This window comes from Mus caroli, chromosome 6 (genome assembly GCF_900094665.2).
Source record: "Mus caroli chromosome 6, CAROLI_EIJ_v1.1, whole genome shotgun sequence".
Taxonomy (NCBI): domain Eukaryota; kingdom Metazoa; phylum Chordata; class Mammalia; order Rodentia; family Muridae; genus Mus; species Mus caroli.
The window spans coordinates 49,127,183-49,188,276 of record NC_034575.1 but is presented as its reverse complement, the minus strand read 5'-3'; the positions used below and the strand labels follow the sequence as shown (position 1 = coordinate 49,188,276).

The 61,094-nt window shown below is 46.2% G+C and overlaps 1 protein-coding gene and 1 pseudogene across 1 annotated transcript; one reads left to right on the top strand and one right to left on the bottom strand.

The window, feature by feature from the left end:
- Positions 1 to 10,533: 10,533 nt before the first annotated feature.
- On the bottom strand, positions 10,534 to 32,091 carry Mturn (maturin, neural progenitor differentiation regulator homolog). The gene is made up of 4 exons (XM_021165815.2): positions 31,863 to 32,091; positions 24,577 to 24,699; positions 15,226 to 15,321; positions 10,534 to 14,819 (listed from the first exon to the last, which is right to left on the bottom strand). Exons 1-4 carry the CDS (start codon positions 32,022 to 32,024, stop codon positions 14,754 to 14,756), a joined length of 447 nt encoding a protein of 148 aa, XP_021021474.2. The 5' UTR covers positions 32,025 to 32,091; the 3' UTR covers positions 10,534 to 14,753.
- Positions 32,092 to 37,237: 5,146 nt separating this feature from the next.
- Positions 37,238 to 43,714, top strand: LOC110295614 (annotated as a pseudogene).
- Positions 43,715 to 61,094: the final 17,380 nt, after the last annotated feature.

Here is a 61,094-nt window from a genome sequence, read left to right as displayed (position 1 = left end):
TCTCTCTCTCTCTCTCTGTGTGTGTGTGTGTGTGTGTGTGATGGTCTACTTGTGGAATCCAATGTTAAACTCAGTTCCTCAGATTTTGTAGCAAGTACCTTTATTCTCTGAACACCTCTCCAGCCTGCTTTTGCCAAAATTTTTATCTGCAGTTGCCCACACCAGCTTCCAAATCGAGCTTTTCAAGAGCATGTGGTCAATTTGTTTTGTCTTTCCAGAGTTTCAGAGCATAGGGTTAGGGCAAGATTTAACCGTACCCTGGGGGATATTTTTTGCTGTGCTAAGCAAAGGGTTGCAAAAATTCTGAAGAGTCCAATTTCGCAGATAGATGGGTGAAGTGGGCTTGTTGGCAGTTAGCTAGGTGGTGGTTCAGCTTGCTTCTAGATAACAGATTTAAAAAGAAGTCTGTGGGGTGTGGGGTGTGCAGACAGGCTTCCAACCTATCTACCAGAGAAAACATCACCAGTTTGGTTTCCAAAATCAAGTCATGTATTTTCTTTTTTGGCCCTTCTTATAACCAATTACAGGAAGTATTTAAGAGGTTAGCAATGTCGTCTTTGAAGAAGGGGGAAGTAAGAAATCAGGTTTAGTTCTGCCACCAAGAGACCCACCCCTCCATACAGAACTGGTTTAAACTGGGGGTGAAGGAGAGCAGGAAGTGGGGGTGGTAGGTGGAGAGAGGTTGCAGCTTAGGAGAAAGAAAGCAAAACTGATTGCAGCTGCCAGGGGAGTTGTGGTGAACTCTGTTTACAAATGCCCAGAAGTTAAAGCTGCAAAGGCCACTGAGAGCCATCCCCCGTCCCCACTGAGAACACCTGGTCCCAGGGGCTCTACGATCTTCCCCACTATTAGATTGCTTGGCATGCCACTCTGGTGCTAACACAACGAAGACACGGGGTAGTTGGAATACAATAGCATTCATTCTTTCCCTCTTACACATTTCCATTGCAGAGTACAGGGAAGAGCTAGTAATGTGGGTGTCCTGGGCACCTCAAACTGCAAAAAAACCTGCCATGTGCCATCCAGCTGACAGACAGCATGGTGAAGAATTTTCTTTCTCTTCTTATCCCCCTCCCCACCTACTCCTGCTTCTGTTGCTTCTTCTTCTCCTTTTCCCTACCCCCTCTCTCCAGCATCTCACTACTCAGTCCAGGCTGATTTTATGTTCTTTAAATAACCTAGGCTAGCCTCTCTCCCTCCTGATTCAACAAGCAGCATGTGGGGATTTCAGGCACATGCGCAGGTGTTTCTTGCCCTTTTACTTTTTTAAAGCTAACATAAAAAACAGGTTCATTTCAGCATCTCACAAACAGATGTTAGCATCTCACAAACAGATGTTAGCATACTTGCTCTTACTCCTCCTTTGCCCTTTCTTGTTGGTCCTCTCCCTCTCAAGTCTCCCCTCTCCCCCATCTTTCTTCCCTTAAGATCTCATCTTTCCCATAAGTCCCCTTTCTACTTTTATCTTACACACACACACACATACCCCTAAATTCTGCATATAAAAGAAAAGATGGTTTTGTTCTGTCTGAGTCTAGCTTATTTTGTTTGCTTATCTCCACATGTTTTCTAGACCCCTTCACCTGTTGATGGATGTTTAGGCTTGTTTCTTAGCTATTGTTGATACCGCAGCAAGAAACATTTGTAGGCTGTTGACTTAGAGTCCCAAGAGCATGTATGTGGCCTTCTATGTTTTAGTACTCTAGGAACCTCCGCACTGACTTCCACAGTAACAGCATCATTTTATATGCCTACCATCAGTGAACACAGGCTGCTCTTTCCCACATTCCACCAGTCTTGGCTGCCCTTGGACTTGGTATCAGTCATTGTGACTGGGGTCAGATTTGCATTTTCCTGTTGGATAAAGGTGGTAAACACTTTCTTTATACATTTATTGGTCATTTGGGTTTCTCGTTTTGAGAATTGTCTTAGTCATTGAGATTTTCGTATTTTATTTTTAAAATTTATTTATTTTATTTTGGGGGTTATATTATAATTACACAATTTCTCACTTCCCTTTCTCCCCCAACACTCCTGTAAAGCCCTCCTTGCTTTCTTTCAAATTCAGAGCTTTCTCATTTCATTAATTGTTGTTGCATATATATATATACACACACACATATATACATGTATATTTTTAAATACATAAACACTCTGCTTCGTCTGTATAATGTTACTCGCATGTATATTTTCAGGGCTTGCCATTTGATATTAACTAAACAATTCGTGTGCTTGTCCCTGGGGAGGACTGCTTCTCCTGTTTTTAGCATTCCGTAATTGCTTGTAGATCCTTGTGTAGAGCTGAGGGACACTTACTTATTCTTTCAGCTCTTTATGTGCTGTAAATGTGACTCCTCTGTCTGATGTATCATGAGCAGAGGCTTTTCTACCACATCATCGTCTCTCTCTTTATTTTGCTGACTACTTCTTTTTTTTTTTAAAGATTTATTTATTGATTATATGTAAGTACACTGTAGCTGTCTTCAGACACACCAGAAGAGGGAGTCAGATCTCGTTACGGATAGTTGTGAGCCACCATGTGGTTGCTGGGATTTGATCTCTGGACCTTTGGAAGAGCAGTCAGGTGCTCTTACCCATTGAGCCATCTCACCAGCCCCGCTGATTACTTCTTGAGACTCTACTGCACAGGAACTTTTTAACTTCATGTAATCCTATCTGTCAGTTTGGGAGATTTTTTTCCTGGGCTATTTGAATACATTTCAGAAAATGCTTGCCTGTGCCTATATCTTGAAACGTTCTCTTTGATTTCTTCTCCCAGCTTCAAACATCTCTCTGGTCTTACATTAAGACTGAACTGGTCTTGCGCTGGTTGAGAGCTAGGCATCCAGTGGCATTCTTCCTGCTGTGACCTACGTTTGCTCAGCACAATGTGTTGAAGAGGCTGTCCTTCCTCCAGTGCATGTTTTGGGTATCTTGATGGGAAACTAGGTGCTTGGTTTAATGTATGTCTTGTGATTTGTTTCTGAGTCACCTATTCTACCCACAAGTGTGTGTTCTTGTGCCAGGTCTAGATTTAGTCTCTGTTTTGTGTTATTTTTCAGAATCCTCTATTTTATTCTATTAGCCTACGCTGCCTATGTCAGGCATGCTACTGTGGTGCCTATGGCTCTGTAGTATAATTTGAGATCAAGTATTTATGCTTCTAGCATTGCTACTTCTGCTTAGGATTGCTTCAGCTATTTGGGGTCTTTTGTGCTACTGTATGAATTTGGACTGTCTTTCCTACATTTGTGAAGAATGCAATTGGAGTTTTGGAGGGTCTTGTGTTATATATAGATTTCTTTTAGAACTATAATCATGTTTACAGTAATTCTGCCAATTCAAGTATGAAAGACCTATACATCTTCTAGTTTCTTCATATATTTCTTCAGTGAGAGCAGGAACTCAAGCAGGGCAGGAACCTGGAGGCAAGAGTTGATGCAGAGGCCAGCGAGGGATGCTGCTTACTGAGTTGCTCCTCATGGCTTTTTCAGCCTGCTTTCTTATAGAACCCAGGACCACCAGCCCTGGTATTGTACCACCCACAATGGGCTGGGCCTTGCCACATCAATCACTAATTAAGAAGATGCCATACAGCCTTGTCTACAACCCAATATTAAGGAGGCATTTTCTTAATTGACGTTCCCTCCTCTCACATGAGTTTACAAGCGTCAAGTTGATATATATCTATCCAGCATACTTCCCACGCTACCTTTGTTCATATCTCCTTTTCTCTTTCTCTATGCATAGTAGTATTTCTTTAAGTATCATCTGCATTGTTGAGTTGGCCATCATGAACTACCTTAGTTTGTTCTTGTCTTCAAATGCCCTTATTTCTACATCAATTTTAAAAGATAACTTTGCTGGTTGGGGATTACTTACTTTCATGGTTTGAAATAGACCACACTTTCCTGTCTTTTAGGGTTGTTGGTAAGAAATCTGGTGTTTTCTTGGAATGTTCGCCTTTGTGGGTGTGTCAACAGTTCCCTCTTACCCTTTAATCCTGTTTCTTTGCTTTCCCTTTTTTATATCCCAACAATGCGTTGTGGAGAGCTTCTACTTTCATCATGTCAAGTTGGGATTATGTATGATGTGGTTTCCCTTCCCCCACCCTGGAACCTGCTTGCTCAAAGGTGGAGTTTCCTGCTCATTCGTTCTGCCACGCCCACTGCTGGACCCTGTTGCTTTGCTGCTTGGAGGGACACACATGTTCGTCCTGCTACTGGACCCCAAGTTACTTGGCAGGAAATCGGGTTCCCTCCCCCTTCCTTTATAACTGAATGTTGGAATTAGTAAAGGGGGGCCTTGAACATGAAATCGTCTTGGCCTCATTCTTTCTCCCGCCCCGTCTAGCTTCCTCTCTTTTCAGCTTGAACTGCCATCCTCAGTTGAACCGTTTGCGTTGCGGACTGCGGGTCGGGCCGGGCAGCAACATGTATGCCTCCTGTCTGGATGTCCATTTCCTTCCCTAGACTTGGGGGATTTTCTGCTTTTATTTCCTTTAATGGGTATGCATTCCTTCAGTTTTTAACCTTAGCCCCTCTTTCTAGTCCATGGGTTCTAGGGCTGGTCTCCTGAGAGTGTTCCCAAGTTCTCAGATGATGTGTTTCATTGACTATGTCCATCAGCCTTGATAATTTTTTTTTCCTTCTTTGTTGAGTCTATTGGTGAAACTCTTCACTCTACTTTTTATTTAGTTCACTGAGTTTCTCATTTTCGAATTTGCATTTGCTTTGTTTTCTTAAATCTCTATTTCTTGCTTGGATTTTCTTTCACGTTGCCTTTTCACCCATTTTACTGACTTTCTCATTGAGTTTGCTGCCTTCCCCCTTTGTGTCCTGGATATAATTCATATGCTCATTTGTAGTCTCATGGAGTCACTGATTTTTCTTCTAAAGTTTTGAGATTATCACCTTCCATTTTAGCTATTTCAGTATATTTGAAATCCATAGTCAAGACATTTAGAGCTGTGGTACTTTGTTTCTTGTGCTTGTTGTATTTCTCTTGTGTATGTGCTAGAGTGGATAGTCTTCCAGTTTTATTTTGGGGAAACTGTATTGTGAGGGCTGCTCTGAGGACTCAACCCCCAATGCCACTTACCAAAGAGAAAACATGTTTCTAGAATGGCCAAAAAAATACCCTTATAATATATAGAAATGCACTTGCAATGAGATGGATTGGCTGGTAGACATGTTCTCTGCGCAAGCCTGATAACCAGAGAGTGGTCACAAACCCCACAAAAATGCAATGACTTGCACTGTAAACCCAGTGCTCCCACACTGAGATCGGAGCTAGAGACTGGATCTAGTGATTTGAATGAAAATGGCTCCCCACAGGTCTATAGGGAGTGGCACTATTAGCAGGTGTGGCCTTGTTTGTGTAGATGTAGATTTGTTGGAGGAAGTGAGTCACTAGGGGGGTGGGTTTTGAGGTCTCAGAAACTAAACCCATACTCTGCCTGCCTATTGAGATACAAAACTCTCAGCTCCTTCTCCAGTACCATGTCTGCCTGCATGCCAACATGATTCCTGCCACGACGATAATGGACTGAATCTCTGAACTATAAGACAGCCCCAATTAAAAGTCATGGTGCCTCTTCACAGCAGTAGAAACCCCAAGACACAGGAGAATCACCTAGAAGTGTGTTGGCCAGCTAGCCTGGAGTATGCCTTGTAGCAGGAATAAGAGACCTTGTGTTAGGAAGGTGGAAGGAAAACAGATTCCTGAAAGTTGCCCTCTGATCTTCACACGTGTGTACTTGCACCGAAGTTAAAGAGGAAGGCTACTGGGATGGGGTGTCTAGGAAGGGATGGGGAAGAGCTAGAAGTGGCTTCTCTGTGTCCTAAAATCTTGGAGAAGGCCAGTTGTATGCATGGGGGGGGGTCACTTTTGAACTCATCTTTCCTATGGTTTGTGCTGGTGTGGAGACAGGATCAGGATGCCCACCGGTGCTATCTTTACTTGAAGAGCTTCCCTTCTTTGAATATCAGGGCCACTGTGAACTGAGCAAATTTTCCCACTCTGAAGATTTCCCAGATCATGCTCAGCTGGGAGTGTCTCCTATGTGTATTCTGAGTGCAATAAACAACCACAATACTGAGATCTGTACAGGCAGAGGCTAGGTCTTCATGCTTTCACAATCTCTTAAATAATAATCAGACAGCTGGGGATGAACTTTATCTATACCTATATCTATATCTACCTCTACCTCTACCTCTACCTCTACCTCCTCTACCTCTACCTCTACCTCTACCTCTACCACCTCTACCTCTACCTCTACCTCTACCTCTACCTCTNCCTCTACCTCTACCTCTACCTCTACCTATATCGTTTCTTTGACTTAGGGTTTCACTAAGTTGTCCAAGTTGGTTCTGAACTCATTACTTATTACAGAGCCCAGTGTGGCCTTGACTGTGATCCTCCTGCCTCAGCCTCCTAAGCAGTTTAAAGGCATGTCCTTTAAACCATTCCTAGCACATGCTTCTGTTTTTAGGATCTGTTAGAGTCCCTGTCAAGTGTCTCCTTAACCTTTCTGAGTAGAGGAAGCCAAGATGTAAAAGACCAAATTTCTGTGGGAATTAAGAGTCAGACTCAGAAAAGAAACCTTTCTTTGCAGCTTTGTGGTACAGTTCCCTCAGAAAACCTGGCCTGCTTTCTGGTGCTTAGAATGTTTCTGTCACCATGGCGCTTCACTAGGCACGTCTTCTCAGCTCCACTCTCTCTGTGCCACCGTTTCAGGAGCCAGACAAGCATTGCTGGGGGCTTGGCACATTCTCCATCGTCATTTACCAGGAATCCCTAGGCCCTATTAGGAAGACAAGCAGAGCCCCAACCATCTTTCTGGGCATCTGTAGAAATGAACCTCGCATGCAGCCAGCTCAAAGGTGAAACGAATGTGGTTTGAAATGGGGTCCTTCCCACTGCCGATGCACAAGGCTTAAAATGACAAACGTGCATTCCTGTCAGTGGGGAAACAAGGTGCCAGGTCTTGCTGGACTACACCAGGGTGAGTCTGGGCACACTGTGAGGTCTGACAGGTGAGTGCTGAACTCCACGGAACCTGACCCAGGTCGGAGGGCAGCCTTGTCTCCCTGCTTCTGTACTCTGGCTGAGGGGTTGGATCTCTGCTGCACAAATGTTCAGGAGGAGTTGGAGGAAAGGCTCTCCATCAGGAAGAAAGGCAATAAGCACCTGCATGTCCCAGTGAAGGGCCAAGAGGAGGACAGAGGGAAGGCAAGCAGGCTGTTTCCTCAGCCTTGACCAGGCCTAAGCAACCTCTTCAAAGCCCTTTTTTCTAGCTGCTTGCTAGTCTGTGCCAGGGCCTGAAGATTGGAAACTTTATTTTCATGTTGTCCAGCAGCAGGCTAATCTCTGGTCAAGGGCGGGGCAAGGATGAAACATTGTCAACATTCCATCCGGTGCTCAGGCCCTGCAGAGCTGATGAAAAGAACACTCCCCCACTCCCACCCCCTCGTCCGTCCTTCATGCTTAGAATGAAGGCAGAACCCACCTTACTGGGGAGAGTGGAGTAGTGGGCAGAGTTCTGAGGACTGACTTTCAGATCCAGGCCACCTGAGGCTCTTAGAATTGTGTGATGTTGTGAAAATTGCTTAATTGCTTGCTAGTCTCTGCTTCGTCATCTTGAAAAAGACAGTAGACAGGCAGGCAGGCAGACAGACAGACAGACAGACACACACACACACACACACACACACACACACACACACACCCCTACCCAAAAACTACTGAGAAAAGGAATGAAGTTAAAAGAAACTTAGGACATAACAATCCCAGCATTGGGCAAGCTGTGGAGACGTAAGTGTCCAAGGCCTTTGGCTACAAGGCTAGCTGAAAGCCAGGCTGAGCTATGTGAGACCCTGTTTTTTTGTTTTTTGTTTTTTTTAAACAGAAACAAAAATGGTTTAGTGTGTAATAGGCACATACAGCTAGAGTCTACTCACTTAGCACTGTTTAATTCATGAGAACAGGACTGGAAAGTCACCAGGCTATTCTGGAACTACCCCATGCAGTCTACACTCATTAGGATCAAAAAGCCATTGTCTTAAAATCTAATCAATCAAGTCAAGTTACTAAGCTACAAAGTGTTCAAATGTTTTACTGGGGAGTCTGGGGAATATTTTGATGTTTCTGTCACTATCCTTTCTCCATGTTTGTGCCCTGGGTGCATTCCAGTCCCTGCCAAAGAGCCATATTCAATGACGTTTGACTGTGGTGTAGGTTATGTTTCCTTGGGAGGCAGGAACAAGGAAAACCTAAACAGAACAGACAACAGAAAAGGGGAGAAAAACCTTCGTAACATATTCCCTTCCTGTGGAAGCTTCCGGGGGACTCCAGACTCCCACTTCCTTTTAGGACTGGAGACATGTCCTGTGAAACCTGAGGCATCCCTGCCTGAAGCTCTGCACCTTATGCTTGGAGTCCTGGTGTCCAGCAGTTTAGTCACCCACGCCCATCTGATCCTTCCTCATCTGTCTCGCCCGCAGGCTCTACACAACCTGTCTTAGGTTCTCCTCCAAGCCCATGGACAGCGGCAGTGTAGGCACAGTAAGTAGCAAATCCCACAGGCTGACCAGCAGCAGAAAGTGTCCTGAGCTGAGTCTGACCAGTACAAGATGTAAGCCAACTGTTGCTTCAGCTGTCAATCGGCAGACGGTTTGATACACGGATGAGGGAGCGCAGAGATAGACCAGAAAGACAGGGCAGAAAATAACTGGAGTCAGAGCTTAGCAGGCTGCACTGAAGAATCACATTTTCATCTCTTGTGCTCTGGGTGCCAACTGCCTTTCTGCCCCACCCTGGCTGGTTGCTCCCCAGGGCTGTACCAGTTAGGAGGGTGTGTGGCCTCTGCTTTAGGAAGTCCTTTGTTTATACTGTGCTGACCTCTAGAGGCTTCCAATTAAAAGACATCCCGGAGGACCCACATCACTTTGGCATCTACATCCACTTTGGAGCTGTTTCCCTAGAAAACAAAATGCTAGGTTCTTTTCACATATCTTCTTTGGCTGCTAATCATAGCTTGCCCTTTTTATTTTTATTTATTTATTTTTTTAAAGCGGCACTGTTTTCCATTCCAAAGGGGCAAGATGCTTTAAAGTCTCAGAGGGGCTTTGTGCCTCTTAGAGTATCAAAAGGAAAAGTATCAGCTGGTTCCAGGAGCATTTCAACCCTGCTTCCAAACTACCAGACGGCTAATCCTGACAAACGGAGGGATACTTGGTCGACTCTGGGCTAGATACCCAGCCTTGGAGTCTCCAAATACTGGGGTGTGGGTTGTTTTCCCTCGTGCTGTGAATCCACCCACGTGTGCTCAGCAAGCCCTGGGGATATTGAGCAACCCACCACACCTGGCTGACTTCCCTATGGAAACAAGAGTGTTTATTAAGCTAGGAACCCCGTCCTTCCATCTTTGCTATAGTTTGAATCCTGTGATTTACTATAAAGAGAAGGGGTATTCAGCAAGGCAGGAGGACACCTCCAAGTGTTTGAGCTAATACACAGCTGTGGATCTTCCCTGGAAAGGGGATCCTGGGGAAAGCATGGCCTGCAGGTCACCACAGTTGCTTTATGGGACCTTGTGGCACTCCCTCCTCTACAGCAGGGCTGTGCAGGTGTTCTACTGATGCTCCTCCCCCAAGGGAAATCAGAAATGAATGAGGTCACCAGGCTTACTCTTACCCATGAGAAATCAAAAGGATGGTGGGAGGCCAGGGGAGGGGGGTGGTGGTGAGTAGCGCCATACAGACTGTCAAGGAGGGACCTGTCTAGGCCAGAACCTTCCTCCTGCCAGATGATTTCAGAGATTAAGGGCGGAGAGAGGAGAGATGAGTAAGGCTGAGATCTGTCCTTGCAGGTAAAGGAGCCGAGCCTGTGTGATCAAGTCATAGAAACAGGAATTTTCTCATGATAAAAATCTGTCTCCATGGCCCTTCTGGAGCCAGTTTTTGACCAGAGGACCTTAGAATGTGCACACATAGCTTTCCCCTGGACTTGGAATCTTCGGCCAAGACCAAGGACCTCCAATGACATTCAACACACACAGCCTCAAGCTGGGGCTGCTAAGCTGTTTTCGAGTTTAGAGACCCCTCATTGGAAGTGAGAGACTGGAGCTTAAATAAAGAACAAGACTTGGCTGCCAACTTTCAGGGCTCCTTCTGACATGCCTTTGTCTAGTGAATCAAGGCAACTGGGAGCAAGGTGCCGAGGAAATGTCATCCTGTCATTACTGGACCTGCGCAGGATAGATTGTTAATTGTGGCACAAAGCATTCCTTCACTAGGTTTGCAGAAAGAAATGCTCCCATATGAAACCAGTACTAGTTTAAAGGGAGGTGACAAATTGCTAAACACTAGCCAGAGAGCATTTAGTTCCCAACCACGTGAATTACCTATCTTCAAATCCACCTTTGATGTAACGGCTCCCTCCCGCCCCAGTGCCCATGGTCCTGGCTTTTCCTTTATAAATTGCAGTGTTCTGTAACCCAAATCTGTGAAAAGAGTAAAGATGACAAATAGCACCAGGGCTGGAAGGCTCTTTAATAGCAAGCGTATGGTAATTACATCCTTGGATGTGGTCCTTGCTCTCATGGGAGGGAGGAGGAAGCAGATGGGACAAGGTGCAGAGAGAATTTACACAGTTCCCTCTGAAGCGTCTAACAAAGGACACAGTTTTTGGCAACCCATTTCACAGTTTGTCACTTACAAGAGAGCTCTCTGAAAGGAAATACAGACTCAAAGAAGGCACACACATCACACAGGAAAAACTCGCTGTCTAAAAAATAAAAAATAAAAAAAAAAACAGAAACAAACAACAAAGTCCCTTGCTTTTGTTCCTTCTGATTTGCTTCTCTGGAGAAATCTCACTTGTACACAAATAAGCACTGGTCTGAACTCTGGGTTCGGATTTGCCCAGCACTGAATATTTATTTTAGTGCCTTTTAGAAAGCTGGCATGTGTAGAGAGTGTTGGTCTCTGCCAGTTCAGAAGGTTCTGGTTAAGGCCGAACCTTGAGAGACAAAAAGGAAAGCCCAGAGAAAGGTGGTTTATGAAGCGCACACTGTCAGCTTTCTCCCAACACCAGACGACTTGAACACAGTCCTAATCAAACTGAACGTGAATTCCTACGTAGCTTGGGACACACTTTTGACTGTTCAGAACCTCTCAGCCTGCAGTGTGGTGAATGGGGTTTCTAACAGGAAATGCTCAAGGTCATGACTGTGGACCACAGGCTGCCAGCGTCCCAGCAAGTTTTACAGCTACTCTGTACAAAACCTAAAAACCTCAGCTTCTCACGTCACGCTAGCTACCATCAAACCAAAGTGACTTGGTTTGTATGAAGGAGGAGTGTTTCTAATGTAAATACATTTTATGCATCTCTGGAGAGGATGCAAGAAGCCATGCATGGCATCTCCCTCAAGGTTTGTTCCAGAGACAAGAGCCCCCACTGAGTTTCACTGACACCAGAGCACCAGTGGAAGAGAGAGCTGGTATGGCCCACACTCTGCTGTCACAGCCCCTTGAGCCAATACTCTTGAAGGCAAGCTCTCCTGGCAAGCGGCTGATTTTATTTTTAAGGGGAGGAATTCCACCAGGTGCGAGGGACACTTGCCATGCCTTTGGCTTGGCAGGGGGCATCATGAAAGTCACAGAGCCATTACCAGCATCCTCTAAGCAACCAATTCTCTAGAGACAGCCAAGGACACAAGTTGTCCTGTGTCCCAGAAGGTAAGTGTGGGTGGGCTATGTTTACAACTCAGATGGATGGAGACCTAACTCCTCACTGCACCTGTCCACCTTCTCCCAACACACATTAAGTCTTGCCCATCCCTACATTCCTCTCACTGGAAAAAAACCAGATTTGATTAAACTGTTTCCCAACTGGTGAGTTTTAACATGCAACAACTAAAAGTTCCAGTCTGGGATCACAACACCCTGAACATATGTTTTGTGCTCGGAGAAGAAACTGAAACAATATTCAGAGACATGCATTGTGCTAGAGAACGGTTCTGCCTGTACTGAGCAGGGGTGGCACCCCCAGACCCAGTCTGACTTAAGCGCACTGAAAACCTAGTTCAGGCACTAGCGCGCAGGACAATCTCCTCACGTAGCGGACAGTTTGTGCTCTGGTCATGGAAACACAGAATGTACCCTGTGCTGCAGGGAGCCCAGGAGTCCCAAGTGGACCCTTCGGTCTGACTGACCCCTAGTGATGCTAGGCACTGCACTGGGCCTCACTATGCGCCCTGGCTCTGTTCTTCGATGTCTGAAGCCTGCTTGGCTCAGTGCCATCACCAGGCAGAGGAAAGTAACCTGACAGATATGGGAAAAATGTCTCCGTGGATCACTCAGTGATAGGATCCGCCTCTTGAGTGCTGTCAGTGGCTAGTTCAGATTTCAGCTGGTCACATCGGTCAGCATGCCGTCAGTCCTTCCCTGTATGTTTACTCTCACTGTCTCTGTCTGCTACCTACCAAGTCTTCACTGTCACTTTCCTGAGTGCTAGGACAAGCAAAGTGTTCACTGCCATTCCCCTCCAGCTAGTCTTCACACCAGTCTCCCCTCTTGGGTTACCTGCCTACCACCTCCAAAGCCTTCAGCATAGTGGGGCGAGGAGCAGCTCTGCCTGACACTGACATTCAACAGAGACAAACCATCTTCTGGGACCTCTGCTTACCCACCTCTCAGAGTGACAGAATCTCATCAGTTGCCTGGGATAGAGCCTACCTCAGGCTCCAGGGATCTGGATAACTGCTGGCCACCATATTCTAAAGTAGCTGCATGGCCAGCATCTTAAAGACACCATCTTTGGCAAAATTATGAAGTATCTCTTTCCCATGTCCCTTCAAAGCTAGAAAAGTATATTGCCCGGTTTCATAGAGAAGTCACATGACTTGTCAGGGTCCTGCAGTCAAGGGCAACTGTCTTTCCCAACCCCCAAAGACCCTTCCCCCATGCTATGGCTGCCACTAGAATGCCTGCCTCTGTAGGCTGGGAGGGGTCACATCTGTCTCACTGTGGAACGGGTAGGCTCGGGTGTGCGCACAGGCCCACCCTGGAAGGGACACACACAACAGCAGAAGGAAGGAGGCTCGGAAGGGTGATGGATGTGTGGATGCCTCTGGGGTTTGCCGTGGAAATCAACCACATCCAGGGATATTCTCTCTTCCTCACCCCTGGGCAGAAGAGGAGAGTTTTTAGCAGCCCGCTGCACCACTAGGAGGGGGAGGGGTCTTAGCTCAACTTGTACAAATAGAGACCATTAATGTGGTAACACCAAGTATATCTGGTCAAAGTTTAAATACATTTTTGATAAAAATTCATCTTATATTAATGTTCAAACACATGTAAATTTAGATTTGAAGCCTCTGTGTATAAAATTGAAGGTTACCTCAGAATGGAGCAAACTGCTCAGGCATCCTCATTTAGCCATAAAAGCCATATATTTGTGTGACCTACTATATGTAAAAGAAGGTTACCCGCCTTGGACAGTACCTACCAGACAGAGAGCTCACTCTCCCTGCTGTATGCTCACAAAGTGGGGCGATGGGCAGGACTCAAAGGCTGGACCTTGCACCCTGGAAGGAGCACTCAGTGTGATGTTGCTAATAGGCTACTTCAAGAGAACTTACTTGGCTTGGTATTAATAAGTTTCTTCCAGACAATAAAACACACAGGTACAAAAGCACAGATGGAAACCAGTGTGTGACATCACCCAGCAGCTGAATTCTACAATACACCAAGGAGCATGGGACTCTTCAAACTGCCCCTGGGTTAAATAGAGAACGTCCAGACATGCTGGCCATCCACACAAGCTCCTGTCAGCACAAGTGGTCGTGGTCATCTCCTTCTTCTTCATCATCTTCTTCTTTTTTAAATTTAAAATACCAACAACATAAGTGGTGTGGGTGTGCATTTGAAACAAGCCCAAACTGGATGCACAGAGCAGTCAAGCACTGTCAAGGGGACACTTGCACCCTAAGTTATGAGAACCTGAGACAAGCGTGGAAGGGTCTCACAGTGGCATCAGAGAATACCTTGCTAAGTACTTACTGGCTAAATGATGAGAGCAGTCACTCCTGGGAGTTGTCTGTGTGTCCTGATCATTAAATCATCCTCTTGTAACCCAAGCAATCTCGTAATTAAGATTCTTACTTTCAGGTCCCTTTAAAAATTTCACTGCAAGTAGGTTCCCTAGAGTAATTAATTATAATTTTAAATGAATTAACTCACTGGGAGCCCTTCTTGACATTCTCTAAAGAATAAAAGATTAGGAAAGCAAATGATTTCATTTTATTAATATTTCTATCCTAGTTTCTTTTCCTGTTAGATTTACCTATGGCTTCAAAGCTTAAGGGGCACTTGCTCAGATCCGGGCTGCTCTCACGATTAAGTAAGCTGCCATCTCGTCATAAAGAGAAAAGGTTATTGTTTCATATGCAGGCTTATAAACAGCATCAAGAAACCAATCGTTTATATCTTTCACCCCATCTATACTTTCCACTATTAGAATTTAAAGGCGGCTTTGGAAGCAGCAAGCTTTAAAACGATCAAACACCCAGGAAGCATCTACACTGACCAGTGGCTGGCGGCTGCACGCCCGGGGAACCAAACGCAAACAGTGGTGAACTCTCCAAAGGAGCCTCAGCCACCCTCACCCTCTGCGCTTGCTCATGTGCAGGCGCATGACTAGATATGAAAACTCATGCTTTCTAAGCAAAGCCTTTCACTTACGGACACTTAAAAGGTACACAAATAGTGCAGGCTGCGTTTCTCCTCTGTCATGCTTTTCCTCAGCAAGGTCACCTGTGAGGACTCAAAACACATCCTTAATACATTCAGAGTTCTCTACATTCCAGTTAGGAAACATAATCCTCCAACATAAACTCAAGAGGGAACAGGCAGCCACAACACGGACGGACTCTAACTTCAAAGGGGCAAAAGCTACCAAGACATCTCCATAGAGACCCTGCCAAGGTGGGGCGGCAATTCCGGTCGCTGCTGAGCAAACCTTGTCACAGATATTGTGTGGTCATTTAAAGGGTATTTCATTTTCATTCTGATGCCAGGAGCCGGATGTCCTGTTTTGAAGTGCTAATGCAAAAGGGCTACCCCAGGAGCACCGAACTCCATCTGGAGGACCGGACCCCATGGGGTGCACAGGGCTTACTCCCCTTCTGCAAGGTGACCTAGGAGTTTACTGCTGACTGACCCCCATTTGCGGGTGGTCCGCCTCTGGCTCCTCCTCCTCCACATCTGCACTGTACTCTTCAAAAGCGTCGTCATCTGCATCTGGAAGCCCCAGCAACTGGAGAGAAGAAATTGGACAAGAAAAGCAGCAGCTGTAAGCATTGCAGGCAGAAACCCAAAGGCGTCACACGCCCAAATTCATCTGCTTAGCACTGCAAGTGCAACCCTGGACTCACCTCCCCCACCTCAGCGGTTACAAATTTAACAGGGAACACACTGAGTCTTCATGGTCTGTTGATTCCACTGGCGACCTTGGGGAGGTACGGGGCCCCGCAAACCACACATGTGGTGGATGTGCATGCCGCTCCCACGGTGTTGGTGAGTCACACCACAAGCATTGCCTATGTCCCCAAATCAATCCTCTGCTTAAATTTCTCCCCCGCAAAACACTTGCGGTTATTTACGGTAAGTGGCACATAGACATATGATGAGTAGCAAAGGGTTAAATTTTATGGCATGTTAGTAAGATAACATCATATGTAGACTTAAAACTGAATCTTAAAATTACTTAATGATATAAGATGAGTATAAAATGTAAAAATGGTCAGTTATGATATAGATTGTCTTAAAATTCATATGGATGCACATAGAAAAAGAACTGCAATTAAATATTTTCAAATGTTGAGTTTTCTTTTAAAATTTTACATTCGGTTTGTGTGTTTGCATGCATGTCACAGCATATATGTGGTCACAGGACAATGCATAGGTGTTTGTTTTCTCATTCCATCATGTGATGCCCAGAGACAGAACTAGGGTCATCAGACTTGGCAGCAGGTGCTACAATCTTGTGTGTGTTTCTTTTCATTTCATCTTTAAATTTTTTCCATTTATTTTATATGTATAAATATGTATTTTATGTATATGTATATATGTATATGAATATTTTGCTAGTGTGTATGTGCACTTTGTGCATGCACGGTGCCCACAGAGGTTAGAGAGGGCATCATCAGATCCCCTGGATGTTGGTGAGTTCTGGGGATCAAACCTGGGTCCCCCCAAGGAGCTCTAAATCATTTCCCTAGCCTCCGTTTCATCTATGTTCCACAAGCCTTCTATGATGTTCTATGACTATGACCAGGGAAGCACAACAAATTTAAGGTGAATATATTTCAATTTTGTATACGTGTGCATGTCTGCGTCTTTGGTGTGCTCATGTGAGTACTGGTGCCCTTGGCAGTCAGAGGCGTGGGATCTTGTGGATGGAGCTAGCGTTACATGCAGTGAATGCTGGGAATCAAACTCAGGTCCTCTAGAAGAACAAGCACCCCTAGCTGCTAAGCCATCATCTCTCCAGCCCCATGACAACAGTTTTTAATGACATTGGTCTTCCATTAGATACTGAATAGTACTAATCACTCACAATCAATATGAACCAAAACTTGTGGGCTGGCAGAACACCATGACCTTCATTGCTCCTGGACTTCTGTACGGGATGATGGAGTCAAGAGTGACCAAGAGACATTCCACCCCAGATCTGTCACCTTTAGGTCACTTAACAAAGTGGTCCCAGTGGCCGAAACATTAACTGCATTAAGACATTGAGGTTGGCCTGTTTACTCCTCATGTGGCTTCTCTAAAGCCCTGCCACCCCTCCTCCACTCTCCCTGTGGCTCAAAATGGGCAGGTGGGGGGGACAGTAAGCCAGATGTCCCAACTAAGACAATGCCTATCTCTTAAGTTCTAGAGCTCTCAGTCCCAGACTCCCAGGAAAGCACGCAGGGCAAAGCTATCTGTGAGGTGTTACTGGTCACAAGTGAAGATGGCCACAGCCAGGTGCAGATGCATGCTGCTTCCATAGAGCTCACAGTGGCCAACAGCTCAGAAAGTTACTGCTCACTTGGGAAAGGACAGCGAGAGCTTGTCCAGCCCTGGCACACCAATCTCATACGTCTTTGGAAAAAAAGAGAAGCCCGGTTGTCTCACTACTTACTGTCTCCTTCCCACATTCTAATGAAATACAGGACAGAATCTGCTTCCTGGGAGATAAGATGGCTAGTCACAATGAAAGTAGACAGTTGCTAAGCTGGTGGTCAGCTTTTATTTGAAGAGTTGCTGACACCAGCTCCCACAGTCGAGCGAGGGGAAGTGTCTAACAAAGTGGGAATGCTTTCGCAGCATTAGGAGCCTCGACATCATCTGAGCACCCCAAGAGGAAGACACAAGACCACTCTGTAAAGCGGAATGCCACTAACTACAGAACAGTCAATCCAACATCCATCCAATTTAATCTGAGGTGGCAACTGGCCACTTAGAATGCTGTGTTCTGATGGATTCTGAGGCTCAATGAGAAACCATAGTTTAGTTAGCCATGACATTCATGGGTAAGAATAGTACAGCTGAGGCATGTTTGTAAATACACATATCTATAATGATTCTTCCTCAGGGGACATGGGTTACTCAACCCCAACCCAAGCCATAAGAAGCCCTCAATCCCCTCTCATGGACTCAGCAAGCATTGCTGAAGTAGATCCAGCAGGCTAGTTGACTAACCACACCTCTTCCCTTGCCCCTCTTCATACCTTACTCTTTTTTTCCTTTTCTTTTTTTATTAGATATTTTCTTTACATTTCAAATGTTATGCCCTTTCCTGGTTTCCTCTCCGAAAACCCCCTATCCCCTCCCCCTCCCCATACTCCCCGTTCTCCCACCCATTCCTGCTTCCTGACCCTAGCAGTCCCCTATACTGGGGCTTATCACCTTCACAGGACCAAGGGCCTCTCCTCCCATTGTGACCAACTAGGCCATCCTCTGCTACATATGCAACTAGAGCCATGAGTCCCACCATGTATTTTCTTTGATTGGTGGTTTAGTCCCAGGGAGCTCTGGGGGTACTGGTTAGTTCATATTGTTGTTCCTCCAATGGGGCTGCACACCCTTTCAGCTCCTTGGGTACTTTCTCTAGCTCCTTCATTGGGGATCCTGTTCTCTGTCCAATGGATGGCTGTGAGCATCCACTTCTGTATTTGTCAGGCACTGTCAGAGCCTCTCAGGAGACAGCTATATCAGGCTCCTGTCAGCAAGCTCTTATTGGCATCCACAATAGTGTCTGGGTTTGGTGGTTGTATATGGGATGGATCTCCAGGTGGGGCAGTCTCTGGATGGTCATCCCTTCAGTCTCTGCTCCAAACTTTGTCTCTGTAACTCCTTCCATGGGTATTTTGTTCCCCCTTCTATGAAGGATCGAAGTAGCCACACTTTGGTCTTCCTTTTTCTTGAGTTTCTTGTGGTTTGCAAATAGAAGAATGAGTATCGATCCATTCTTATCTCCTTGTACAAAGCTCAAGTCTAAGTGGATCAAGGAACTCCCACATAAAACCAGAGACACTGAAACTTATAGAGGAGAAAGTGGGGAAGAGCCTCAAACATATGGGCACAGGGGGAAAATTCCTGAACAGAATAGCAATGGCTTGTGCTGTAAGATCAAGAGTTGACAAATGGGACCTCATAAAATTGCAAAGCTTCTGTAAGGCAAAGGATACTGTCAATAAGACAAAATGGCAACCAACAGATTGGAAAAAATCTTTACCAATCCTAAATCCAATAGAGGGCTAATATCCAATATATACAAAGAACTCAAGAAGTTGGACTCCAGAGAACCAAATAACCCTATTAAAAATGGGATAAAGAGCTAAACAAAGAATTCTCAACTAAGGAATACCGAATGGCTGAGAAGAACCTAAAACATGTTCAACATCCTTAGTCATCAGTGAAATTCAAATCAAAACATATCTGAGATTCTACCTCACACCAGTCAGAATGGCTAAGATAAAAACTCAGATGACAGCAGATGCTGGCAAGGATGTGGAGAAAGAGGAACACTCCTCCATTGCTGGTGGGATTGCAAGCTGGTACAACTACTCTGGAAATCAGTTTGGTGGTTCCTCAGAAAATTAGACATAGTACTACCAGAGGACCCAGCTATACAACTCCTGGGCATATACCCAGATGATGTTCCAACTTGTAATAAGAACACATGCTCCACTATGATCATAGTAGCCTTATTTATAATAGCCAGAAGCTGGAAAGAACCTAGATGTCTCTCAACAGAGGAATGGATACAGAAAATGTGGTACATTTACATAATGGAGTACTACACAGCTATTAAAAACAATGAATTTATGAAATTCTTAGACAAATGGGTGGATCGGGAGGATATATCATCCTGAGTGAGGTAACCCAATCACAAAAGAGCACACATATGCACTCAGTGATATGCACTCACTGATAAGAGGATATTAGCCCAGAAGCTCAGAATATACACCTTACTCTGTGCTGTCAACTTAGCATGTGCCTAGTGCTATCTCAAGCAGCGTTACACATGGTTCTCAAGACCAGGAGACACTGAGAGACTACCCAGAGTCACTGAGTTAACAGCAGAGCCAGGACTCAACCTCTGCTGACTTGACTGCAGTCTACCCACACCTACCCATCAGGCAGGCTGCTGAGGGTATGCTTGTCAATTCCCAGCCTGGCACCGGGAAGTTTCCATGCTTTCTACTGGACAAGACGTGTTTTCAAAATGCCTCCCTAGTAGGAAATGTATACAAGTAAGGTTTGCATTATGGCAACCTGTTAGCACATATAGGCTGGCAAACTACCAGAACTAAAGCCCAGAGTTCCAAAAACATCATACAGATATGTAGCAATCCAGCACGGCTGCCAACGTTCCATACCGTGGGTGGTGGAGGATCTAAATCAGAGGTGAGATGACAGACAGCCGGGTAAGGAGCTGGGGCCCTTATTGTATCTGTGCCCACGTGTTCTTATGTGAGAATGGAAAGGGCAAAACCACCGCCGACAGGCCTGATCTGGCTAAACGATCCTTGACAGTCACAACTGGGCAATCCTAGTTTAGTGTTTTTTTTTTTTCCAGCAGCCTGGGACTCAAACAAGTTTCTGCTCATTGTGTAAAGGAACACACTGGTATTCCAGGCCTGGCTGTCCACAAGCTCCCTTGGAACACAATCACATAAACTGTCCACAATTACATAATCGTCTAGGCCCAGCAGGCTATGTGGGCCTCCACTGGAAAGGAAGAACTGTCACCAGTTGAGAATTAAAATTCTCTAGGCCCTGGTCTCCTGTGGGACTAATTTCAGGTCCAGTGGACAAAGTTGCAAATTACTTGAGGTTGTGGCTGGAACGTGGCACCCTGAAGGGGCACCCTGAAGACATCAGCCACCTTGGGCTGGTGTCTTTGCGCTGAGAGTGGAGGTGTATGCGGCCTCTAGAGTCTAGAGCATCCTGGATCAGCTAGAATGTTGGTGAATATTGTGTCCTTGTGGCTTCAGGCTTCCAAGGGAGAAGCAGCATTTCTCACACTTGACCATGTCTCTGACTCACCAAGAACACTACCTACAGGGCAGACCCTGGCTCATGGAGCCTAAGGGAGGCCCCATCTCTGCATTTCTGTTCTGAGGGGGTCCTAGAAGCCCCACTCTGGGCAGCAAGACTAGTTAAAGTATTTGGGGGGGGTATTGAAACTGTCTGTCCTAAAACTCAAGGTGAGTTTCAATCAGTCTTCTCTATATTAGGAGGGAGAAGGAGAGGCAAGATGGAGGCAGGGGTGGACAGGGGAAGAGCGGCAGACACGTTGTGGTCGGGGCATTCGCTGTGGTAGGAGCACTGGCACTGGCCTTCCAAAAAATGACAAAGTTTTGTTTTTGCTTGTTTACTTTGTTTTGTTTTTTTTTTTTTTTTCTTTTGGTTTTCTTGAGACACGGTTTCTCGATTTAGTCCTGGCTGTCCTGAAATTTGTTCTGTAGACCAGGTTGGCCTCAATGTCAGAGATCTGCCTTCTTCTGCCTCCTGATTGCTGGCATTAAAGGTGTCACCACCACTTGGCCAAAAATGACAAGGTCTGAGTGTTCATAACATGAGCAGAAAACAAAGGATGAGGAAAGGTTAAATTTCCAATTTTGAATGTCATTCCTGCAAATCTACATGGACAGGAAAAACCATTTTTCTCTTGGGCTTCTGCCCCACTTGGGTGGCTTGGCAGTGGTGGAGTCTCTCACTTCTTCAAGGCTACTGGGTCAAAGGCAGGGTCAAAGGCAAGGGCTTGGCCAAGCACTGCTCTATGCCATGAAGATTTTCTTGTGTGGTGTCCTCCCTGCCTTCCCCGCTGCTGGATTGCAGCCTTAAAACACTGGTCTCCTTCACACCAGTGCCCAGAACCAAGAGTGTGTTTTTCTGGTAGGAACCCCTTTGTTCAGTGTCACAGCATCCTCAGAGATAAGACTGGGCCACACAGAGGAAGAAGCCATGGGAGCCACAGGAACTAAAGCCAACCTGTCCAGACCATCATGATAACATTAGCCGAAACAGCATTCGATGCTGCCACAGGCACGGGTATGGTACCCAGCCTCCATGAAGGAGAGAGGGGAGAAAGCTTCCTCTCTGAGAGAGCAGCCACCTGAGCCAACACAGGCTCTGCCTTTATCCTGGCTTCACCCTGCTCAGTGGCCGGTGCTCCTCTTAATCAGCTCCCAGGAGGCAGAAGCCAAATACGCTGTGCTGTCCTTTACCCTCCAGAACAAGGCTCTGGCAACAGATGAGTAGAACATTTTTGTGGGAAATCTGATGAAGTAGGAGAAAGATAGAAGGAGGAAGGACGGCTCAAAGAGGAGAAAAGGGTGACACTTTCTTCAAAGATCTGATCAGGTCTCAGCGTGTGTGAAATGAGGCTGTGTGATGTTGATTATTTTGGTGTAGAAAGTGCAGGCAAGACGAAGGGAACGCAGTCCACAGACACAGCTCCATCCAGGTGGCACGACCTTGAGGTGAGACTACTCTTCAGGCTGCGGTTGCCATGGGCCAGCTTTTTAGCAAGGTCAAGCCAACAGGGATGACGAGGTCCCTTGGGGGCCATGGAAGGCTACAGACAGATAGGTCCTTATCACTGTGGAGAGACTGCACGAGGCAGGTGACTGGCTGATGACCATGTGAAAACAATCGTGACTGGAAGGGGGCACACTGGCATTTTAAAGCCCCCCTGACACCCCGAATGCAGCTGTCTTAGGGATAGCGCCGTGTAACTCCCAACACCCAGGGGAACACAGCACTGGTTTCCTGGCTCCTAATCTTCCTGACTGGATAAGGTCTTCTCTCAACTAGGGCAGCAGCAGCAGCGAACCCCCTGCCCGTGCCTTCTTTCAAAGCTCCACACTTAGTTGAGAGCAGCAGGGACAGGAGGGGTTCAGGGTTCCCCACTGACTTCTCGGTCCTGCAAAACTGAGGTCTAAGCACCAGACCCTAGCTTTTCCTCCCACACGCCCTCCCGGTCTCATCATCCACTGTGACGCTCCTTCAACGCACTGCCAAGAAACTCAGGTTTCATCTCTTCCTCGTTTTCTTAGACTCCACTGCAACCCAACAGCAAGGCGAGCTGGGTCGGCTTCCCAGCCATCTCCACCATCCCAGGCTCCTGTTCCACTTCTGCTATTTTTAAGCTGGCCTCACATCTGCCTGGAAGATGGTGCTGCTTTCTGTTCTGGTCCTATGCTTCCTGCTGACAGCCGTTGGGAGGGAGCACTTCAGTCTGCAAGAGGGCACCTCTGAAGAAAGGACATCATCATGCCCCACCCCCCACCCCCTGCTCTATTTCTTCGGGCTCTCTATAGCTGGCAAACCCAAGTCCTTCCACAGCTATGAGACCCTATGTCTTCCTGAACTCCCCTCTCACTGTGCCCAGGTTCCCAACTCCAAACCCTGTAGCTCTGTGGGTACTTCCTATATCAGGAACACAGGCAATCAATCTCCTGACCCTAGGCTTTCTTTCAGAGTTGTCTTTGTGCCTGGCACCCCACCGCCAACCCCCGGCTCTTCCCCGTGGTCATGACTCTGAAATCTCTGAAATAGCTTTCTCATTGAAGAGAAACCCACCGAAGTTCTACTTCTCCTAACGATAATGTTCTCACCCTTCCACTGAGAATAGCTAAAGACTTTTCAAGTATTAGACATGGAAATAACCTCTTGAGTACAGTGGGGACTTGGAAGCCAGAGAGGTCAGCCTAACCTGGATGGGAAAGCAGGAGAGTATACTGTACTTACATGTCAAAGCCCAGGGTCCTTTAAGGGAACAACTACAGCAGGGTCCCCACTTTACACAGGAGGCCCTCCAAAGGTCCATATTCCTGGGACAATGAGCTAAAAGAGACAAGGTCTGAAGCCTTGTTTGTTTGTTTGTTTGTTTGTTTGTCTGTTTTGTTTTTATTTTATTTTATTTATTTTTTTAATCCCCTAGAGTGCCTAGGAGCTACAACTCAAGCAATGAAGGCCACCTCAAGCAGACACGGCTCTCAGGTCATATAGCAGGGCCAACAAGTCCTGTGAAAGGCACTATCATCTGGGTCTCCATTTATTCCTGCCCATGAACTTGCAAACACGCTAACCTGAACTCAGACAACGCCACACACACACACACACACACACACACACATGAGGGATATCAGAAGTTTGAGCCAGGAGACACAAAAAGATGCCAAACAGACTTACTGACCTTGAAATGTTATGCAACCAACCTCCCTGTGTTCAGAGGACTATGAAACAAGCTTGAAATATTTAGTAGAGAAGACTGAAAACAGCTTGAGAAATACACAGAAATTCCACAGCACACCGCCGAATACATGTACTAGAATCATAGCGGGCAACGAAGCAAGCTAGGGTGGGGCATGCTGTGATGCTGGGGATGATGTTGGAAGAGAGAGGGAAGTAAAAAAAAAAAAAACACCATCAAACTAGGAGCGAGTATTCACTGGGCGTGTTCATCAGCTAGCATGAAGGCAGACCAACCACCAGCTTGCCACAGAAACACACAGTCCAAAATCCTGAGAGGGGAGGCAAGCTTTATGCAAGTGTTTCTGAGACCTGCAACAAGAAGGGGCTCCCTTCCTCACAGGCACAAGTGTGGACATCTTTTATCTAGATCTCCAGCCATGGCCCCTGGTGAAAACACCTCTATGATAAAAGGCAAAAGCAAAGCAAAACAGACAAAACCTATGGCTTCCGGCTTCCCGGTGGATTTGGAATTTACTGGGTGAGAACTAGAGTACCTCGTCTTCCGTAAAGGCTCTTTGCCTCCACCCTATCAGTACTTCTAAACTGAGGCTAGAAATAGCCCTCGGCAGCCCTGCACTTAACAGCCGTGGTGCACCCTGCTTTCTGCCTCCCCACAGTGGCTGCTCTCTTCATACTACAGGGCCGACAAACAGACAGAACACTCCTGGGTCTGCCCACTCTCCTGCCCATCCCTGCGATCAGTGTGCAGTGACGGAGGGGTGCGGGGTGGCTTCGGAAGCCGTGCAGCACCTACAGGTCTGAAGGACTTGAAGACTTTTTCCAAGACTTCATGGAGGGTCTTCTTGCCGCAGGAAGAGATGTAATCTTGGGCCAGCTGCAAGAAGGGCAGGCAGTCCTCGCTCTCGCTCCACACGTGCTGGAGGAAACAAAGAACACAGGTCATCACCCTAGAGTTTTAGAGAGTCCCTCACTGGAAGTCAGCCTCCATTGCAGAGTGAAATCCACCCCCTTGGTCTTCATTGGTTTGCTTGGCAAGGGATCGGTGTCAAAGCCATAGAACTCCCCCAAGCTTTTTTGCTTGGCAAGGGATCGGTGTCAAAGCCATAGAACTCCCCCAAGCTTTTTTGCTCCCAGTCTCACCTGTGAGGCCAACGGGTATTGCCCAGCCCATCCTCTCCGAAGGAGTCTGAGGGTGACTTTAAAAGGGCGGGGGAGGGGGTGGAATCAGAGCCTTTGCCTTCAAATTCCTTAACTTTGCCTCCAGCTACAGCTGAAGAATTAATTAACCAGTTTGTAATCATGAACTTGGAACAGGGTGTTCCCTCTGCAGATCAGCCCTTGAGTGGGGATGTTGGTAAATTTCTCCAGACTGAAATGAATTCAGGAGAATATGCAAAGTCGGCCCTGAGCCACTTAGGAAGCCTGGCCTTGCTCAGGGTCCTCATCCCCTCAGCACATTAGGAGGGCATCCTCCCAGGCATCATAAACAACCCAGCACACGTGGATATCAATCTGCATCCAGGTTTGCTGCTATTACTGGGGCTGGGGGGACATTTATCTAGGTGAGGAAATCTGTGTTATCACATCTTTTAAATTAGGGGTAAAGATCTAGAATAAGCTAGAGAAACAGACTTGAGGTCTGGATGAAGAAGCCCTAGTTCTGCAGAACCAACAAGCCAGAAACATGGGGCACCCCACAGGTACCACAGGTCTGTCTCAAGGGTTTCAACTGAATGGACAGTTTTGAGGTCTGGGAAAAGGGAGGTGTTTGGTGGATGGAAGGAGGAGATAAGACCTAGTTAGAAAATGGTCTGAGGTCCGTGTGGCACCCCCTGCCTGCTTCCATTCTTGTGCATGAGCAGGGCCATCACCCTACAAAGTTCTGCTGGCCACCCTATGAGCACATCTCACCACCTTCCTTCTTACTGCGGGATGTCTAAGAAGGGCTGCATAGATTCCCCACACAGCTGGGGTGAGCAGGTACATGTGTCATCTCCATACTCCGATTGTCCCAGTTACAGTCTTAATGGTGGCTTTCTGACCCGCCCAGCTGCCCTACACCAGCAGTCTTCTCTAGTGTTCCTCCACCACCTCACAGAGCCACTAGAGAGTTCCTCACACCATTCGCTATCACAGACCCTAACACTGTGGAGCTGCTGAAATGTCACATATACAACTACTTCCTACACAGTACAGAAGGCTAACTGTACAGAGCGCTCCTCAACTCATTGTCTTGCCTGTTCTCAGTCGACAGAGATGCAGCCAGACAGACTATCAGTATGTTTGGCTAATAAGCTTGCACAGCGCTTGCCTCCACATCACATCTGTAACGCCATTCCAGATTCCTTCAAGTTTGAATCCAGGGTAGACATGGGGTGACCACCTAGCAGCACTTAACGTTCTATCTGCCTTCCCTGGGCACTGTGTGAGTGCAGAGTGAAAAGCTAGTGGCGTATCAGTGTGTGTGCAGTGCTGGCTGGCAGCCTGGGCCTGGTCTGTAAGTAGTGGGCACAGGGAGATTTTCTGCATCTGCAGGGAGACGGTAGCAAGCTGGGCTTCCCACCTGCCACAGACAGGAGTCACAGGATGAGTAAACCTGAAACCCAGGGTGACTTTGCTGTGACTGCTCTCCTAGGCCACTTGGATTGAAATCAATTCATAAGCAGGTAGATCTAAAATAAACAGATACGTAAGCAAAACCTTATAGACTTCTCTTCTTAAAAGTGCATTTGGGCTTTAAATTACACAGTAAGCAGAAGTGTCTCATTTAGGCAAAAACAGAATGGCAGCGCCCGACGTCTGGCGGTGGAGCGCATTGGTGGGGATCACCGGTGGGGAGCACTGGTTAGGCGTTTCTCAGCTTCCTTAGCCTCAGGAAGACATCTCCTGACTTCCCATCTCCTGACTTCCAATCTCCTGCCTCCACTTCTGGAGCTATTTATTGCTATATGTTGGAGAATTTAGACTTGAACTCCAGGAAAGGTCTTCTGCCTAAAGAGCCTTCATCAACTAGTACAGGGGTTCCCAGAGTCCCAGCCTTACTGGTTTTGTGGACTTAAGAAAAAAAAAAAAAAAGACCTGTAAAGATGGCTGTGAGGTTAAAAACACTTGCTGCTCTTGGTGTGATTCCCTGGTCCCTACACTATAGCGCAGGACTGTGTGTGACTCTGGTTCCAGGGTGGTCAGCACCTCTGTAGGCACCAGGCACATACGCAGTGCACATACTCACATATGCAGGAAAAAGACTCGTACACACAAAGCAATAAATAAATCAGAAAAAACAAACAAAAAAAAAAACCAAAGCAAAACCCTTAACTGTAATCACTGTCTGCAAGGTACCATGAAGAAACAGGGGCTTGGATCATGACAACTTGAAAAGACACCATCCACAGACTGCTAATCATCTTATTTCTACTGTCTTTACAAACATAAAGTATTTAACTTTATTTAAAATACTTCTTTCCAAAACTAATGGTATCTAGCACTGTTAGAATACAAGGCAGGGTGACTTGAGATGTAACCATGAAGTGTGTGTGACAAAAAGAAAGATGATAAAAGGAAAGAATCGTAAAATCAGGTTGAGTGGCTGAAGTCCCAAAGTCCTGGGCCATAAGGTACAGCCACTGTAACGGCAGCCGGGAAAATACTCCAAGCACATATAATCAAACACCCACATTAGCCAGGAGAACACTAGAGCAGGAACTGGAGAAACTAGCTGCAGCCACAGAAATAGCTTAGCTGGGAGTGTCAGATTGAAGCATGCTGGCTGCCCTGGGTATGGAGGACGCTTGGAGCTGGGGTGAGCTCAGGCCTCCTATGATAACAGGAGATGCCGGGAGCAGGAAGTGCAGCAGAGCTGGGGTTCTTAACTGTTGACTGTCACTGGGATGCTTGTTACAATGCAGACTTCCAGGCCCATTTCACATTTCTCACTGAGAACTGAAGCAGTTCCATTACTGACCACAGCCCTGAGCTTCAGTGACTCACTTGGTCTTTGCTGTCCCCACCCTGAATGACCTGCCACTCTTACAGCAAATGCCCCATGGGGGCCCTGTGACTATAGGCCTTCTGTACCTCTTTCTGTTACAGCAGGCCTGAGCTCATCTAGCTAAGACAGCACAAGCAAGTCACGAGCAGGGCAGGGAGTGTGTTCCACTTTCTATATAGAGATGACAAGACCTGGTCATCAAAGCATGACGTTAGATCACTAGGCTAACTCAATCCCTCCAAGCTCTTCTTGTCCTGGGGGCATGCTGCTAGACCTACAGCTATAAGCTGGTGAGACCAAGAGGGGTTCAGAGCACAGATTATTCCCCGGACAAAATAAAACAAACTCCACTTACTTCCCATTCCCACTGTATTAAATGCCCTCAGTAATCTAACCCAGTTAAGGCATACAGGGTTAGGTGCAGGGTGTGTGTAAATATGTCATTTCATATACTAGCTCTGAGTAGCCTCAGATTTTGGCATCTAAAAAAGCCCCCAAACCAATATCGCCATGGGCCATCTTAGCTGATGGTGCTCTATTTTTAATTGGTGTCTCTTAATCTAAAATCCACGTAGCAGACAGAACACAGAAACCACAAGCCACTTTGTGGCGCCCAACACACTTGCATACTCAGTGGGAAGAGCACAGTCAGCCATAACTAAGGCAGCCTGCCCATCTAAGCATTCTGTCAGGGAGGAAACTGGTGCTCTAAAGGTTAAGTACCTTGCTTGTGGCTACACAGGCAGCAGAAGGCAGAGAACACCCCGCAGGGGTTTTGCTTGCATGCCCTCAACTGCCTCTGTGCATGCTGCTGAAGGGGGTCTTGGCTCAGCCATGTGTAAGTCACAGACAGCAGTTATATTTAGAGGGGGTCTGAAAATCACAGGCGTCTGCCTGCAGACTGCCTGTCAATTAGCAGATAAGTGACTGCTGGTTCCCAATCATCTGGGCTCATAACACCCCAACATTACCCTCTTCACGATTAGCTAACTATACAAGTGGCTTTGTTCTTCCTTGAAATAACTTCTATGAAGTTGTTTCACTTCTATGAAGTGATTCCACTTCGCACTTGGCTCCTCATACAGCGCTCACAGTAGTGATGGGTTTTAGTATGATTATCTCACTCTGGATGGAGCAATCAAAAGTAGTAGGTAAAGAGACACCTTTCCTCCCTCTCGCCATTGCAAGACCACGGTGCAGCCCCACCTACATACATCACAGACCCGCTCACAAATGGGAACCGTGTAAACATACATGCATACTTGCATACTCAGTGGGAAGAGCACAGTCAGCCATAACTAAGGCAGCCTGCCTATCTAACCGTGAGCACGGTTTCTTTAATAATATGGCTACTGCTATGTGTTTGGATCAGAGGGGATGAAACTACACAAAATTGTGCATCTAAACATGCTTCTGATGGGTTGTCAGGAAGGTGGAACTATAAGGTAAACCAGCTGTCCCTGCGATCAGCAATCTCTATTCTAGGTGATGTGTAGGCACTCTTCACTTAGTGGACAAGGGAGGAGGTCAGCCAGTGCTCCAACCGGACACAAACCAGCATATTTAGGAATGTACAGGAGCATATGAGCATGTGTATGCACACACACACACACACACACACACACACACACACACACACACACACACACACACAGAGTTCTGTTCCCTGGCACCTGAATGGCTGCCCACAATCCCCTTCTCAGGGCCGATAACCCTCAAGACCTTCTGAGTTGGCAGAAGAGAGAACTGCCAGCTGGTTGCCAAGTTCCTGCCCCCCTTCTCCTGGGTGGCACAGCCCTTCCTGTCACTTGCGAAGCCACAATTCCCAACATGAAGTTTGGAAAGGGGCTACATTGGCAGGTAGCCTTCGAGGCGAGGAGACACCCAGGAGTTGCCCAGTGAAGTGGCATTCAAAGGTATCTTTGTTCTTGAGCCTCTGAAGCTACCGTGAGCCAATTTTCAGTGAGGCGACAGAGATCTGGGCTATCAGAGTCTCTTACACATCAAGCCTCAGTTTCCTCGCCTCTAAAATGAGTACACCATCTACCTCATAGATTTCTTGCGAGGCCCAGTAAGAAGGCATCTTTCAAGGTTCAGCAGATGGCTCGGTGGGTCAAGTGCTTGCTGTATAATCATGAAGACCTGAATTCAGGTCCCCAGCACCAGAAGACAAGATCCTGGGGTCTTGCCTGGGTACAGGAAGAGACAAGCCATGTGAAGGATCACCCCTAAGTGCCCTCACAGGCACAGAGGAACAGGGCCCTGCATATGCTTGCCTCACGATGCTGGCGGAACTCGGGTGGTCTGGACACCGAGTGGGGAAAAGAGAGAGTTAGGAGGTTTTTAGAATTGGGGCTGGAATCTGTCTTGCAGACGGCAGTGACATTTACAGCGATTACACTAACACAGGCTCCCAGATATGAGCACCACAAGCCAAGGGTACCCAAGCAGCCCTGCTTGGCATCCAGTGACAACAGCCTGCCACTTGAAGTCAGGTAACAGGAGGACATAGTTGTCTAAGCCTGGAAGAGAGTGATGTCCCCAAGAACACAGACAGAGGTGTGCACTTGGGGATGGCCGAACAGAATCGGGGCTAAGTACTGCTATATTCCTTCAGAGCCAACTACCTGTGCTTAGAGGCACAGTGCCATCTGTCAGTTAGATACCTCTGACCAAGGAGAGACCAAGCCTTCATCAGTGTTTGTAACTATTTAAACAGTCTTAAACTTTGTAAATTGAAAGATGCTATATAATAGTCTTACTGTTAACAAAATCTCCAAATAGCAGAGATGCTACTCAATTCAAATTCCTTCAATGCTTAACAGATTTTACACACACTACACAAGTGTTCTAACTAAGCTACATCCTTAGTTCCAGGTAAGAGTTTATACAAAGATAGGGGGGAACACCAGGTCTCTGAACTTTAAATTTGCAGGACACTTGCTGTGCATCAAACTGCTAGGTCTACTTCAAAGATTGCCAGAGAACTGGTATTAGGAAACTAATTTTGTGGGTAGGCAACTCAAGGGAAGACAAGCGAACAGAACCTAAATCTAGCTGCCACTCAAAGCCAGGAGCATACTTTGTTGGGCAGCTGTGCACCTGTCCTGTCCGGGTCTCAGGGATCCTAAGCTGAACTTCCCATGGATGGATGAGGTGTACAGACCCAGCGGGGTGGGGGATATGTCCAGCTTTGTCATTTCACCTGATAAGCCAAGCGGTCGATGCACGATGCACCACCCCATCTTCCTCTGCTGCAGCAGCGCCTCCAGCCTCAGGCCGTCGACCACACGATTACCCTCATCCCCAGCTGCCTCCATCTTACATTTGGGGACTATTATTTACAGTGCTTACAAACACTCCACGGAGCGCCATTCCCGCCCTGCCTCCACACCTCCCATCACAACCGCGTGCTCTCAGCATCTCCTTCCTAAACTGTCAGCACCAGAATACCTAGTGGGAGGGATGCTGGCCAAAGGTTTGGTCGCTGTAGTTCCTGGTTCTGGTCCCTCTGGACCTGGGTGTGTGGGTTCTTCCTCTGGAAAAGGCGAAAGGCCTCGGCGAGGACACAGTAGCCTCATGGCAGGCTAGAACCCGCATGGGCTACAAACACTTGCTGGCAGCTCATTGAGGAGCTAGGGAAGCAGGAGACCCGAGATAGGCGTGCCCCCGCGAGCGCGCGCGTGTGCACGCGCGTGCATTTTTAAGCTCCAGGGCGTAATTCCGCAAAGAGGGTCCAAAAGATCTATCACTGCGGGTGTGGACAGAGGCTTTGTGTCCGTTCGAGAGACTCGCAGGCTGGGGAGGGGGCCCTGTTGGGAGGGGCGGCTGCAGAGTTGTGTCTGAGACCCCGAGGGGGACTGACACCGCTCCGGGACCCACCTCGGATCCTGCCGCAGGGGCTGTGAGCCCCACCCGGTGGGTGCCCCATAGAGGCTCCCATGGGATGCTCTTAGCCACGCGCCCGGTGCGCGTTGGTCCGGTAGGTCGCCACACCTCCGCTCCCTGGACCCCTGCCACCGCTATCCGCCCCACCCGGCCCCCCTGGAGGAGCTTGGGCAAAGCGGAGCGCGCCCGTCCCATGCACTCACAAAGCTGTCGCCACAGCCGTTGTCCGGACATAGCACGTAGAAGGAGACGCCCGGGTCGGCGTAGAAGTCCATCCTGCGCTCCGTCTCCTCGGCGGCGATGAGCTCAAAGGGCGTGCTGGAACACCACTTCTCCGCGACATCTGCCAGCTGCTGGAAGTCCATGGCGGTGCCGCCCGCGCCTCCTCCGGGGCTCACGGCTCCCGGGTCTGTTTACACCGCCCGCTCCGCCTCCGCCCCGCCCCCACCCCCACCNCCCGCCTTGAAAGGAACCCAAGCACCCCGGGACCCCGCCAGCCCGGGGCCGCCCCGGCTCGTGACGTCACGAACTCTGGCCAATCCCCGGAGCCCTACCCGGCACCGCCCGGAGCCCGATGACGTCAGGATGTGGGCGGGGCGCCCGTCTCTGCAGGTGGCGGCGGGGTGGGGCGGGGCTGGCTCCGGACCCCTGGTTTGGAGCCAGTTTGGAAGGCTTTCTCTGGAATCCGCTATAAACGCGAGGGACGCACCCAGAAGTACAGACTGCTTGGTCCTTGCCAGGGCTGATTGTAGAGGTGCTGCGAGCACCCGGGGATACAGCTTTGCTTTCTACAGAAGCCAAAATTCGGTCCTCCCAGGAACCTTGAGTGTATTTTCTAGACTGATTTGGAAGGAAGTGTACTCTTACACGCACATCAAGCTGCGTGCTTCTTACAGATACCTTCACTGATTTGGCTTGAATTTATATTATATGACCTAAAATGGCCAACTGTTGTTTTGTTTGTTGGGCTTGAGGTTTTGTTTTGTATTTTGAGTTGTTGGAAAATTGAACCCAGGGTCGTGCTTTTCAGGCGTGTTACCACCGAGCCACACCCCAACCCTGCTTGGAAAGCAAGGAGCCTGCCCGTTGACTACACCTGTTGAATGCTCTGGCTGCTGCGTGCCCAGCAGACACACTGGTTTACAGGGAGTTCAAGAGTCCTCGTCTGAACACTTGGCTTCCGGAAGGGACACATTAAATAGCATTCATTCTATAAACATTTACTCGTGGTTATTTTTAAAGTGCGCCTTCTGAACCAGGAGCCTTGCTAGCTGGGGTGTAAACATGAATGAGCTGGAGTCTAACCGCCTCAGTAAGCTGGCAGTCTAGCAAAGGGAAGCCCAGTGAATGCACCTGTTATTACAGGCAGAAGACGTTATTCCACAGTCGTCTGTTTTGATCATTTCAGTGGCAGAATTTCCTTACGTTTATTTGCTTGTCTTTGCATTTGTCTTTAGACTGTGGGAGCGATTCTTCCACTGCTTCCTGCCTTCTGAGGCTAAGAGAACACACTTGACAGTGTGACTGGGGTATGTCCTGGGAACCCCAGTTTCAACAACTGTGAAAATGGGTATATATTCATGACCTTATAGTAAGGGTTTGAGAAAGTGTGTGTGTGTGTGTGTGTGTGTGTGTGTGTGTGTGAAAGGAATAGAAATCCAGGGGGTTTTTCTACAATTTACTGATTTTTTATCTGTATGAGTGTTTTTGCATAAATGTAGCATGTATGTGTCTGGTGTCCAGAGACCAGAAGAGGGTATTGGATACCCTGGGACTGGAGTTATAGACCTTTGTGAGCCACCATGTGTGTATCATCAAATCTAGGCTCTTTGGGAGAACAGCTAGATGCCTTAACTAATGAGCCATCTCTCTAGCCCTGGGTTTTTTAAATGTAGGAAATTTGATTATATGCCTAGGCTTATAGCAGTACTCATTGGTGTCCGATGTGTGAAGCAGTATTGATTAACTTGACATTCTGTTAAACCAAGCATGAATGTCAAATTTTGGATGGCTGCTGATTTGACATGGCATTTATGTAATATGTGTAGAAGTGTGTACAAGCTCAAGACTGTCTAACACCCAGAATGGATGCTGAAACTCAATGGTGCATTAATTACATTCATCTCTCATGATCTACATTTTGACTGAAATAATGGAACAAGAGAGAGGGGTTGTCTTTGTCATACAGGAGCAGAGTCTGGAGGAGGGCCAGCCAGAACACATCTGGCGAGTCGTTGATCATGTGGCGCCTCTGTGAGGGCCTTCACATAGCTTGACAGATAAGTTGAGGCAAACTCCTCTCTGCTGCCTCACTAGAGACACACATTAGAACAGAGGCCGTGTAGCAAAGGACCAGGAAACTTGGTGGGATCAACTGCAGGCACAGCTTTGTAGGCTTAGAGTCTTAAAACTTACACTTAATAAGCATTGTCAACCCCTTCAACACCCCTTCTAGCCCACTGTCTGAAGGGAGGGGAGAAAAGATGGTACATAGGACAAGGGGATGTGGACCTGTTTAGAAGCAGTTCTTTGGGGGTGATTCCGGTCTCCTTTTGTCAGGATACCAGCAGTCCCATTCGGTAGAGTCAGGATAGCAAGCAGGAATCAGCAGTGGCGGCATGATCCAGTAGAAGCAGCCAGATCTCCGAGACAGTGGGAGCGACTAGGAGCAGCAGCGACCCCAAGAGACGTTCTCTGTTGTGCTTCTCTCAAGGAAGTGAAAATTGGCACAGACTAGAGGTCAGCTAAGCATTGCAAGGCTAGCTATGCAAGCACACTGTCACTGTCCCTTGAGTCCCCTTTATATTCTCTCCAAACATCACAGTGTCCTCCAAGAGGTCTTTCCTCAGCAAAACACCATGTGAGTCTGCATCAGATGACACAACCAGAAGCTTGCACTTCAAAACTTTTTGGTTTTGTTTGTTTGTGGATTGTGTGTGTGTGTTGTTTTGTTGGTTTGGGTTTTTTTGGGGGGGGCAGGGGAGTGATGTTGGGGATGGAGGAACCCAGGTCCTCTCACACATCAGGCAAGCAATTTCCCCCTGTGCTGCAGACCCAGCCTAAGGTTACTGTCTTTCAAGGGTTATTGTCTTAAAATCGTGATACTTACAGAAGTGCAAGGCAGAGCACCAGAACCGTGCTTGACTCCTCAGTGACACCTGTACTTCTGTGACTGAATGGTCGAACGGCCACCGGGCAGGAGTGAAAGGCACTTAGCTGGGCGCGGTGTTTACCTACACCAAGACTGGTTCTCTGTAAGGCAGTTCAACCACAAACTCTAGAATCCGAACACCCAGGAAGGTAGGCTTGCTCTCAGCTCACGTGGAGTTCTCCGTAGACCGTCTCAAGAAACCTTTTGTATTTCTTTCATGATCTTTTTTTGGTGCCCTGTGCTGGTCTCCTTGGAAGAGGGAACCTCAATTAAGAAATGCCTTTATCAGATTGACCCACAGGCAAGTCTGTAGGATGTTTTCTTGATTGTTGACTGATGTAGGAGGACCCAGTCCGCCATGGGGAGGTGCCACTCCTAGGCCAGGGGTCCTGGGAAATATAAAAAAGATAGCTGGCCTTGATCCCAAGAGCAAGTCAGTAAGCAGACTCCAAGGTTCCAGCTTCAGATCCTGACTCCAGGTGCTGCCTAGGCTTCCTACCATGATGGACTGTGAGGAGTAGTGTAATATGCAACTCAAATATGTAATATGTAACTCAAATATGTAATATGTAACTCAAATATGTAATATGTAACTCAAATATGTAATATGTAACTCAAATATGTAATATGTAACTCAAAATGCAACTCTTTCCTCTCCAGGGTTTGTTTTTTTTTTTTNTAACTCAAAATGCAACTCTTTCCTCTCCAGGGTTTTTTTTTTTTTTTTTTTTTTTTTTTTTTTTTTTTTGCCAGTTTTTTCTTTTAAAACCAAATCACAGCAATATAAAGCAAACCAATACAGACTCTTTTTCCTTTTGTGATCATAATAATTTCAAAGAAAGATTGTTTATCATCATCATCATCATCGCAGGGTTGGGGGTTGGAGCTAGGGTCTTATGCACGCAAGGCAAGTGCTCTACCCCTGTGCTATAACCCAGCCTTAAAACAAGTTTAGTCTAATCCTGTAAAATCCAGTATAAAATTAAGTTCTTTCTAGAAGGTGGGGTTTTTTTTAGATTTATTTATTTATTTTATGTATGTGAGATACACTGTCACTGTCTTCAGACATACCAGAAGTGGACATTGAATCCCTGTTACAGATGGTTGTGAGCCACAATGTGGTTGCTGGGAATAGAACTCAGGACTTCTGGAAGAGCAGTCAGTGCTCTTAACCGCTTTGCCATCTCTCCAGCCCACCTCTAGAAGTTTTCATAAGGAATCTGATAGATTATAAAAAGAGTTGTAATCCTGTTGCTAAGAAACCTTTGCAATCACATTCATCCACGTATCTCTAAAGGAGGATGAATTTATTTCCTCTTAAATTCTCCCCAAATTCTTGTTTCCTAGAAGTAACATTTCTCCCCATAAAGCTGGGATCCTACAAGGCAGATGTCAGACAAGCTCTCTAAGCTGTCTTCATGAGTACTGGTGAATGAAGTAAATCGTGTTTTCTTTAGCTTTAAAGTCCAGCTAGACATGGTAGCAATGAGTATAATCTTATTATGTTGGAAACTGAGGCAAGAAGAGTGGTAGTTCGAGGCAAGCCTGGGCTACACAGGTCAGGCTAGCCTGAACTACATATGGCAACCCTATTTCAAAAACTGTAACAACAACAACAACAAAACAAAACCAAAAAAAAAAAAAACCTAGTGGATGGCCAAATCTAATGAAAGAAATATTATCCTCTGGTGTGAACTGAATATGAGTTGTTTCTTGTGTGAATTGAACATGGATTATCTCTGGTGTGAACTGAACCTGGGTTGTCTCTGGTGTGAACTGAACATGAATTGTCTCTGGTGTGAACTGACCATGGATTATCTCTGGTGTGAACTGAACATGGGTTGTGTCTGGTGTGAACTGAACATGGATTATCTCTGGTATGAACTGAATATAAGTTGTTTCTTGTGTGAACTGAACATGGATTGTCTCTGGTGTGAACTGAACATGGATTGTCTCTGGTGTGAACTGAATATGAGTTGTTTCTTGTATGAATTGAACACGGGTTGTCTCCCACAGACACATATTTGGAATGCTTGATTTCCAGATGGTGATGCTGTTTGAGGAGAGCTTGTGGAGGTAGCTGCTAGGTGGAGGAAGCTGGTCCTTGAGAATATATTATCCCTTGCTACTTCCTGCTTCCTGGTTGGCCATGAGGTCAACATCTTTTCTCTTCCCTGTTTTTACTCCCATTTTGTTCTACAGAGTTACATGGGAGCAGGAGGCAAGCAATGATGATTATGCCTTCCAAAGAGCAGGACCAAATAAATCTTTCCTCCCTCCAGACACCATGCCTTCCTCACTGTCTTGGTTACTTTATTATGATGATGATAAGATCCAATGACAAACAACTTGCAGAAGATCCCTTTTAATTGAGGTCTCACGGTTCTAAGAGGTGGGAGTCCATGACCATGACCCTGACAGGCAGGCATGGCACTGGATCCAATCCCCAAGCAGGAGGCAGAGAAGGAGAGGGAGCTGGGAGTGGCCATTGGCTTTCGGAACCTCAAAGCCCACCTCTAGTGACACATCTTCTCCAGCAAGGTCACACTTCCTAATTCTCCTGGAACAGTTTCACCAACCAGGGGGCCAAGCATTTAAACATATGAACCTATAGGGGCTGTTCTCATTCAAACGACCACACTTCCCATGACGTAGTACCTTCCTCAAATCAACTTCTTTAAGTTGTTTCTAGCAGGGCGTTTTGTCACATTGATGAGAAAAGTTAAAGCCAAAATAGCCCATAGTAGAAACCTTCAGGCCAACATTGACTAAAACAAGAATTATCTCTAAGTGATGACTTAAATTGTTATGATTTAATGTATAATTGGTAATCCTTAAGTGGGAAGGTCCAGAGAGGGTGCCAAAGTATAACGACTCAACAGGGAAATGTGCTTGCTTATTCCAAACAATATTCTAAACAAAGACACTGAAGCCATGCCTGACAAAGGTAGAAATAGAGATGTGGGCACTGAGCACAGTGGTCAAGGTTATGTTTAAGGAATTCCGGATTACAAGGAGGAACATACGGGTTATAGACAAAAGACGATTTGAAATACAATGATTGTGGGACATACTCTGTCATGAGCATGGCATGGGGATGCTAAGGAGCAAGCCCTTGCTTCTTTATGATGCTTCATGGGTAACTGTGACACACATGTCCACTGGTAGATTCCTGTCTAGGAAGAACCAGTCAAGGTAAAGACAAGGGAGGAGCCAGACAGAAGGAGCCCATAACACAAGCAGATCAAGCAGCATGGCCAATATTCAGTGCTCATAGAAAACCATGTCAGCTGGGGTGGTGGTGATGCCACCCCAGCATTCGGGAGGCAGAGACAGGTGGGTCTCAAGTTCAAGGCCAGCCTGGTCTTCAGAAAGAGTTCCAAGACAGGCAGGGCTACACAGGGAAACCCTTGTATCAAAGAACAAGAGAGAGAGAGAGAGAGAGAGAGAGAGAGAGAGAGAGAGAGAGAGAGAGAGAGAGAGAGAGAGAGAGAGAGAGAGAGAGAGAAGAGGGGGAGGGGGGGAAGAAAGAAAGAAGGAAGGAAAGAAAAGGAAGGATGAAAGAAGAAGAAAAAGAAAAAAGGAAAAAAGGAGAAAAGAAAGAGAAAAGAAAGGAAGACCACGTTAGAAGAGTGTTGGTCAGCATTTTCCTAGAGGATTAGACCAAACTATAAACAGCCAAGGCACTGACAGGCGTCCAGGGCTTCCTTCTGACACTTGCCATAATACTTCATCCACACACGTTAGCCTGCAGACGGCCAGGCATCGCTTTGGATTTGGTGATCTTCCTTCTGCAACTCTTACACAAGCATCAAAGAAAGCAGGACCTCTCCACAATTGTGGGGGAGCAGGACATGACGAGGGGCTCACTAGAATCATCACTGTGATGGGTTTTCCTAACACTTCAAGGGGTAGCATAATAGATTTTGGGGTGCGTGTGCTTTACTATAATGAGGCAGATTTTTTTTTTTTTAAATAGCATTAAAGAAGAGCCCAAGGCAATATTGGTGATACTGCCCAGCCCACTGCTCTTATCCAGAAAAGTGTTTTTTTTTCAAAAAAGAAGAAGGAGAGATGACTGAAACAGGGATTTCTGCTTTTGTTGGAGACTCTGTTGTGTCATGTGACTTTTTTTCTTTTTCTTTTTTGGAAACTGCCTTATGAGAGGATATTTTTCTGAAGCAGACACAGGAGAGGATTTTGTTGAGAACAGACACATGATGTTTGGAGAGAGTGTCAGTATAACCCAACAGACAGTGGATGGTGCTCTGGCATGGGTTAGCCTTGCAGCTCTTTGCTGGGCATCGCTGGGCTTCACTGATGACACCGTTGCATTGATCCACCTTGCTTTCTTCACCGATCTTCGCTTGTCATGGCTTCATGGAGAGAAATGCACCAAAGAACTTCTAGTGGTGTTCCGGCAGCTTCTTGCTGCTTCGGTTGACTCCAGCCAATTCCGCTGACTCCAGCCGATCAGCAGAGCCTCTTGGTTTCTTCTGGATTGAGCTTCTGCTCTGCTGCCAACTTGTGTTTGGGGTTTACTAGTGGACTGGACTGCTAACAACAAAAGATTGGAATTGCCCAAAAGAACTATTTCTAAACAGGTCCAGCCCCCATAACCTGTTAACCTTTATATACATAATATATAATTAAATAAACATACATAATATAAGCATACATAATATATAATTAAATAAACAAACAAACAAATAAATATCTTTAGAAGAAACACACATAGATATTTCAGTGGTTAAAGCACTGGCTGCTCTTCCAGGGGATCCAGCTTTAATTCTCAGCACACACATAGTGGCTCCCAGCCACCTGTCACTTGGGTTTTGGAATCTTCCTCTAAGGTAAAGAAAAGCTACTAAGACCAGGCATGTGTCAGGGAGATTCTATAAGGAGTCCAGGAGAGGCCATTTCATGACACTATAAAAGTCAACTCTGGCTGGGCGGTAATGGTGCACGCCTTTAATCCCAGCACTTGGGAGGCAGAGGCAGGAGGATTTCTGAGTTTGAGGCCAGCCTGGTCTACAAAGTGAGTTCCAGGACAGTCAGGGCTACACAGAGAAACCCTGTCTCAAAAAACACAAAAACAAAACAACAACCTGATTTGGAGATCCCAAGATGTTAAAGAGGCCAGAGCTGAAGCATACCTGCCAAGTGGAGCTGCACACAGGACATGGAACCAGCCCAAAGAGAGACGTGTGTCGTAGTCAGCAAAACTGGAAGAGGAGAGTGATCGGAGCCCTTGACATCTGACATAGAGCTACACCAGACACAGAACTACGAGCTTTGGATTTTCCATGTTGGGTCTTGGTCTCGCTTTGGTCTAGTCTTTCCTCAGGACTCGCTCTTCCCTCCCTTTTGGAATGGCAAATATATACTCTGTGTGATTGTATGTTTTAAGTATGCAATTTAACTTTTGCTTTTACAATAGAGTTAGTTTTAAAAGACTGCCTTAAGTCTCAGAAGAGACTGTGTTGGGACTGTGAAAGACTATGGGGGACTTTTGAAGTTGGACTAAAGACAGTCCAAGTCATTTGAATGAGAATGGCCTGACCGGCTTATACAGTCCCCGCACGCTTGGTCACCATTGTGGGAGGGGTGTGTCACTGGAGGAAGGCTCTGAGGTCTCAGAAGCTCACATGGGTCCCAGGGAATGGTATACCCCACCCCTACCTCCTGCTTGTGGATTGTAGGTAAGCTCTCAGCTGCTGCTCCAGCGCTATGCCTGTCTGTCTGTGGTCATGCTTGCTGTCGTGATAACTCACTAACTTAGGCTCTGAAACAGCAAGTCCTCCGTACATTCTTTCTTCTCTTAAGAGAGAGACAGCAGGCTGGGGGCAAGCCCTTTCCGCATCACCCCTCCTGGCCTCTGCTTCCAGGTTCCTACCTGAGTTTTTGGCTGGACTTTTCTGAGAGTTGTGAGATGAGATAAACACTTTCCTCCCTAAGTTAGTTTTGGTCACAACACTTGATCACAGCCATGGAAACCCTAACTAAGACAGATTGCAGTCAGTATTGTAAGTAGCCCTGAGTCAATTTAAAGTATTACAAGAGACTGTGCGCAAATCAAATATGAGCACTATGCCATCCTATTTAAAGAACTTAAGCAACCACAGATATCTGTATTGGTGGAGACACCCAAATCAAGTCTCACAGACATCTGGGGTGGTTACATTAGAAAGGCAGTTAGAGCAGCCTAAACACAGAACATTGGGTTACTAAGACAGCTTAGTGGGTGAAGGCACCTGAGATAGTCCGAGAACCTCCATTCAATCCTTACAGCTCACACAGTGGAAGGAGAGAATCTAATCCTGAAAGTTGTCTTCTGATTTCCACATGCTTGCTGTGGCACCCCCACACACACACACACACACACACACACACACACACACACTCACACACACACACAAATATGATAATGATGATGATGGTGATGATGATGGTGGTGATGATGATGATGATACGGTGGGTGAGAACTCAGGAGTTAATTCCAACCCCAGGCATGGCTGAACCTAGGTACCTAAGTAAAGTTCTTGAGTACCTGTTTCCTTCTGTCCCCCTGTTTTCTTCCTCGGCGCTGGCCTGCTACTCAGCAACCTACCTCCTTATTCTGTGGCACAACCCCAAGCAACTATAGCTTAAATGCTTCGCATCCCAAAAGTGAGAGGCTCACATCCCGTCCTTCTCTCCAAGGTTCTGATGGTTCTCCCACAAGGCCTTGCATCATTCTCCAGCTACATCTCCTGTCTGAGAGCACAGCTCAGACTGTGCAGTCCCCTACATGCTCAGCCTGGACCTGCTGCCCACCCCACCCCTGAGCTGCTGGCACTGGACCTACCACATTCCTGGGCCTGCAGGCAGCACTTCAGCTGACCCGACAGCATGGCTGCTTCTCTGTGGAGGGAGCCTTCGTACTGAGCCTTACAGAGGCCCTCTGGTTCCGTTTTAGCTCTGCTATTGCCTAGCAGTGACCTTGGGTGGTTATGGCTTCCTTCGGTACTACCACTTCAAAAAGAGAACAAACGGGTGACAGAACTCCTAGTCTAAATTCCCATTATTATATTTAATTAAGTCAGAAAAATGGGATTATTTTCCCTTCCAGGGATCAGAAACAACTGGAAGCAGGCTTTGGTTGTCTCAGTCGAAGGTCTTCTGGTTGCTGAAACTTATTCAATGTAGCGTGGAGAAGATATGTGTGTATGGGGGGGGGAGGGGTTTGCATAAAAATCCTCAGTACCTCACAGACTCCAAGGCCAGTCAAGGTCTCATGAGAGCCCAACCCCAATAAGTGGAAACCCACTAAGAGCTTTTGTCTCCTCCCCTCCCCTCGCCTCCCCTCCCCTCCTCCCCTCCTCTCATCCCTCATCTCCTGACATTGCCCCCATCTCCCCCTCTCACTAGAATTACCTTTACATTTGACTCCTTCACATCAGCACTTTCTTCTCTCTAATGGCCACTGTTTCTCCTTTTCCAGACATATGGGTGAAAATGGTTTTCTATATGGCAGTTTACGCTCACCAACGTCCACTTCACCACAGCTCACAGGCCTATCACCATGTCTGAATCCCAGCTCTCTGGGGACAGGCATCCATTACAGCTGAGAGGGGGTTGCCACTATCACAACGATGTCTTCCGTATAAAGATGGGGTATTCTCAGTGAGCGGGAGCACGACTGAGCGTGCATTCCATACAGCACCTATTTCAACAACTCAGGTAAGTACACAGCGGGTGGGGATGCACTCAGCAGTGAAGAGCACCCTCAATTCTTCCAGAGGACTTGGGTTTGATTTCCAGCACCCATATCAGATAGCCCACAGCCTCCTGGACCTCTAGTCCAGTGGATCTGGTGCCATCTTCTGCACACTGTAGGCACTCCCATACACGTGGCACAAACATGCACAGACAAACAGATAAATAAAGAGAAATCTTTAAAATTACACATGAGTTCATGACAGCCCCATAAAGAAGAGATTTAAAATGTGAGACTCAGGATTTTGTTGTTGTTATTTTTCAAGACAGGGTTTCTCTGTGTAGCCCTGGCTACCCTGGAACTCACTATGTAGATCAGGCTGGCCTTAAACTCAGAGATTCACCAGTCTCTGCCTCTCAAGCATTGGGATTAAAGGTGTGTGCCACCACAGCCCGGCTAGACTCAGGATTTTAAAATAGCAACAAAAACCCTTGGAAGAGGGTGTATTCAGAGGATATAGAATCACAACACAAGTCATAGTAAGCCTTTTAAAGAAATAAAGTTGGGGCCGGTGGCGGCTAGCCACTGCCTGTGGGGGCCAAGGCTTGGACTCCGGGGGCCAGCGCTCCTCCTTGCCAGGCAACAGATGCCCAGCGTCTGTGCAGCGCGGCAGTTGAGAAGCAGCAGCCCCCGAAGGAGTGAAGCACTCGCCGGCGCACCTCTGGATAATGCTCCCAAAGGATATCCCCCAAGATCCAGCAGCTGGTCCAAGACATTGCCAGCCTTACGCTCCTGGAGATCTCAGACCTCAACGAACTCCTGAAGAAAACACTGAAGATCCAGGATGTCGGCCTTATGCCAATGGGTGGCATGGTGCCTGGTCCCATCTCTGCTGCAGCACCGGCCTCTGAGGCGGCCGAGGAGGAAGATGTCCCCAAACAGAAAGAGCGGACACACTTCACCGTCCGCCTGACAGAGGCAAAGCCTGTGGACAAAGTCAAGTTGATCAAGGAGATCAAGAACTACGTCCAGGGCATCAACCTCGTCCAGGCCAAGAAGCTGGTAGAGTCCCTGCCCCAGGAAACCAAAGCCAACGTCGCCAAAGCTGAGGCCGAGAAGATCAGAGCAGCCTTGGAGGCAGTGGGTGGCACTGTGGATCTGGAGTGAGGCATGGTTATGAGGACTTACGGACTAGAGTTCTGGGATCCAGGCAAAGCCTGCTCACCCCGATTCACTCCCAGCTGCTGTGGTGGGAGCAACAGCTAGTGACAGGAGTGACCGAAGTCTCCTGAGAGGGACAGGATGGACCTACTGTGATGGGGTGGGGCAGTGACAACCTTTGCAGAACTCACAAGAGATTGCCTTGGGAGCTTACCAAGTGAACACACCCTCTGGTGGCTACTGAGAAAATATACTATTCAGGCTGGAAAAAAAAAAAAAAGAAAGAAAAGAAAAGAAACAAAGTTTGGAAAATATCACAGCCCAGAGCCCAACACTCACGGTCTGTCGGGGTCTTGCATGGCCTGTGTATTCTTGGCAGTGAGGATACTGAGAGATCCAAATATAGGGATGATGACATTTCTTTCCCAAAGTGACTTAGAGTAGCCAGATGGACCAGTCCCTGCAGCAGTTCATAAGCTAGGCTGCCGTGACTCTGCCGCTTAGAAGGAAGGTCATTGGGTGAAAGCCCAGGCAGAATCAGGAGATTCACCCTCGTCATCTTGTGTTTTGGGGTCATTGCTCTTCTGTTTCTCTCTGCAGACAGCTTTATGACTGAGCTGCCTCCCAGGGACTCATCATAAATGGAGAGCATGGAACTCCAAGAAAGATACACCTAAGCCACCCACAGGCTGGCCTAGCCACACATCTCCTGGACACCAGTGGTCTTCTTTCAGGAGAACAGGGCTGACTGGGTACTGGGGTTTGCAGCAACCTTCAGCACAGGTCGAAAGGCTGCGGCATGCACACACATCACCAGCTTGGGGATCATGCTCTCTACCGAACCCACTGCTTTCCCACCTCCCTGAGGGAAGATGGTCTCATCCAGGGCTGGTCTGCACATACACAGAGCGAGCTAAGCATGTGGCTTGCTCCTGAGGTCCACCTGGCTCAGCCATTCTCCAAAGTTCCTAGTGACTGTCTTTGCTAGTTAGATGTAAGGAATTCTAACTGGCTTGAAACAGGTCTAGACCTGCATAGGGAAGATATGCACACCATTTCCTGCAGGGTAGACCCACACTGGTGAGGTCAGAACCTCTGGGAGCAGCAGTTTGGGATCTAAGACACTGCTTCTTTATTGATTTCGAAATTGAAACAGCATCTGCTCTGAGATGTGCATCTGAAAATAGAGGCAACAATTAAGCCATGAACGAGAGCAGTCAATTCATTGTCCAGGCAAGAAGCCTCTATAAACCATAAACTGTTCATCCTGTCGGTGCAGTCCCTCTGGAGTCTGTTTCTGACCAGGGTCAGAAACACAGAAGTGGATATCTTCCTGATACACACTGTGAGTGACTACCCCTTGGGACCAGCTTCCCAGGGAAGGAAATGGAGACACATCTTGGTCCACAGAGAGGTACATTGACAGTGGGGAGAGGTTATGTGTTTTCCTGGGTAACCTTGCCACTCTAAGCTTTAGAGTCTAATCAGAGGATGTAGCTTTGGCTCTACCCCTAGGTCTGTGTTTCATTTTCTTATGGGTAAAACACACACACACACACACACACACACACACACACACACACACACACACCAAGGTTAGCATTGGTACATATACTCAAAGGTTTAGATGGTGTGAAAAATACCATTGAGGTACATTTCCGAGAATGAGATGCTGAAGATGTTCAGGGGTAGAAATTTGGACATAAAAGTTTTATCTTAAGAATTTTCATGAATTCAATAAAATCTTAAAAACATACTTTAAAAAATTTTTTTTGTTTTGTTTTTTCGAGACAGGGTTTCTCTGTATAGCCCTGGCTGTCCTAGAATTCACTTTGTAGACAAGGCTGGCCTCGAACTCAGAAATCTGCCTGCCTCTGCCTCCCGAGTGCTGGGATTAAAGGCGTGCACCACCATGCCCGGCATACTTTAAATTTTTAAAAAATAGTTTTCCAAAAAATTAAGGTAGATTCTAATCATTTACCCTCTTCCCTTTCCTCCCACCATTGCTCCCATACTCACCCCCCTAAACCAATTCATAGTCATCGTCTCCTTTTCTTTAGTTGTGATATGTGTGTATGTATGCATTACATTATATTATTAGTTGTGTAATATATATGCATTAATATATAATACAATCTGCTAGGTCCACCTATTGTTGCTTGCATGTTGTGATGGTTTGTATATGCTTGGTCCAGGGAGTGGCACTATTAGAAGGTATGGCCTTGTTGGAGTAGTGCTGCAGACCCTCTTGGTCCCTTGTCTGTGCGGAACGGGTCTCTGGTCACAGGTGGGCAAGGAGTCGGTGGGAATTGACAGACAGACTCAACACAAGGGAGTGTGGATCTGAATGTAATTTGTCAAATTGAGCATCAAACTTTTTATACAGAAGAAAATAGGGAAGTTGGGTGACACACCAGCAAGGTACAAAGAGGTTACTGGATTCTTACACAAAACAGAGGAATGCAAACTCAGAAGGACTGGCAGGAACCAACTGGGATAGAATTCAATGTTAACAACTGGGATCAAAAACAGCTCCACCTAAGGTTCACTTAATCTTAGAAGCCAGGGGCAAGGGCTTCATGCCCTTGCCATAGTTCCTACTCTAGTCTATTGTATAGTCCGCCTTCCCCCTAGGCCATTGTAAATACTTGTGTATGGGTGTAACTCAGCTATCTATAGTTCTAAGTATCTACTCTGGTTCCTCTTTAGGTCACAAACTTCGTTCTTCTTAGATAATGGTAAATTTCTGTGTAGTGCAATGATTTAGCTATCCATGCCCAAGGTGGGATCAAGGACTGTGAATCAAGGACTGCCTAGAATCTAACTTAGCTATATGTCAAAATATCAATCCTTAGGAGCACTTGTAATAAAGCAATATTAAGGGAAAGCACACAGATCCGTTTACCAACTAAAGCAAGAACATTGGAGCATTCTTTATACAGGATGCCATGATTCCAGGAGACTAAATTTCCGAGAACTTTTTGCCTCGGGACAGCACCCAGGTTTTCGGGGCCTGTTGTGCTTGTCACTACTGGAGTGGATGTAGCAGAGTAGGTGTTTCACTGTGACTGTGGACTTTTAAGACCCTACTCCTAGCTGCCTGGAAGCTAATATTCTGCTAGCAGCCTTCAGATGAAGATGTAGAACTCTCAGCTCCTTGTGTACCATACCTGCCTGGATGCTGCCATGTTCCTGCCTTGATGATAATGGGCTGATCCTCTGAACCTCTAAGCCAGTCCTAATTAAATGTTGTCTTTATAAGAGTTGCCTTGGTCATAGTGTCTGTTCAAAGGAGTAAGACCCTAATTAAGATATGATATGTATATGATTTCTGAGCTTACAGCTTGATATTGGATAACCAATTAAGGAGCTCATCTCTGGGGAAGGTTAATGCATTCTCTCTCTCTCTCTCCATCCTGTAGTCTTTGTCTAGGGGTGGAGCCCCAGTGAGGCTACTACTACATCAATATGTCTGCTGGTGCTGTCCTTGGTTGGTCTAGTTTAGGCAGCCACATTGTTGAGGTACCATGAGCAAAACTTCCCTGGTGTTTCTAGGAGACATCACCTTACAGAAGATGCCCTGGTCCTCTGGTTCTTACGATCTTTCCTCCGCTCTTTTTCCAAGTTCCCTGAGCCCTAGGTGCAGTTGTTCTGTTGTAGATTTACCAACTGAGGGCAGGCACCCCTGGATCAGCTATTCTTTGCAGTTGTGGTTTTCTGTAATGGTTTCAATCTCCTGCAAAGATAAGCTTTTTTGATGAGAACAAGAGCAAGACTCATCTGTGGGTATAAAGATGAGTATTTAGGATGCAGTTAGGAATTAGGCTAGTTTAGCAAAGCAGCAAAAGAAAGGTCTCTTCTAAAATCCATGGCTTCACTAGCCTCCCGGAGTTAGCTAGGTTTCCAGTACTAAGCATGTTTTCCCTCCTGTTGAGCAGGCCTTAAGTCCAATTAGACAGTTGTTGGTAGCTGCCATGATATTAGTGCCACTATTGCACCCTTAGGGATATCTGGTTATGGTTGTGGTTTATAGGCACACCTTTACATCTCATTCATTCACTCACACACTAGAGAAAGAGAACTGTTGGTGATCATAAGGAGATCCCGAGGCTTGTCTTAGTAATTATAGCATAGTGAGACACACACACATAGTGTAGTTTGATGAATGTTATGTGACAATCATCACTCTCTCCTACAGCATTTTCATTAGCTTAAGTGAAATATCCGTTTCATTAGCCATATCCCACTCTCTTAACTCCTGGAAAGCATCAATCTGCCTCCAGTCTCTATATTTAACCTATAAATACCTCATGCTAATGGAATCACAATATGTGGCCTTTCACATCTGGCCTCTTTCACATACAGTGTTTTAAGCTTCCCTGTTGTAGCATACAATCAGTGGTATCAGTTTAGCATTGCTTCTTATGGTGGGATAATACGTTGCTGCATAGATACACCACATTCTCTTTATCTACTCACCATTTGACAGGCTCCTGAGATATTTCAATTTGGGCAATTGTCAACGTGTGTGTGAGCCTTTCTGCAAATGTAAGTTTGCCATTCTTGGGGGTCTACACCCAGGAGTGGAACTCCTGGGCTGTGTATTAAGTCTGTGATTAACCCACGGAGGAGTTGCCCAACTGCTTTACTGTAATTGCTGTGCAATTTACACTTTTACTAACCACACACTTCTCCATCCATGTCTTCACTTATCATTATCTGGCCTTCCCCCTCTAATTACAGCCATCAAAGTGTCTATGAAGAGCTATCTTATTGTGGTTTCAACTCACACTTCCCTAATGACTAAGTTCTCAGTTTTTTTGTGGTCACAGAAGACTAGTCTCATAACGTGGATTTTATTTTAGAGATCTACTACTCTCAGGAGAGCAGAGGTTCTCAACCTTCGCAATGCTGCCACCCTTTAATACAGCTCCTCATGTTGTGGTGACCCTCCAACCATACAATTAGTTTTCTTGCTACTTCATAACTGTTACTTATGAATTGTCATGTAAATATCTGTGTTCCCCATGGTCTTGGGTGACCCTTGTGAAAGGTCCATTCACCCCCCAGAAGGGTTGTGACCCACAGACTGGGAAGTGCTGCAGCAGATAACTGATCACTACCCATTGGCGGATTTTCTACAAAGACAGCATGTGCTTTGTATATCAGCTGAGTACCCAAGCCAGTTATATGTGGCTTGGGAAGTCAGGAGATGAGTGCACATGAATACATCCTAGAGGCTGAGACATTATGCTGGCAAGCCAGTAGACTTACTGTTCAACGCAGGGCTCTCTACTCCTTTATACTAAATGGTGGCTGAAGGCCAGTTAAGCTAAAACAGACACTGGTTGCTGTTTTCATCTCCATTTTCACTCTTAATAAAATGTGTTGGCAAAAAGCTCTCAAGGAAGATGGGTCCCCACTTCTGAAGAGGTTTTTGTTGGGTAATGAGAGCAAAGCACTCTCTGATGATAAGACAGCTGCTGTAATGGAAGGGTGAGATGCTCTTATTAATAAGTCTTCCAGGAGGAGGATTTACCGTGTGGGATCCTGCCCTGAGCAAGTTATTGGTAGTTGAGAATGCACCGCTCACAGACATTAGATCATTTTTAATAACAGCCCTTTCCTCGGCAGAAGCTGGGTCTGTCTAGGCTAAGGCCTGGGCTCTGCCACTTGCTGGCTAGCCTCTGTGAACACCAATTTCTCTATCAATATGGAAATTAAAGTGCCGGTCTCTTAGAGTTGTGTTCAGGATGCGTAAAGATAATCCATTGACCTTCCCTCAGTGCCCGGTGCGTGGACAAAAGACAATCCATGTCTGTTACCTTTGCCTTCCCTCAAACCAGGAATTGAATGATACTATTCACATCGTGGCTTGGGAAAAAGAAAGGCGCCATCCCCAGAGAAGCCATCATTTGGGGGGCTGCCTTCCTAGCTCACAACCATTTCCAGTTCCCTAATAACTATGCGCTGGTCCAAAGTGATGGCCACACAGCAGTCATATCAGGACCCTCAGGCCACTTTTGATTGAATGCAGTCCGTTTCATTCTTGTCTGAGGCTTTGGGAGTGAGATCATAAGACCGATGGGTCAAGCTTATGTAACCATTACTACGGCACATGACCCATAATTGCTGCCAGTGGGTTCTAGCTTACGGTGGGACACATGGAAAGCATGTTCACGGAGCAGAGAGAAGCAGACAGACAGCAGGGAGTATCAATGAGAGGAAAGACCCACATTCTCCCTGTTTCTGGAGCTGTCTGTTCCTGAGGTAGCCCTGCTCTTCTTTTTTATCTTGAGGTACCACAGAGGTAGCCAGCTGAGGTGCCTATGACCTACAATAGCCAACATGGCAAACAATTCCTAAAGACCTTCAGGCCACTTTCCTGAACTTGGCAGGCAAGATCTGTATAAGCCACACACTTAACCAGGCAGGCAGTTGAGTGAGGTTTAATGTTCCATTTGAGACCACCTGCCATCTGATGGCAGCAAAGCAACCACATTAGCTTCGGATAAAGTCAGGCACTTCCAGCTTCTCAGACATCTTAAGCTTCACCCCAATTCAGGACAGTCTCACAGGTGACCCCCAGAATGGCACCACAGGGTTTCTCAAGTGTACCGTAGTGGGGGACATTTAGTCCAGGGTCATCTTATGGTATATAGAATAAATCTTAAGAATCTCATGTGGGCTGGGCATGGTGGTGACAACCTGAAATCCCAGAACATGAGACATGGACACAGGATGATCAGGAGTTGAAGACCATCCTCAACCACATTCTAAGTTCAAGCCCAGCCTCGAGAAGGAGAATATGTCTAGAAGAGTAATAGAAGACTCTCACTTGAAACTAAGCTTGAATGTCAGGAACTCGACTTTCTTTTCTTCTTCTTCTTCTTCTTCTTCTTCTTCTTCTTCTTCTTCTTCTTCTTCTTCTTCTTCTTCTTCTTCTTCTTCTTCTTCTTCTTCTNCTTCTTCTTCTTCTTCTTCTTCTTCTTCTTCTTCTTCTTCTTCTTCTTCTTCTTCTTCTTCTTCTTCTTCTTCTTCTTCCTCCTCTTCCTCTTCCTCTTCCTCTTCCTCCTCTTCCTCTTCCTCTTCCTCTTCCTCTTCCTCTTCTTCTTCCTCTTCCTCTTCCTCTTCTTCTCCTCCTTCTCCCCCTCTCCCCCTTCTCCTCCTTCTCTCCCTCTCCCCTTCTCTCCTCTCTCCCTCCTCTCCCCCCTCTCCTCCCTCTTTCTCCTCCCCCTCCTCTTCCCCCTCCTCCTCCTTATCATCATCGTCATCATCATCATCATCATCACCATCAAGAACCCAGACTTGGAATTCAAGTATCTGGCTGAGGCATTTCAGCATACTGACAGTGGACGAGCACCATGGGGTGACTTTTAGGATGTGCATGTAGGGCATTCTCAAGGCTGCATGAGTTTGAGTTGATTTCTTGGTTGCAGGGGTCTGAGAACCTGCCTTCCAAGAATGCTTTCCCTCTTGCAAGCCTACCACTCTCCATGATTCCAGGATCGTCTCCTCCCAGGTATCCAGCCTACATTCCTCAATCATTCTGTAACCTGGAGGAGAGAAAGGCGAAGCCAATGCTAGACTGGCCATCTGCAGGAGCAATTGAAACATGGCACCCATTCTCTTGAGGCCAGACTGCTTCTAGAAGGAGGGAAGAGGAGTGACATTCCATCTCACTTGCTTGTCACTTGTTGCTAGGCTTCAGCTTATCTTTGTCTTTTGGCCTATTGGGAAACTTACTGATCTCTTCTGTTCTCTCCTAGTATGCAACACAGCTAGTTGTAGGCCCACTTCAGACATCCCAACCTTGCTCAGTAGTCTCTGCCAAGAAAGATAGAATGGGGGAATATCTAAGTATGGAAGATTTTTTTTTTAGCACAGAAATAATAGTTGAGTCACTCAGAACAATCAATTAAAACTATAGTCCTTAAATACATCCTTTAGCTGGGTGGTGGTGGTTGTAGCAGCATACACCTTTAATCTCAGCATTTAGGATGCAGGGGGAGGGAATCTCTGTGAGTTCAAAGCCAGCCTGGTCTACAGAGGGAGTTCTAGGGCAGCTAGGGCTACACAGAGAAACCCTGTCTCAAAACAAAAACTAAAACAAAAGCAAACAAACAAAATACAAAACCAAAATGTTATATCTTTTTAAATAATGGCATCTAACAGAGCTATAGAATTAATTGGAATTTCAGGGATATTAGCTTGGGTATTTCTTTTTTAGATACCTAAGTGGTGGGTACAGAATAGCATATCTGCAGAATAGTGAAATACATGCCTGAAGCCCCCATTTATCGTTTCTCCTATCTATCTATCTATCTATCTATCTATCTATCTATCTATCTATCTATCTATCTATCATCTGTCTGTCTGTCCATCCATCCATCCATCCATCCATCCATCCATCCACCTTGTGTGTGTGTGAGGGGTGTACATCAATGTGTACATATGGAGTTCAGAGAAGAACCTGGGGGTTGGTTTTTTCCTTCCATCACCTGAATTCCGGGATGGGGCTCAGGTGGTCAAACTATATAGCAAGCACCTTTATTCACCAAGGCACCTCACAGGCCTCCATTTAGCCACAGAAGTTTTTCTTCCATTATTTTAAGATAAATTTTAATTCCATAATAAAGACACAATGTAATATTAAATGAAAATGACACATATAATACGTGGTAGACATATACACCCAGTTAAGTCTCACATGCATGAACACACATATAAACTTGCATGCATAAGCTATACACATAAAATAGAAAATAAGGACTCATACAGCATTTACAGTACTGATGTGCTTCTCCTCCTCCCCCTTCATCTCCTTCCAATAACTGTATGAATTCACAACTTTTCATTACTGTAATAAAAAGAAAGTTCTTTTTAAAGAGTAGAATGGGACTTCTATTTCTCATAAAAAATACAAAAAAGTAATTTGATAATCTCTTCTGCATCGTGTAAGAGAGCTGCACAAAATCTATCAAAAATATTTTAAATGCTTGGATGGACTGACAAGATCAAAGAAGGCCCCAGGTATGTGACTAATGGAAAGGGAAGTCGGAAGTGAGGATGTGAAATGTTTCTACAGGTGGGGTTAGTTAAAAGTTGCAGTGGTTTCTAAAGGGCCACACCCACACTGGAATATCAGAAAGCCATCACTAACATAGAGAGACAGAAAATAATTTATATGCCTCTTCGTGGACAAAAGAGATCATGTGAAAAACAAGTTCTTCTGGTTGGTTTTCTCCATGAATGTAACTTCATGTCTTCAGGCGGCCCAGGGCAAGAAGGCGAGTGCTCCCTAAATGGTAAGTGACCAAAGAACTGGTCCAGGAACCAAGGCAGTGGTATTCTCTGAGATGATCAGTGGTCAATGAAGAAATGGTCCGGGTGGAGATTTTCCTGTGGCAAATGCCAAAGAGCTCTTGAGGGACTCCATTACCATGCAAGCCACAGGAAAGCCTCATGGGAAAAACAAGTTTGCTAGATGAGCTCACAAACAGAAACAACAAAATGCAGGGAGACGCCTCAGAAGGGCCAACAGACACACAGCCCAGCACTAGGGGATCCTGAGACTTTCATATGATAGGATGATCACTTGCAAGAGATTGTCAGGCAATCACGTTTCAAACAATTAGCCCCTAGAAGATAAAATTAAACATCAGCAAAGGACAAACTGGATGAAAGATGCTCTCACACGCTAGCTATAAGCCTAGAAACACAGACCAATTGCTGTGTTTGAAAGTCAACACTACCATCTACTGTCCAGGTAGCTTTGGGAGACTCACCTTAAAGTTCTGTGCTTAGGTTCCTCATCTGTCAAGTGTGGCTATTAATGGTCCCACGGGAGGGTGTGTGTGTGAGGATTAAATGTCTCCTTTCCCTACACTGCTTAGAAAATTGCAAATATACTTGGGATGGGTGATTTCTACCATTTGAGTGCTAAATGTTAACGGCTTTGGTTCTCAGGGCTGTGCTGCTGAGAAGTTTGGGACCTGGGAAGAGGCAGGTCTTTCTGGAGGTCTTTAGGTCTTGGGAACTATGCCTTTGAAAGAGATCATGGGATCTCTGTCCCCTTATTTATGTTTCTATGAACAGTTTTACCTCACTGTGCTATAGAAGGTCAATTAATTATGCACTGGAACCTCCTGGGAGCTAAAATCCCATTTATCTTTATCGTTTTAGATATTTTGTTAGAATAACAGAAAGTTAACCAATACCATTGCTACTATTATGAAAAAGGAGGTGAGATTCTGAAAAGAAATAGAATGTTTAGAAATGACACTAGAGTCACCAAATTTATTTACTTATTTATCTATTTATTCTGGTAATCAAACCCAGGGTCTCACACATGCTAGGTAAGTGCCCTACCTCTGAACCACAGCCATCCACTGGCCCTGGAGCCAGTTGCAAAAACAGGCACCCTGCTTACCTCTCACCCTGCTGCCTTTAGGTCACAAGAACAGGGCATCTGACCAGGTGTTGTGTATAGAGAATTTGGTGATACCCTTAGTCTTGAGCGTCCGCTGGGGGCTTTAGAATGTGTGTGTGTGTGTGTGTGTGTATCTAAAACTACTGAATTACGTTATTACTTTTATAAATTATGGTAAAGCACGCATACATTGGCATGTTGGCCATTTTGTTGGGGCAAACATGTGAAGGATTGTTTTCCTGAAGTGGACACAGGTGAAAGGATGTTCGGCTAATGCAAGCATGTGAAAGGACATGCGATGAAAAAAAAATCACAAAGAAACCAAGCTTTCTCCTTTAGTCACTGGAGAAATACAAGTCAAAATCACAAGGGGGTTCTACTCCATCCTCACTAGAATGGTTGTAATTAGAAAGAAAACAGAAGGTACACAATAACAGATGTTCATAGCAGTGCGGGGAAAGCAGAATCATTTTGGACCGTGGACTGTGCAGCAGTGGTACAGGAACATCTGGAGTGGGGTGATTTCTGAAATGTTAAATACAAACTTACCTTATACAACCAAGCAATTCTGTGTTTAGTATACATGACAGAAATAAAAACATCCATTCACACAAAAGCAGCACACAGGTATCCATAGCAGTATCATTAATAACCAAAACTTGGAAACAGTCCAAAGACTCATTAATTGGGAAAGGATAAACAAGAGTGGTGTCCATACAATGAGATAACCCACAGCAGTAAAAAAAGAATAAAATAGATATAAATTACAATATAAATGAACTTCAAAAACTTGCTAACTGAAAAAACATTAGTCATAAAACACCACATGTCGCCCACACAGCAGCATTTACATTAAAGGCCTCAGAGAGCCAACAGCATGGAGGTAGAAAACAGATTACCAAGTCTCTGTGGCTAGAGAGGGAAGATGGGTGAGGACTGTGGATCAGTTACTGTTTTTGCTGTTGCAACAGAACATCAGACAGAAGGCAACTTAGCCAGGTCTTATTTTGCTCCCTAGTTTGAAGGAATGTGGCCCATCACCATTGGGGGCGTTGGGGGCGTTGGGGGCGGGGGGTGAACCAGGAGCACTGGGAGATCATAGAGCAAGCGCTCAGAGGCCTGCGTTTACAGACATTCCCCGTTGCGCTGGCCACCGCAGGTACATTATGGGCATGGGGTGGACTTAAGGTTAAAAAGGACAACCAGAAATTACAGTACAGGGAGGGTGCGTGACCTTGGGAGTGTGATTAAAAACCACCAAACCACACATTTACAATAAGCAAGTTTACAGCATATAATTTCTTAAATGTGGGATTAGGGAAGCAGGGTGCATGCCACACATGGATTCTGCAGCTCTTTTATGAATGTGAAAGTGCTATAAACTAAAAGTAACCAATAGCCACGTCAAGCTCTTGGTGCACTTTGTTAAGAGAGTGACCACACAGCCAGGAGTGGTGGCGCTTGCCTTTAATCCCAGCACTCAGGAGGCAGAGGAAGGCAGATTTCTGAGTTCGAGGCCAGCCTGGTCTACAAAGTGAGTTCCAGGACAGCCAGAGCTATACAGAGAAATCCTGTCTGGAAAAACCAAAACCAAAACCAAAGAAAAAAAAAGGAGTGACCACACACATGGATGTGACAGAGGTAAACTACAAGGTAGTGAAGTCACATGGAACCACAATGCCAAGGGCAGTTCTGTGCCAGGCTATGCAGGGGCCATTCCTTCATTATTATCTATGGCCAGTCAGGTTTCTGGCTCAAGATGAATCCTGTAGTGTTTCACAGGTCGAGATAACAAGCTAGCTGTGCTGGAGAAAATCTACATCCCAGGGGAGGTGTGCCAGGACAGGGAGACAGGTGTGTGGTCTGAGCTCCACCAGTGCAGAGAGAAGCATGGAGGCTCAAGGGTACACATGAGACTTACATGGGCTTGCACTCGGGGAGATATTTTTAGTGATTTTAATATTTTCTGTCTAATTTTTAAATACATTTTAACAGGTAGGGGTGTATGTATAAATGAGAAAGAGTGTGGTGTGTAGAGGGTTTGGTGATACCCTTGGACCTCAGCTGGGGGCTTTAGAATGTGTGTGTGTGTGTGTGTGTGTGTGTGTGTGTGTGTGTGTATCTAAAACTACTGAATTACATTAGTACTTTTATTAATGATGGTAAAGCACGCATACATTGGCATGTTGGCCATTGTAGGCGAACAGCTCAGGGAGTCACGCACACTGATGATCCCACAGGAGCACTGCGAAAGTCTAGTTCTAGAACATTCTTATCATTCCAAACAGAAGCTCTGCAACATTACAAAATCAATTCCCTGTCTCCCCCCACCCCTCCACCCCGTCCCTGCTTAACTCTGGTTTCTCTTCTGTCCTTTTGAACTTGTCTGCTCTAGCTACTTCATGTAAGCTGACTCCTTCCATATAAATGTCCTCAGCATTTGAGATAGTTTTAAGGCTTGTGCATATTACTGTACGTGATACAACATTGTTCTGTTCATGATAAAATGGCATCCCAGGGTTTAAGCCGTATTTTCCTCTGCCTTTATCTGCTGGGCCACAGCTTCCCTGCCCAGTGATTTCACTTGGGCAGGGGAAGAGTTGGCGTCACAAAGAAACCAACCTTTCTGTTGTGTGGACAGACCACAGAGCTCAGGTGTAAACCCGGGGATGGGGTTTCTTGCAGGCTCCCTGCTCCAGGATGGGCTCCAAATGGCTTCTCCAGACTCTGTATTTGTTCAGATGGACTGGGAAACGCTGTTTCACTGTGAGTTCAGTTTCCCCCCGAGACTCAAAAGAAGTTACAACATTCCCGAGTTACATAAAACAGGCTATTTGGATGACTAATCTCTTCCTGTGGGTAAAGGAATAGCAACACAGGAAAGACACTTGGTGAGGAAATGAAGCGGTTGATAGTAACTCGGTAACGTTTCCAGTGCCAGCTTTCTGGCACCCTGACTTACCTGAGATTTACCATAGTTTTAGATTTAGTTCTAGCTCATGGTTTCAAGAGGTTCCGATCTTTGGTCACATGATCTGTGGAACACAGTGGCAGGAAGCAGCATTGTTCATTTCCTGGTGACTGGGAAGGGGGGTCAGGGAGGAGTAGTGATCTAACTCCCTTCATCCAAGCCCCACCTCACAGAACACGAGGCCAGTGACCGAGCTGCCAACACAGGCTACGGAGGACACTTAAGACGTGATACTGTAAAGCCAGTGTGATTATGAGGGACAGTTGACACGACATCATCCACACTTTTGAATATTAATTTTAGAGGAATAGCTCTTATACTCTTTTCTTTTTGCATGTTGGGGTGGGGCTAGGGGGTCTTACGCACTCCCTGAGCTATACCCCAGTCCTCCAGTTAAAAGAAAACATCATGGTTTTCAAACAAAAGCAAAGAAACATACAACGTAAACAAAAGCATGTAAAACCAAATCAAAGCCACCTTCTCTGCTTCTTAGGAATACTGGTTCCAATTTGTCTCTCCCCAGACTCGGAGAGATAGGGACTAGTTTTATAAACATAGTCAAACTTTCAATTTCTCATTTTGGCTTCTAATTATATTTACCTTTGAGTAAAAAAGATCCCGCCTGCTTGCAAGTAAATATTTACAGACGTAGTCACTAAACTCTAAATATCCCTTTGAGATGGGCATTCGCTCTCTGTAGGGAGGAGGGCCCTGATGATTATAAACGAGTCACTTAGTCCAAAGCCAGGAGAGAAAGCTAACTTCATCTATAACTTATAAAGGAAGTAAGACGAGCTGGGTGAGTGGATGAAGGTGACCATGACTTCTTGCCCAACTGCAGTGCATGTTTAGGTCTCTGGTTGGACCCGAAGAGTGTGCCAAGGGAACAGAGACCCCTTCCTGCCTTCCCACATTGCACTCAAAGTGACCAATTTCCATAAAGATTACCAGAATCTATATCCAATTCCTGCCTTAAGCCCTGTGGAGCAGCTCTCCTCCCTGACAAACCTATTTTTCTGCTCCCTCCCAGTCCAATTTGTCTTACCTCTCTTGGGTGCCAGACAACAAATCCAGAAACTTTGGTTCAGAGTGGCTTTGGGATCCCCAAATTAAGCTCACTAAGACATAGGTGAAAGGCTTTGCACTCACAGAACCCATTTATGGCTACCTGAACAGTGAAGCGGAGGAGTTTTTGTTTTGTTTTCTAAATGTCCAGAGTACACATCAGAAATCAATTGGGAAGCTGAGCTACGAGGATGTGGTATGTGAGCCTGTAAGAAACGAATCAGCCAAGGAAAATGGAAGCATAGATTCAGTTCAACCTCAAAACCACTAGAACATCCTGAAAGGTCTGTGTGCCTTACTCTGCAGCTCAGTATGGGAGGAGACGGGGGGGGGGGGGGGGGGGGGGGGATCGTGGTGCAGGCTTTGGGACTTAGCTACTGTGGTACGGAGTACAGATGGGGAGTGCCTAGCCAGCTTCATAAGGCCACAACAGCTTGCAGGGTGGGTCAGATGGCCTGTTCTTGTGACCTAAAGGCAACAGGGCGAGAGATAAGCAGGGTGCCTGTTTTTGCAACTGGCTCCAGGGCCAGTGGATGGGTGGGAATTCTGGATCTCCATGGGCAGCAGGTTTCTTGAAGCCTTGGTCCTGTTTTACAGCTTTGGTGTGGAATTGGGGGATTCCCTGAAGAGTCAGCTTGGATTGCACAGGTAGACCTTGTCTCAAAATCTAGAACAAGGGTAAAAACAGCAATAATATTTTTCTGCTCTAACTGTTCAGTTTGGGCGGCAGTAGCTGGAACACAGGTGCTTGCAGCTGTCCAGTGTTCTCTCTAGAACCTGACCTGATTCAAGGCACCTTTGTCTTGGAAATGGGCAGAAGTTTTAGTTCCTGATTCCTTACACACAAGTTCCTGTGCTGCTGACCGGATGACTCGTTCTATCCAATGGCTTCTTCAGTGGTGTATTCCAAGCCCCCTACGTGCTGACTCAAGCTAGATATCCTGCTTTTTCACTAGCCTGAGATCATACATGGCTGGTTTCCTTTCCCTTTCCCTTCCCTTTCCCTTTCCCTTTCCCTTTCCCTTTCCCTTTCCCTTTCCCTTTCCCTTTCCCTTTCCCTCCCTTCCTTTCTTTTTCCTTCCTTCCTTCCTTCCTTCCTTCCTTCCTTCCTTCCTTCCTTCCTTCCTTCCTTTTCCTTCTTTCTCTTTTTCTTTTCTACCCAGAATTTTGGAAATGACCACCTGCTGCTGCTTTCTGTCACTAAGCTCTGTGTTTCTTTGTGTGTGTGTGTGTGTTTTCACTGAATCCAGGCCCCTGATGACTTGCTTCTATGGATCAGTGGTGATGTAACCTTCTCAGGGTATTTGAATGTCCAGCATTTTCTGTTGGACTTCCTAGAACACAGACCATTCATTCAATTAGATTAACTTTTTGGTAGCATATAAACAATGAGTTTCATTGTGGCAGTGTCATGCATATAGATCATTATATGTTTTCTCTTTTCTTTCTTTTGGTTTTTTTGAGATAGGGTCTCTCTCTATAGTCCTAGCTGTCCTGAAGTTCAATATGTAGACCAGGCTAGTCTAATTATCTGGATCTACTTGCCATTGCCTCCCGAGTTCTGGGATTAAAGGCTTGCACTATGTGCCTGGCATTATACGGTTTCTTAATCATCCCTCCCCCAACACAACTGTCCACCATGTAGCCCCTCCCCCATCCTACTGACTCTTCTCACCTCCATTTCCCTGACACACATGTTCTACTTCTCTTGTTTTCCCTCTCCCTTCCTTCTCATGACCCCTTTAGTCTGGTTTATTTTAGCTAACACTCTGAGCTCCACATTCATCTTATAAATGTCCTAATTGCATTCTTCACCGCTCAGCACATTTTCTCCCTCTGACGGTCTATCGATGGGCATCTGGGCTGGCTCTGTATCTTCCCACTGTGAGCAGTACAGTGATACCCTCGGATGTGTAGCTAGCGCTGTGATGTGCTGATGTAGAATTCTTTGGTAGCATGCTCCCAGGAAGAGTATAGCTGGATCTTATGGTAGGTCTAGTTTCGGTTTTTTGAGGAGGCACCATGCTGATTTCTATAGTGGCTGCATTTGTTGCCACTCCCACTAGCAGTGTATGAGGAAGAACCTAGTGCCTTATGTTAACATGAAGATTCACATCTTAATTTCAGAGACAAATTTTCTTCTATTATGCCTCTAAATTATGCTTTTATCCCCTTGGCCAATTGTGGGGCTGGGAAGGTACGAGACTCGGGGAAGCAGTCTGAAGCAAGAGTGAGGTCAAGATGTGTCCAAACCCCAACAATCTTGCCCTGAGACTGGCAGGAGTTAGGACTGTTTCCTTCTTGCTCTGGGCCTGCGTGTCCCAGCGCACTTAGCCTGTATGACCCCCACCTCTACCAGCCTTGAGATAGTCAAGTAGCCTGGTAGCCACATTACAGGCTTAACTTCCTCTTTCCCTATAAGGATATGTCCAGCCAGCACCTGGAATTCCTTTTCATGCAAATGAAGCATTCCTAGTACCTCAGCACCAGCCAATAAACATACACTTATCTCAAAATAACCTTACCCACTCCCCAAGGTTTATACAGCCCGTATTCACCCCCAATAAAGGAGAACTGTTTTACTCAAAACCATCCCAGAGAAGGCCGTTTGTCCCTGCACTTGACGTCCTGTGGAACCCACCTACCTGGCTGAGGGTCAGTCCTTCAAGTCTTGCCTCCTAAGCAACTGTGCCTGGACACCCGAGGCCGGAAGCAGAGGCAGGCCAGCAGTCAGTTACTTTTTAAAAATCCCTTTACTTTTGCTAACCTAAGCCTGTTCCTCTGTGTTATTAATTTACTTTTCAAATATGTTAGCATGTTTATCTTCTTTTGGGGGGCAGAATTTCACTACATGGCTCAGTCTTAGTTAGGGTTTCCTATGGTATCCCGAGCTTTTGTCCCCGCCGGCAAGAACACACTCAGGACAACCGGAATCTTCTGCAGCAAAGCTTTATTG

Bases quoted from the DNA above. Each gene is read 5' to 3' on its own strand.
- Mturn (XM_021165815.2), bottom strand. From the start codon at position 32,024: ATGGACTTCCAGCAGCTGGCAGATGTCGCGGAGAAGTGGTGTTCCAGC. The intron at 24,700-31,862 runs GTGAGTGCATGG...TGTTTCCTCCAG, and splicing joins ACGGCTGTGGCGACAGCTTT to CACGTGTGGAGCGAGAGCGA. The intron at 15,322-24,576 runs GTAGGTGCTGCA...TCTTCTCTCCAG, and splicing joins TCTTCAAGTCCTTCAGACCT to TTGCTGGGGCTTCCAGATGC.